The sequence below is a fragment of the Primulina tabacum genome, chromosome 15, assembly GCF_025594145.1.
Source record: "Primulina tabacum isolate GXHZ01 chromosome 15, ASM2559414v2, whole genome shotgun sequence".
NCBI lineage: Eukaryota > Viridiplantae > Streptophyta > Magnoliopsida > Lamiales > Gesneriaceae > Primulina > Primulina tabacum.
The window spans coordinates 7,379,574-7,451,662 of NC_134564.1; the positions used below are offsets into that span (position 1 = coordinate 7,379,574).

Sequence of the window (72,089 nt, forward strand, 5' to 3'; positions counted from 1 at the left end):
TTTAATTCATTATAATAAATATGCGGAAGCTATACAATAAGACGTCCCGGTTCTTGTCGAGGTGAGGCACGTCACAAGAATCCATTGGCGAATCGGCACCTACGTCTCTTCACTACCTGATCTTGTAATACATGAGCTACGTGAGTTTATAAAACTCAATAAGTTGGCACTTGTACATATCAATATGCGTCGAAGGAACATACATATCAAGTCGTGACAACAATGAATCTTTAAATCATGTCATATCATAGCATATATTCATGTTCATTTTTGTACTTGAGCCTCATTAGTTGACCTGTACTACCGTGCTTGCTTTTTTATATAGCTACTACTGTGTTGGACGTCAGGGAGCAACCTTTGGCAACCCCACGCCCCATGAACATATATTGGCCAATAGGTTTGGTGGACTTAAAACCACCCATGATGTCAACAAGCTCTATATCATATAAAAATCAGTCCTTTTCCTTTCATGTTCATGTTCATGTTCATAACATAGCACCCATCATCAATATTCATGAGTTTCTTACATATTTAATACATAACAATGGAATATGGTGCTATGTTTTCATCAATAAGATACTAACAATGTACATATAGCAAGAATCAATGGGAAGTATTTGAAATCATAATATTACTCATGTATTACATCATGAACATGTCAACTTACAGTCCAAGCTTAAGAACACTGGTTTGAGACGGTTTTTCTCGCTTCTATACTGTCAAATACATCAATAAACCCATCACTATGTATATACTAGGTGAAAATCACTCCTCTACATGTAGAACAACTAAAAAAGAAGAAAACTTACACCTCTATGATGTTCTTGTGATGGAGAATCAACTTCTAACCTCAAAATGATGAAGGAGAAAAGAAAAGGACTTTTTGGGAGGAAGGTTTCTTGTTTCTCTCGATCTTATGCTGTGAAAAGGGTTGAAAAACTGATGGAAGTGCTTAGAAAAGTCGAAACTTATCTTCTTATATATAAGGCGGCGCTCGGGCGGTAATTTTCTACCGCTCGAAGTGCGGAATGTTCTGTCCTGATACTAAATTTTTCATGCACCGGCGCTCGGGCGGTCATTTTCTACCGCTCAGGCGCCACATGTTTTGTAAAATTGGTGAGCTTTTGGTGTAGGGGCGCTCGGGCGGTCATTTTCTACCGCTCGAGCGCCACATGTTCTGCCCTGCACACTGTTTCATTAAAGATCGCTCCAGAAACGGCTCTTCCGTTCATAATCTGAAAAAGTGGTAAACATGAAAGTTGTAGCCCTATGTCTTGGCTTGAATCTCCAATTGGTTTCAGGTCATTTGGAGGTCTAAGTAAAAAGTTATGCTTATTCTCCTAAGATGTGTCAGTGAAGGAATGACGGTATACACGACACACTTCGGGGCACTTTTGGCTTGTCTTCCACAATGATTTGGATAAAACCCAAAACATGAAAGTTGTAACATTATATCTTAGCTTTCTAATGGTTATGGTCTCACAGAATTTGGATCAATATTCAAATGATTATGCTAAAACCCGTACGAACTACCATATTTTCATCTCATTTCCCACAACTTCTATTACACTATTTCTACGTACACATCTTACTATCACTATTTAGACATATTATCATTCTCAAAACACCATGAACAATATAAAAATCATGTTCAATCTCAATATTGATACCTCAATCATCACGTGAAATCTAATGAGCTAAATAACTACATAATAAGCGACATAAACACATTATTATCATTTGTACGAGTAACCGGGCATTACCGAATCATTTGAGAGAAGCCACCACAAAATGCGAAATTTTTGTGATAAATTATGAGACCACATAAATTCCACCAGTTGTGTAGGCTTTGGTAGGCGCTTGTGCATAAGAGGTTCATAGATTCATATTTCTTCCCTAAATCCATTTTTTTACTGTATAAATGCCTTTCGAATCCTTGGTCCAGAATCGAGTGTCCTCTAATACTTTCAAGTTTAATGGAAGTTCAAGTACTTGTTCCACAATGTAAGGTGGTAGATTTGCTCTTATGAAAGGTACATTCCAGTTGGTGTATTGGATAAGTATACTGATTTTGTCATCTGAAGTTATATGAGTTCCAACCCAAGGTATCAGATCCTTCAGATTTGGTAGCCATTTGTCCTTGAAGATTCCTATAGAGTCGTCATTTCCCACTCTCCAAACCATTCCTTTCCTGAGAAGGTCTCGACTCCATAATAATGATCTCTAAATATAAGATATTTGCTTCTCAGTTGTTGCTTTCATAACATCATAGTGTCTGAAGTATCTCGATTTGAAAAAATAGCCAGTTTGGAGTTCAGAACCTACAGTACCATGGATTAGGGGCGAACGGTGTACATGGGTAACAGGCTATAGTACGTTACTGTCCGACAAATTTTTTTTCCAAACTGCACTGATGGAAATCAAATTGAAGTGAAACGTAGGAACACACGACACATTCTCATGTATGAACTCATGAGACAAATGAATGGAACCAACATGAGTTGCTAGTGCAATTGAGCTATCTGGGAGGGTAACAGTAGATGAAGTAGGTGCATAGGAATGAAAGAAAGAAAGGGAACGATAAATATGATTTGTAGCACCCAATTAATATGATCTTCGGACAAAAAACTAAAAGATGAAGGATGATTACCATTGAAACAAGACACAAAAGCCCCATGATTTTGTGAATTTGAGGCATTTCCATAGTTAAGATGAAGCTGAGATCTTGAGAAAATAATGTGCTTCTTGCAATGTTCTAAATTAAACTGCTTCTTTGGTATTGTTTTCAACTTTCTCAGTAACCTCAGCGGTGGAAGAAGTTGCACCTTGAATTCTGATTTGCACGAGCTCTAGTCAACTTGTGTCTTTTTTTTTAGTTATTTGGGTCCTAGGCGAACATCCATGATCTTTATAGCACTTATCAAGTGTGTGACTTGGATAATGAAATATTACAAGTCATGGTTGTATCATTATTGTTGTTTATCACATAAATCAAACTAAAGACACTCGTTTATCCCTTAAAACTCATTTTGAATTGTCATATCATAAACTTTGTTCAGATACTCATCTCAAAACCTTTGGTTATTTGGGCTATGACTCCATTCTCCCAAGCCAACGATCAAGTTTATTCTCGGACTATTAAGTCAGTTTTTCTTGGTTATCCTTTCAGGTAAAAGGCATACAAATTACTTAATTTGGAGACAAATGCCAATTATATTTATTGTGATGTTGGGTTTCATGAGAATGTTTTTCATTTTGAGTATTATCCTCAGCAAGATTTTGACTTAGAAGTCTTTTGTGAGAGTGTGTTTCACACTCAAATTAACCGTGTTCCATCCAATTCTCAATATATTGAACCAAATCTTTTAGACCTTGATTTTAGCACTAGCTCTCACTGAGTATCTGCCAAACCTTCACATATTCGATAGTACTATTGATGTGCTACTCATTTTTCACTTCATTCATCCACAACTCACTCGCTAGCCATTGTCCTTAGTGAACAAAATTTTTTTGACCAATAAAAAGCTTTTATTCATTATGTATCATCCATTATTGAAGCTCAAACTTTCTATAAATTTGTTGTTTCTCCGGAGTGGAGCAAAGACATGTAGCATGAATTGCGAGGTTTAGAGAGTAATGGTATTTTGTTCATTGTTCCTTTGCCACCCGCAAAGAGTTTTGTCGGTTACAAATGGGTTTATAAAACCAAATTCTTGCCTGATGGGACTTTAAAACACTACTAAGGCTCATCTAGTGGCTAAAGATTACACACAATAGTAGGGGATGAACTAGTTTGACACCTATTCACCTGTAATGAACCAAGTTCAGTTATCAGTAAAGTATGTGTTAAACTTGATTAAGTGTAATTACTTAAGCAATTAAAGTAATTATTCAATAGCCATTTCGGAACCACCGAAGAGCAGATCAGACCTACCGAACCAATTCGAAGCTTTCGATCCAATTACCAGTTGAGGTCTCGAGTCAAGTTTGACACATAGGCCATGCACTAGTTCGAAGCTTCCAAAATCACTTCGGACCTTCCAAATTCAAGCATCCTGCAAGATACCAACGTGTCTACAGAGCGGTGACACGTAGGTTAGAAGCCAGTTCAGAGCTTCTGAACTCCGCCTATAAATAGGACATGCAAGAATTCATTTCAAGGGAACTAAGTGATGGTTTTCTCTCAAATTCTGATAGTATTCTAGGATTTTCCAGCTGTTTATGAAGATCGTTTGATTTTCGCAACGCTATCAAAGTAGGCTGAAACTCAGAAATTGAGCAGCAAAGCTATCTGCAAGTGAAAATTACTAACAACAGAATGATTGAATCAAACTCGTAAAGGTAAAGCTGTAACCGGAGTAAGTGTACTATTTACAATATCAGTATTGTGTAAGGAAAAGCAAAACAACACCGAGGCCTGTAGCAAGTACAGTTTCCTTACAACAGATTCGTCCCCTCTGGTACGTGCTTCGAGGTTTCAACCAGGATACAACAGACAGACCCGCAGTGATGTTGCACAAATCACTACGCTGGCGAATGAAATAATACCTGAACTTTATAAGTGGAGAATGCACGAACATAAGCACAGTAAGAAGGAGCAGAATGCATGAACGTAGGAGAAAATGGATATTTTTCGTGCGTATTCTGGCTTGACATATCCCCTATTTATACATGATGATAGTAGCCATACGAAAGGTCAAAGGTTGTTATCAAGAGGCGGCCGAAGCACCAAAGATTGCCATCAATAGAGCAGCTGAAGCACCAACAGTCAGGCCATGTGAAAGGTCTCTTCCGAGGAAAACAAATTGCAAAAGGTGGCATAAACTAACTAGGCAACTTTTGCCTTGATCGGTCCGACATTCGATGTACCAAGGTCGCGCTCGTATGCTTGCACACAAATCAAGCCTTTTCCAATTCAAATCGAGCCCATGATTTGCACCCCTTGCGTCGGTTTGTGCGAGAGAGAGCCTCTTGACCAATCATTCTTACACTTCCATAAAGTGTAGCACAATATAAACTCATCTATACCACTTTATTTTTCTGTTGTGGGACAAAACCAGATTCCCAAATTTTCATTCACTCACATGGAAAGCCCATAAACCTTACAAACTAATATATATTATAATATTTAATCCAACACTATCGTCTCTAAATGGCTAACTGTGGGCGAAGGTGTGATATGAGTGCCTCAGTTAAATGGGGATAATAGATAATGATGATAAATTATGATACAGACAAACTAGAATCTGATAAATTAGTAATGTTATCTTGTTTGATGTCTAGGAATAGTGAATAGACATCCAGTATTCCTAGGACAGTTTAGAGGTACATAAATACCGATTAAAATATCCATCAGAGTAGACATTCTTATGCGTTACATTTTATTTTTCATTTTATGCATGTTTTATCTGCCATGATATTTTATGTGGTATTCTCATATCACGTTGAGCCTTATCCATTGAGATAAGTCTTGTTGAGTATGGACACACAACCATTGTTTTTAGAGGATCGAGTATCGTGAGCCACCCACTGGGTCTACGGAACAATGTGCATCATACTCAGGCTCTTCCTAACTGAGCATGAGTTTCATTTTTGATCCCTGATCACCAGGCATGATTCATGGATGCACATATAAGTTTGCATACTCATGCATTACGTATTGGGTGATTAAGTCGCTCAAGTACTTAATTTTATCTTGGACTCCCTATTCCATGGTGCAGGTCTCGGGTTGGACGGGTCAAGCAAATCAGGCAGTGGCTAGTGGACATTGGTGCTTTCAAGAGAGGTTGGTACGTTATGTTGCAGCCTATTAGCAGCTGTTGTTATCGAATGATTTGAGATACGCCACCAGAAATGTGGAATTTTGCTGATAAATTAAGAGACCACATAAACTTACACCAGTCGTGTAGGTTATAGTAGACGTTGTGCATAGGAGGTTCATACATTCCTATTTCTTCCCTGAATCCGTTTCTTACTGTATAAATGCCTTTCAAATCCTTGGTCTAGAATCAAGAGTCCTCTAATACTTTAAAGTTTAATGGAAGTTCAAGTACTTGTTCCGCAATGTAAGGCGGTAGATTTTCTCTTATGAAATGTATATTCCATTTGGCTTATTGGATAAATATACTGACTTTGTCATCTAAATTTATATGAGTTGAAACATCACGTATGGGATCCTTCAGATTTGGTAGTCATTTGTCCTTGAAAATCTTATAGAGTCATCATTTCCCACTCTCCTAACCATTACTTTCCCGAGAAGGTCTCGACTCCATAGTAGTGATCTCCAAATATAAGATATTTGCTTCTCAGTTGTTGCTTTCATAAAATCAAAGTGTCTGAAGTATCTCGATTTCAACACTCGCGTCACTAAAGACTCTGGATGATGAATGATACGCCACAATGGTTTAGCAAGTAGAGCTATATTAAAACACTCAAGCTTCCGAAATCCTAATCCACCATGGCATTTAGGTAGGCATAGTGTCTTCCATTTTTTCTAATGCATCTCATTTCGGCCTCTATCAAAACCCCATAAAAAGTTAGAACATGATGTCTCAATTTCGGAACAGATTGTCACCGGAATTCCCAAACATGACAGTGCTTAATAGGGTATCGCCTGAAGCACAACTTTAATTAAAATCTCATTACCCCATATAAAAAAAATCTTATTGTAGAGCCCAAAATCAGTACACGTAAATCCATGCATTTATTAAATTGTTAAATTACTTATTTAATTTTGAAATGCTTTTAACGATGCATACTTTATGATTTGCATTATTTTAAATTATCACATGTTTATTTTGTAATGCCTAAGAATTTTGATTATTGTAATCGGAAATGATTTGTTGATAATTGATGTGATTATAGATGGAAAGGATCAGACCGGGGAAGACCCAAGAAGACTTGAATATGTGCGAGGCTGGACCCCTCGCGCATTAGCGCGACTGGACAGAGCGCATATGCGCGAGGTAGGCAGAGAACCTCGCGCATATGCGCGACCAGGACTCGCGCATATGCGCGAGGATGGCAGAGAACCTCGCGCATATGCGCCGGAAGGAGACGCGCATATGCGCGAGCAGTAGAACACTTGAAGGCCGAGACCAATAGGTCTCGCGCATATGCGCCGGCGGAGGTCGTGCATATGCGCGAGACGTGCAGCACAAGGATGAAGCCACTTGCCCCTAGCCATGCATTGATATATATATTGTACATTCCTTCAAATGGACCGGCAAGGAGACGAGAGAAAGCTTCAGGAAAAGCTTCAAGGCCTCAAATCATAGTTTGTGATTTACGAAAGATCCGTCCATCCGATTTTTAATCCGAGTGTAGTACGTACTCCTACCGACGAGAGCTTCAAACGAACGTAAGTTTTATTATGTTATGATATGGTTTGAAAACATGGTATTGAAGGAATCATGATTTGATCTATATATGGTGTTCTTGAGATATTAGACATTGTATAATCGAAAACAGATTGAAGAACAGATACTGTATGAAATTGTTATGATTTTCAGAATTGATTTGATTGAGATTATACAGATTTGATATCAGATTGAGTTTGTTGATTGATTATGAGTTATTGGGATTGGTATATAATGATTTTGTATTACCGGTATTTCAAGATTGTGATGTTATGCTGTCGAAACAGAATTAGACTGAGTTCTGATTATATCGGGTATTGATTGAGGTATATGTTGATATTGTATTCCTCGATTATGTTATGCCAGATTGATATTGAAGATTTGAAAGATAGATCAGAGCCGAACCCCAACAAAAGAAAAGTATAAATCAATGTCGAACCGGGAAGATACGACTCGAGTTTGATTTGACTTGAGTTTCCCAAAAACCACATACTTTACTTTATTGCATGGATATTTGCAATTCATGAGATTTATATGCTTAGTCTATTGATTTATAGCAAAGCATGTGTCGAGTTATGGGCGGATGTGCCTAGTCATTGGCGGAGGTGTCAAGTCTCTGGCGGATAGGCCAAGACACTGGATGTTTGGTTTATATCGATGTTGCGTAGGAGCGGATCAGCTTCTATTGCGGAGATTTGGTATATTGGGCCAATGTCCAGGAACTGGGATCCCTAGATTAGAGATGAGTCGAGTATGAGATGATGAGTCAAAGTTGATTTACAGTTTTATATCGATCCATGTATTTCAGATTTGATACATGTTAATTGATATCTGTTTCATGCTTTTATATCTGTTTATATGATTGCATGTATACGTTGTTTATACTGGGATTATATTCTCACCGGAGTTATCCGGCTGTTGTTGTGTTTGTATGTGTGCATGACAACAGATGGGACATGATCAGGGTCACGAAGAGGATGAGAGATTCAAGATTAGCGTAGAGATCCGAACTTAGAGTAGATTGATTTTCAGTACTTGATGTAGTGGCTGAACTTTAGTTTGAGATAAACATATGTTGTACAAGACTTGTACTTTATTTTGATGTTTATATCAGACTGATTGTCTTATCTTCCGGACTTATGTATTTTAAAAAAAAAATTTAGACCCTAGATTAATTAAATGATCCTAATAATGATTAAGAAAACGAATTAGGTTCGGGTCCCCACAGCAGGTGGTATCAGAGCAGTAAGTTCCTTAGACTGAGATAGAAGCTAGTGAGCGGGGTAGATTGAGTTTTCTTTCCTGCTTTTGCTATGCTTGCATGTTTTTCTGCTTTGAAATGCATGTTTACCTGATTATCTTATTTGATTTGAAACATGTGTTATGGAGAATGAATCAGAACCGATTCTTGATCAGCAGTAAGATGATCAGAGGAGGACTGAAACATGTTTTTTGTATTTGGTTACTAACCCTTTTGATAATCAGATATGCCTCCTCGAAGAGTACCAGAACAGGGTAGTACCTCGGCTAATCCGATGGATGTTACAGCAACTCCGATGGAAACAATATTGAAGAGGTTTCAGTCGTTTAAACCGCCGACTTTGAAGGGTACAGAGAATTCTGTTGAGTGTGAGAGTTGGCTCGATGATATTGAGATTCTGTTTGATTCATTGGATTACACTGATGAGCGCAGAGTCAGACTGATTGGGCACCAGTTGCATGACGTTGCAAAGAACTGATGGATCACGACGAAGAGGGCTTTGGAACAACGAGGTACAGTGATTACTTGGAAAATCTTTAAGACTGAATTTTATCAAAGATTCTTCCCAGTGTCATACAGGAAAGACAAAGGGGCAGAGTTTGCAAATTTGAGACAGGGTCAATTGAACATTGAAGAGTATGTGGTCAAGTTCTCTACTTTTTTGCGTTTTGCTCCACCCGTGGCTGAAAATGACGAAGCTGTTGCCGATCAGTTTATCAATGGATTGAATCCTGATATCTTTACATTGGTAAACACTGGGAGACCGAATAACTTTGCTGATGCTTTGAACATAGCTAAAGGAGCTGAAGCAGGTCTGATGAGACAAAAAAGGAGCTTCGTATGTTCCTCCAGCACCGAGACCTACAGCAACCACCTTCTACTCAGTTTCAGCAACCCTCTCCCAGATTTGAGAGTGGTAGTAGCAGTGGTGGGAAGAAAGATTTCTTGAAATCCCGAGGAAAACAATTCAAGAAGTCAGGGAGTAGTTCATCTAGCTCCGGTGGTTCTCGACAGAGCCAGAGTAGTACAGGGATCTTTTGCAGGACTTGTGGAGGGAGACATCCCACAGAGCAATGCCAAGGAGTACTTGGTAGTTGTCGTATTTTCAGACAGCTGAGACATTTTGCGAGAGTATGTCCACAGAGAAGTTCCCGAAGATCTCAGGGAGAAGAATCATCTGGATCAGTGGCTCAGACTGATAGACGATCATCAGTTGTTCACTCTTTCCAGCCACCACCGACTCCTCAGTCACAGCAGAGGCCAGGAGGAAGCCAGACTGTGAGCCAGCCTCCGAGACAGCAGGCCAGAGTATTTGCTTTGACTAAAGAACAGGCTCAGGAAGCACCAGATGATGTTGTTGCAGGTAACTGTTCTTTATGTGGTTATCCTGCTTACGTATTGATTGATATGAGTGCATCTCATACATTTATTTCTGAGCGATTTGCATTGAGTCATGCATTGCCTGTTGAGTCATTATCATCTGTAGTATCTGTCTCTTCTCCTTTGGGGAAAGGTTTGATATCAATGAATTCTGTTAGACATTGTATGCTACAGTATGACGGACACGAGATTGAGTTAGACTGTATTATACTTGGATTGTATGATTTTGACTGCATTATCGGTATTGATATGCTGACCAAGTAAAGAGCTACCATAGATTGTTTCCAGAAGATTGTGAGATTCAGACCTGAAATGGCTGATGAATGGAAATTTTACGATAAGGGTTCTAGATCTAGAATTCCTTTGATATCTGCTATGTCTATGACTCGATTATTACAGAAAGGAGCGAAGGGATTCCTTGTGTATTCAGTTGGCTTACTGAAATCGAACCCATCATTGGCTGATTTGCCAGTGGTCTGTGAGTTTGCTGATATCTTCCCAGATGAGATTCCGGGTTTGCCTCCGATACGAGAGATAGACTTCAGCATTGAGTTGATGCCAGGTACAGTTCCGATTTCTAGAGCTCCGTACAGAATGGCACCGATTGAGTTGAAAGAATTGAAAGACCAGTTAGAAAATTTACTGGCCAAGGGTTACATCAGACCGAGTGTTTCTCCTTGAGGTGCTCCAGTACTGTTTGTGAGAAAGAAGGACTGATTCAATGAGACTCTGCATTGACTACCGGCAACTGAACAAGGATACTGGTAAAGAAAAAATACCCTTTGCCTCGTATTGATGATTTATTTGATCAGTTGTAGGGTTCTTCTGTGTATTCCAATATCGATATGAGATCTGGATATCATCAGTTGAGAGTCAGGGATTCTGATATCTCAAAGACAGCTTTCAGAACTAGGTATGGCCATTATGAGTTTATTGTCATGTCATTTGGTTTAACAAATGTTCCAGTTGTATTTATGGGATTGATGAACCGTGTGTTTCAGAAATATCTTGATGATTTTGTGATTATATTTATTGATGATATTCTGATTTACTCAAAAAATATGATTGATCATGCTGAGCATTTGAGGACTATATTGAGAATTCTGAAAAAAGAGAGAATGTATGCAAAGCTGTCGAAATGCGAATTTTGACGGAAACAAGTTGTATTTCTGGGACATATTATATTGGAAACGGTATTTCTGTTGATCCCAGCAAGGTTGAGGCTGTGATCAGTTGGCCTAGACCGATATCTGTGCCAGAGATACGCAGTTTTATGGGTTTAGCAGGCTATTATCGTCGATTTATTAAAGATTTCTCGAGTATTGCTAAGCCTATTACTCAATTGACTCAGAAGAATGCTCCATTTGTATGGTCTGAAGAGTGTGAGTCTAGATTTCTCGAATTGAAGAAGAGATTGACAAGTGCTCTGGTGTTGAGTATCCCGTCAGGTACTGGTGACTTTGTTGTTTATTATGATGCTTCTCACAGAGGATTGGATTGTGTTTTGATACAGTAAGGACATGTTATTGCCTATGCCTCGAGACAATTGAAGCCACATGAGTCTCGCTACCCAATTCATGATCTTGAATTGGCGGCCATCATTTTTGCACTGAAGATTTGGCGACATTATCTATACGGTGAGAAGTTTGAGATTTATTCTGATCACAAGAGTCTGAAATATCTGTTGTCACATTCAGAATTGAATATGAGACAACGAAGATGGCTTGATTTACTGAAAGATTTTGATTGTGAAATCAAATATTATCGGGAAAATCGAATGCAGCAGCTGATGCACTAAGTCGGAAGGTATGTTCTTTGTCCTTATCGACGGTTGGTGTTTCGAATTTGATAGAAGATTGCTGTCTTTCTGGATTGATATTTGAGACAGATTGTCAACCATTGAGACTCTATGCTGTTCAAGTTGAACCAGAGCTGATTTTGAGAATTAAAAAAGCTCAGAAAGTTGATCAGAATGTTCAGAACTCGATATTGATGGTCAGAGTAGGGCATCGATCAGAATATCAGGCACGTGATCATGTACTGTATGTGAATAATCGTCTCGTTGTGCCAGATGTTTCAGATTTGAAACGACAGATATTGTCAGAAGCGCACAGTAGTCGATTCAGCATTCATCCAGGTGGCAGAAAGATGTATAATGATTTGAAAACACAGTTTTGGTGGAAACCTTGCAGAGTTTGTATCAAAATATCTGAATTGCCAACAGGTGAAAGCCGAAAGAAAGAAACCAGGAGGTTTGTTACACAGCTTGTCTATTCCTGAATGGAAATGAGATCATATTTCTATGGACTTCGTGACGAAGTTACCGCGTTCCTCCCGAGGTTGCGATGCGATTTGGGTTGTGATTGACAGATTGACCAAATCAGCATGCTTTATTCCGTATAAGATGACATACAGACAGGACCAGATGGCAGAGATCTATGTCAGAGAGGTGGTCAGATTGCATGGAGTGCCGAAGTCGATTGTATCAGACCGTGATCCTCGGTTTACTTCGCACTTTTGGCACAGTTTGCAGCAAGCTCTAGGTACGAAGTTACATCTGAGTACCGCATATCATCCACAGACCGACGGACAGTCAGAGCGGACTATCCAGACACTGGAAGATATGCTGAGAGCTGTAGTGCTGGATTTTGGCACTAATTGGCAAGATTCTGTCACTTTGTGAGTTTTCGTACATTAACAGCTATCAGACAAGTATAGAGATGGCTCCATTTGAAGCGTTGTACGGCAAAAAGTGCAGATCCCCTCTTTATCGGGATTATATCCCCGAGGTACCTGAGATTGGGTCTGATATGATTAGAGATATGACAGAGAAAATGAAGCTAATTCGACAGAGAATGAGAACAGCTCAAGACAGACAGGCCAAATATTCCAACGTTCGACGTCGACCTCTAGTATTTGAGACATGAGACAGAGTATTTCTGAAGATTTCTCCTTTCAGAGGTGTTGTCAGATTTGGCAAGAAAGAGAAGTTGTCTCCACGATATATCGGTCCGTATGAGATTCTTGAGAAGATAGGAGATCGTGCCTATCGACTCGCCTTACCACCTTCTCTATCTGCAATACATGATGTCATTCATGTATCTTTATTGCAGAAGTATATTCATGATGCATCTAAAATTATTCAGCCAGACGAGGCCGAACTTGATGAGACACTGAATTATTTTGAAAAGCCGATCCAGATTCTCGATCGTAAAGAAAAACAACTCAGAACGAAGACTATTCCGCTAGTGAAAGTTCAGCGGAGTCGTCATGGCATCGAAGAAGCTACCGGAGAGACGGAATCAGATATGAGACAGAAATTCCCAGAGTTTTTTCAGTTATGTGAGTTTTCTTATTTAGCTTCTATTCTCCGATTCCTTATTGTATCTGATTTGATGTCTGATTTGATTGCCTGTGATTTCGGGGACGAAATCAGATCTTAGGGGAGAGAAATGTAATGCCCGAGAATTTTGATTATTGTAATCGGAAATGATTTGTTGATAATTGATGTGATTATAGACGGAAAGGATCAGACCGGGGAAGACCAAAAGAAGACTTGAATATGTGCGAGGCTGGACCCCTCGCGCATAAGGTTGCGCGACCAGGACTCGCACATATGCGCGAGGATGGAAGAGAACCTCGCGCATATGGCACCGGAAGGAGACGCGCATATGCGCGAGCAGTAGAACACTTGAAGGCCGAGACCAATAGGTCTCGCGCATATGCGCCGGCGGAGGTCACGCATATGCGCGAGACGTGCAGCACAAGGATGAAGCCACTTGCCCCTAGCCATGCATTGATATATATATTGTTACATTCCTTCAAATGGACCGGCAAGGAAACGAGAGAAAGCTTCAGGAAAAGCTTCAAGGCCTCAAATCATAGTTTGTGATTTACGAAAGATCCGTCCATCCGATTTTTAATCCGAGTGTAGTACGTACTCCTACCGACAAGAGCTTCAAAGGAACGTAAGTTTTATTATGTTATGATATGGTTTGAAAACATGGTATTGAAGGAATCATGATTTGATCTATATATGGTGTTCTTGAGATATTAGACATTGTATAATCGAAAACGGATTGAAGAACAGATACTGTATGAAATTGTTATGATTTTCAGAATTGATTTGATTGAGATTATACAGATTTGATATCAGATTGAGTTTGTTGATTGATTATGAGTTATTGGGATTGGTATATACTGATTTTGTATTACCGGTATTTCAAGATTGTGATGTTATGCTGTCGAAACAGAATTAGACTGATATCTGATTATATCGGGTATTGATTGAGGTATATGTTGATATTGTATTCCTTGATTATGTTATGCCAGATTGATATTGAAGATTTGAAAGATAGATCAGAGCCGAACCCCAACAAAAGAAAGGTATAAATCAATGTCGAACCGGGAAGATACGACTCGAGTTTGATTTGACTTGAGTTTCCCAAAAACCACATAATTTATTTTATTGCATGGATATTTGCAATTCATGAGATTTATATGCTTAGTCTATTGATTTATAGCAAAGCATGTGTCGAGTTATGGGCGGATGTGCCTAGTCATTGGCGGAGGTGTCAAGTCTCTGGCGGATAGGCCAAGACACTGGATGTTTGGTTTATATCGATGTTGCGTAGGAGCGGATCAGCTTCTATTGCGGAGATTTGGTATATTGGGCCAATGTCCAGGAACTGGATCCCTAGATTAGAGATGAGTCGAGTCTGAGATGATGAGTCAAAGTTGATTTACAGTTTTATATCGATTCATGTATTTCAGATTTGATACATGTTATTGATATCTATTTCATGCTTTTATATCTTTTTATATGATTGCATGTATACGTTGTTTATACTGGGATTATATTCTCACCGGAGTTATCCGGCTGTTGTTGTGTTTGTATGTGTGCATGACAACAGGTGGGACATGATCAGGGTCACGAAGAGGATGAGAGATTCAAGATTAGCGTGGAGATCCGGACTTAGAGTAGATTGATTTTCAGTACTTGATGTAGTGGCTGAACTTTAGTTTGAGGTAAACATATGTTGTACAAGACTTGTACTTTATTTTGATGTTTATATCAGACTGATTGTCTTATCTTCCACACTTGTGTATTTAAAAAAAATTTTAGACCCAGATTAATTAAATGATCCTAATAATGATTAAGAAAATGAATTAGGTTCGGGTCCCCACATATTTGATGCACGTTGAAGCATTTTCTTGAGTTTTATGTTGCAGGCAAATATTCGATACGGGATGAGGAAAAGAGACCGGTAACGATTTAGGTGATTTATGAAAATACGGTAGTTTATTTCAAGTCAAGGAAATTGTTATTTTAAATGATTTATGAAATTTTAAGCCTTTTAAAAATCTAATTTCATTCATTATGCGAGTTTAAGATTTTAAGTTTTTCTAAAATATTAATTTGAATTTGGGAATTTTAATCTTGAAAATGTAGCATTTGATTATTTTATTAAAATCTTTGAGTGTGGTTAAATAGTTAGATTAGTATTTTTTTAGCATGTTAATTGGTTATTAGTATTTTTATTAAACTAATTAACCCCTAACTAACTTCTTTCTAATCACACACACACATACACGCTATACACACACACATCGGCACACACTACACACACACTTACACGTTCAATTGAAGGGAAAAGCTAGTGTTCTAAGTTTTCTCCCAGCAGCCACCCCTTTCCCTTGCAAATTTCTGGAGTTTCACGTCCTTTTTTCGAGCAAGAATCGTGTAGCAAGCGTTTCTCGGTCATCTCCCGTAATCCACCGCGTCGGTATTTGTTATCTTCCGGATGTTTAGACGCAAAGGCATGTACATTCTTTCATTTTTTTTCACATCGATCTTGTCATAGTAAATATTTGATGTATATTGTCTGTAAAAATCCGTTTATGTTATGCAAAGTTTGAGCAAAAATGTTTGAAACGATTTTGGAACGATTTTTAGATCTCAAAAACCGAATTTGCTATCATTTCGAATCTTGCGAATTTTCGGTCGGTTTCTTGGAAAAACCTTCAACATGTAAAATGTATTACTTTTTGATATATTCAATTTTACAGTAAATTCGTAATTTTCGGACAAGAAATGAGCGAGTTATGATCATTTTTGCGTGACTTCTCGAACTGTGTAAAAATGTGTTTTTTTTTTTTTTTGAGGATTTTCGAGCCCAACCAAGTGGGCGGCGCCCGAGCGGTAATATTTTACCGCCCGCGCGCCAAGCTTTCTGGAAAAAAAATTAAATTTTTTGTCTTTGGCAGTCATGTATAATGTATTAGTATGTTCGACATGCAAATAAAATGTTTTATGTTTTTTAGGTATGCGAATTGTCTTGTGACCAATTATGAACGGGTTTGGAGCCGGAGAACGTGTCCGGGGATCTCTCCACCCTGGTAAAACATGACCGGGTTATGATCAGGATTGGAAAGCGGTAAAACATGACCAGAGACCAATCCACCCGGTAAAGCATGACCGGGGATCTGATGTTTGTGGCAGTGGACATCCCCGCCAGCCCAGTACTGTGGTTTACTCTGACAGGCGCAATATGTATGAGTCACTTGCTTGGAAACATATCTCTACGCAAAATGATGATGATTATGCATGTTTAAGTATGTACGATGCATTCACCTTTATGAAAATGTTTATGAATTGATGGCACGTCTATGATTATGTGAGTATGTTCAAAGTTTAAATATGTACGTACTACTTTAAAACACATGTGATTTTATTATGTACTACTTGCTATTCTCAGTTTATACATGTTGAGTCTTTACACTCACTAGACTTGATCGATGCAGATGAAGACGAGTATGAGGAGGCGAGAGGCAGGGACTAGTGAGTTGGCTCGGACTGTGCGGAGGACTAACCCGAGGACCGCTTAAGTTTTGAGGATTTTTATGCATGTTGAACTTATTTACTCTGATTTTAACAAATTACTTTATGTTGTTTTAAACAAGTACTTCTTGCAAGTTCGTTTACATTTCAAATAATTGATCAAGCATTTTATTTACAAGTGTATTTTGAGAGATGATCAATTATTTAAGAAAAATTTTATTTTCCGCAAAATTTTAAGCATTTTAAGTATGGTACATTACACTTATTCCCTCATCCTTGAATTTTCTTGACAATCCTATCCTTTAGATACACAAACTGCATTCGATTATTTCTCGTTGAACATGTTGGAAGGCCAAGGTACGAATCGTGGGCCTGAACAACCAGTATAGTCAACATCTTTTTCACCATATCCACCATTTCTGCTGCAGTATTTGGGCTGGAGGATAATGCAGACTTCTCATAGTTAATGGTCTATTCAGATGCTCATTTGTATGTTCTGAGGCAGTCCAGAGTTGGTTGCACTTATTCCCATCAGCTCGTATAAATATTACGCTATCATCCGCAAAGAAAATGTGAAATATTGTCAGACAATTATTTGCGATGTGAAATCCCCGGATCAGCTTCTGCTCTTCATATTTCAAAATCAAGGATGATATACCATGTGCACAGATCATGAATAGGTATGGCAAGATAGGATCTCCTTGTAAGATGCCCCGTTGAAGAGTGACTGAGTGAGTCGGCCGACAAGTGATTTGATGCATCTCATTAACTTACCAACCCGATTTGTGTTGAACCCCATCTGAATCATCATGGCCTCAAGAAAAACCCATTCGACTCGGTCACTATAAGAGTGATTGTTAACTAAGGTGATGTTGTATGGCAATGTATATAATTTAATGTTGCTTTTTCTACATTTATTGTTTAAATTTGTTTTAATGACTTGGTTTATAATGCTTAATTATTTCAAAATTGAAATCACTTGATCTAATAATTGTATGCTTATATATTTTGGGATGTCATAGTCTTGGAGGCCTATAATTTTTCGATACAAGAAAATTTAAAATTTTCCTATTTTTTTAGTTATGTGAAATTTCTGAAATTATCTGATTTCTTATTTTACCTTAAATGAAATTACGAACTAAATGGTAGAGATATTAGTTTGAATAATCTTGATTCTTGATTTTGGCATCACCCACTAATGAGGAACATAATCTATTTCAATGCATTTGCACTACAACTAAAAACGCTGTAGACAACAGATTTTATCCATTGTCGTAGGCTATTTAAAACTTTTATAATTGACACTGTTGTTAAACGTGCGTTCAAAGACAGTTTTTGGATCCTAATTCTATGCACAATAGAAAACAAAACTCTGCAATAATTGAAAAGACCTCTAATTTCGTGTTTTAAAATTTGCGGAAAAATTAAAAACTTTCTTTTTAAATAATTAAAATGTCTCATTCTTAAGATAAACTGATAAATAAAGTTTAATATTCAAAATTTCAGCGAAAGACTTTAATGTTTGCAAAGTAACAATTTAAAATAATTCATCAACAAGTAAAAACTGAGTTCAGAAAATAATAAATGCTGAAAATGAGGTTCCTCGGGTTCCACTACTGCCGACCTAAGCTAGCTCATTGGTCCCCGTCCTCGGTCCCGACATCATCAGTACCTACAACAATCAAGTCTAGTGAGTCTAAAGACTCAGCATGCATATATCGTACATAACGAGTAAGTAAATAAAGTCGTATGCAAATTGAAAATATCATGTCGTGATGCATAGCGTAAAATATCGTGTCATGATTAATTATAATACGTGCATAACTGAACTGCAAATCATAAGTGAACTGTTTGCTTGATAGAGCCCTGTAATAAAATAACATGTCAAAATTTTCTGTTGAGATTATGTTCTACGCAAGTGGCCCCATGAACTGAACTGCACCGGTAAGTGACCACCGGGTGATGTAATAATCGTCTGATCAGACTAATGCCACAGTATACTGGGTGGAACTGAACTGAACTGAACCAGTAAGTGACCACCGGGTGAAGTAATAATCCCATGATAGTGAAGTGGCCACAAGCAATATCGCATAAATCTCAAAAAAATGAATATTTTATATTTTTATGCACGTAATATAATTAAATGGCATAAGTAAATATCCTGCATTATTTTACCACATGGGTTGGATCGTTCCCAGGCTCGCTGCGACCTAAATTTAACATGAAAAATATGCAAATGATTTTCTTGACCAAACTTTGTAATTGAATCCAAGAATGAGCCAATTACGCCCAATGACTTAGTATTTAATCATGACTTCTTACCAACCCAAACCAACATTGAACCATCCTTTAGTCATGATTAAAATACACCTAAAATGATGAAATAATTCTCCTAAAATTTCAGTGTTCGAAATTTAGTGAATGGAGGCCAAAAACATGAAACGCTCTTTCGAGAGTCATTTTGGCACATTGCATCGTAAATTCTTGTACGACCTCTAAACTGATCCGAATCACGAACGGCCAAAAACATGACCTTCATAACTTGATGAGGTACTGTCCAGTCCAAGGCCATAGGCTAAAAGCCAACCAGGAACCCGAAATTCACCTCTGAACCGCATCACACTTGCTATCAAAAATTACAGCAGCAGCGCTTTGGTTTCCTTGCGTCGTTTGCGAGGCTAATGGCCATTGGGGATCGAACCACCGACCAGAGCCTCTTACCAACGTCCTAAGGAATGATTTAAACCATGGCTAAGGGCCCTAGGCCAGCCACAATTCGAGCCACTCCAGAAACGAACCACACGTTCCACTCGAGCACAAATTCTGCGCGTGGGGCGTTGCAATCGTTCTTGCTGTTATGGACCGTTCCAGTGGACATTTGATTGACCATGTTATGATCTAGACATCGAGGGGTACGATATGAACCAGGGCTAAGGTCCAGAGGCCAACCAAGATCCACACCACTCCACAAAACCGAAACATCACATGCAGTAAGGGGAAGGGGCCGAGGGGCTGTTCTTGTGTTTTGATTTAAAAACCAATTCTATCGTGGAACAAGCCTCAAAAGGACGACTTGGTCACGTCTTAGACATGTCAAGGAGGTGTTCTAACCATGGCTATAGGCCCCTAGGGCAGCCAAGATCAGAAACCTCCTCTTTGGACAGGCAAACTCAAAAATCGAACACCATATGACACTTAAGGGGAAGTTGCTGTCATTTCTGGATTTCGGCTTGCATGGGGCTTGAACCAATGGACAAACGTGGTCCTAACATGTCCTAGTACATGTCTAGATGCAGCCTTGGGAGCTTAGGATCGAGCCAACACCTGAAACAACCAAAATCAGCCAAACCGTGAGGTAGCAAGGGAAGTGAAAAGAAAATCTGTGCAGAATTTTCTGTTATATGTCTGTCCAATTTTCGGTTTTCATGATTCATGCTCACATAATGGTTTATAAAAATATAAATACAACTTGATTGAAGAGCAAGGGATGGTATATGCATGCCTGGATATTTTGTTTTTGAAAGAAAAACAAACGAGTGACGATGCGGTGCGGAGGAGACGGAGTGCTTCGCTTTCTTGTTTTCTTTCTAGTTTTCTCACGAATTTTCCTCTTGTTTTCTCACTCAATTCTCACGGTTTTTCTCTCTATTTTTCTTCTGAAATTTTCGAAAATGAGGTAGGGAGAATGGCTAGGGAAAATAGGGAAGATGGCAAGATAAAGGAAATGAAAATATTCTTTCTATCTTCTAGTTTGAGAGATAAGGAAAATAGAATGATATCAAAAGATTTTGGGGATAAATGAGGTGCATTTGGTCGAATTTGAGGCTAGGTACAAGGGGGAAAATAGCTTAATTAATTATTTGTTAGTGATTTAAAAGGTGGGGAAGATATCTACCTAGAAAAAGTTAAGGAAAGATAATTAAAGAATAAATTATCCAACTAATAAAATCTTTTAAAATAAAAAGGATGACCGATTTTTATAAATAAAGTAGGGTAGGAGAAATTGCTTAATTATTATTTAAATGAGGATTTAAAGTGAAGGAACTAATTATCGAGAAAAAGGATTAGGGAAAGATATCAATGAAAATGAGTTGGCAAATTTAATTCAAATCCTAAACAAGATGGCCGAAAATCTTAAGTAAAATAAAGGAGAAAATATTTCTTAAATATTGTATTTTAAATCTTTAGTGTTTTATCTACCCATTAAATATTTTAGGGAATTAAGAAATTAATTATTGAACTTTATTTATTACATATCTCAAATTATTTAAATAAATTCCTAAACTCTCTTTTACACTAATTTAACTTATTATTTATCTTAAATAAATTTTTGGAATGTTTTCTAAATTTTAAATTTATCTCTTTACTCCAACTCTAGTCCGGCCTCATTTAATTAACTGAAAAGCTAACAATTAAACTACTGCATAAAATAATTAAATTTAAAGAAAAGAAATTAAATACTCATGAAATAAAAATCATTTTAAATTTAAATACTAGAAATTATGCATGGCTTATACATAGTCTAATTTACGGGTTCTACAATAATCTTACAGCGATCTATTCTGCCATAAATTCCCAAATAAAATATAAGATTAGACAAAAGTGAAATTTTTTCAAATCTTTCATAATATATAAGTCTTAATATGGTCGTGTCCAGATATTTATATCATCGGACTCCTCTTTCTCTTCAACTTTCTTTTTTTCTTTATTTTAGCAGAGCACCACGACCAACAGTCGGAGCAGCAACTGCAACTGCAACTACACCACCACCACCTGCCAGCACAGAAGCCAACTTTTCCCTTCCAGCAGCAATCAATTCAGTGATATATTTGCCCTCAACTTCAGACAATAGCAAGGTGATTCTGTCATCACCACACTCAGCTACAACTGAACCGAGAAAGCAGTAGGTCCGCACAATTATAGTTAGAGAACAGTTTCTAGTGCGTGGAATAAAATTTGCAAAAATAGTGTTGAACACAATAATAACACCAAAGTCTAGAGTCTCATAGAAAAAGAAAAAAATACCACACCAAAGAGCAGCAAGACCAAACTTAGTATTTTCCAAAAATTAAAATGTAATGTTTGCCTAATTGGAACTACATAATCAACAACAAAACATACAAATTTATTTTAACAAGTTCTCAAATCGCTGAAACTATAAATCTTGATGGTGTGAAACAAGAATGCTCCAAAGTTCATTTATAAATAGTTTGACAACTACACACCAAAGACACAAAGGAAAACATAACATATTTGTGTAGACGAACTAAGAGAGAAATCAAGAAAATAATTAATATAAAAGATTCTTGGAAATTAAAGTAGCCACAACCTTGAAATCCATATCTCTTGAAGCATCTTCACCCCCTACTACGTCAGATAGTATAAGTGGAGTACCATCTCCTCGAAACTCTTTAGTCTTCAAGACCATAGCCATTGCTAGTCCAGAAATTGAACTCTTGACTGGAACACCAGCATCTTGTAAAGCTAAGACAAACCCATGGGAACGAGGTAAACAATAGGAGATTCCACATTTTTTGGAATTAATATTTTTCCTTGGAAGTAGCTTTTATGGAATCAAATATACTATCAATAAAGCATGGAATGACTCGAGAACATTACGTCTTTCAGCCTCGTTTCTAACTAGCAAGCGCCATCTGGTTTTATGAGAAAAAATTTGAGGCAAAAAGAACATAAGAAGAAATACTCGGTCACCAAACGGACCAATGCGATGTGCTACCTTGAAGAGCCATAGCTTTCCGTTACGGTACTCTCAACACGAATAATGTAAGGGAAGTGATCTTCTGAAGGTAATATAGGCTCCAGAGCTCTCTCCGCTAGGTTTGGGATGTATGTGTATGTATAGTGTGTGTATAGTAGCTATAATTTTTTTAATATAATTTTTTAAAAAAAAAAATCAAAGAAAATGTAAAACCGTTGTCTTGAACCTGAAAAATTCGCTCAAAGACAATAATTTTTAAAATCGTTGTTGTAGTCTCAAAAAACTCGCTCATAGACAATAATTAGACAAAAAAATATCCGCTCAAAGGCAGCGGTTTAAAAAACCGTTGTCGTAGCCACAAAAAACCCATTCATAGACAATAATTTTAAAAAAATTGTTGTCTATAATCAAAGAAAACAGTTTAAAAAACGTTGTCGTAACCTCAAAATAACCGCTAATAGACAACAATTAGTAAAAAATAAAAACCGTTGGTCTTTTGAGTGTTGTTAAATCTATATTTTCTTGTAATGTTGATATTTGATATTAGTTATGATCTTTTTAAAAAAATTATTATTTATATGCTAAATATTTTGTCATTATTATTAAAAATATTTTTAAAAATGGAAGATATTATTTTTCCATGATCTTCTACAAAATAAGAACGAAGATGAAATTGTGAGAATTAACAAATTAAGCAGTACTCACTCGTCCGGATGATCTCAGTCCTTTCATTTTATAAATTAAGCAATAAATGTCCGATTTACCAATAAATATTGTGCTTAGTAGTGTGGTAGAAAAGTAAATTCTGATTATATTTCGCAACTAGTTTCTTAATTTATATATATCTAACAGTCTAATTCTGAAATAAGTATTTAAAAATAGTTATTATATTAAATTATATTAACGACATATTAAGAATCTTCTTGAATGCACCAAATGGCGACCATCACAAACTCTTCGAACCGTCTCATATCACTCATGGCTTCCTCATCTTTCACTGTCAACAATTTGATTTCACCATTTCTATAGCAATCATAAGCCCAATTAGCAAGAATCAACTCGTGTTCATCCTCAACTTCCATGTCAACGTTCTCTCTGCTGCACACTAGTTCGAGTAATAAGATTTTCTGAAGCTGTAAAAACCGACCTTGACTGTAATCAACATGTTTTTGAACTAAAAAGAATATAATTTATTTCTTAATTTTTTTGCTTCTTGATAATATTGTGTTTATTAAATTATAGAGTTTTGCCTTTCTAGACCATAGATATTTATGATACAAATTCTAGATATGATATTATTGTTTAAAATAGTTTATTTTCAAATAAAACTCTTGTTTCCATATCTTATAGGATTTTTTTTATGAAATAAACTCTGGGGCAAAGTAATCATATAAATAATCTAATATAGATGTTGTGGAATGTGCGAAAGAGAGAGGAGAGACGTCGCAGGTGCAAACACGAGAATTGAAAATTTACATCGAAGAGATCAAGTGCTCAAGCCTAGGAGTATTGTTGTGTTGTCGTGGAGTGTTGAAAACACAACACCTAATCATAGTGCTGATTAGTGGGTTGTTCATCCAACAGAATTTCGGCTTCATAAATGTTACATATATAGTTTTTATTATTTAGTTTGATAAGTGTTTTGGATGCATTTCGCTCCTTCACTTTATTAAGAGAGTAAGCTTTTCTTTATTCACTAGTATTAGTTTTGTAAATTGACATGTTTTCTAGTGAATCTTTTGTCCCGAGGAACCTCACAAGTGTATTCACTTATGCATAATTCTATCTTTTGTTTAATTTATTTAAAGTTTTGTGTGTTGAAATATTATGATGCATGTTGTGTTATGTGTTATAATACCGTACACAACACTTAACTCTGAAATATGCAGTCACTTAATTACTCAGTATTTTTATGTCATAGAACAACCTTCAAGTGGTATCAGAGCGGACACTTGACGTTACTAAGTGAGATTCTGATTATTTTTGTTTAAACAAGAAAAAGTACTATGGACGTGCCGCTTGTCAACACTAAACTACAACCACCAGTTCTAGATGGATCCAACTATGTACTTTGGAAAGTTAGGATGAGGGTCTACATCAAATCTATTAAAGAAAGGGCATGGAAACATGTTATAGATGACTGGACTCCACCAAAGACAACTGATGAATATGGTGACAGTTTGGTTAAACTAGAAAGTGCATGGACGATTGATGAAGTCCAGATTTCACATTCAATTAAATTGCAGTTAATGAAATCTTCACTTCTGTTGCTATAAACATGTTCTGTCTAATCATCAACTGTATCTCTGCCAAAGATGCATGGGATATCCTTCAAAGACATTGTGAAGGATCTGAAAGTGTGCGAAAAATCAAGATAAGGATGTTAAAATCAAAATTTGAAAATATGAGAAGGAAAGAAACAGTCTTTGTCACTTTTTGTAATCGCCGAATGCGAGACATTGTCAACTAAACTTTTAGTGTGGGTGACACGATCTCTAATGAAAGATTGATCAACAAGGTGTTAAGATCACTTTCAGAACGGTTTAACATCAAGATATTTGCAATCCACGAAGTCAAAGACACCACCCTCTCAGTTTAGATGATCTGATTAGTTCTCTCAGTACCTTTGAGATGAATCTAAATTTGTAGAAGAAAGATAAAGAGAAAAGAATTGCCTTTCGAATTGATGATGATTCATACAATGACTTGTTTCAACTATCTCAGGAAGTCAACGAGTTCGATTTATGTGAAGATTACATCTCGTTGATTACAAAGAAATTTGGAGACTGTCTAAAGAAGATCATAAACAAGAAGAAATCGGGTCAGCTTCTTAAATTTTCAAGCATTACTGCTTTTGATAAAAATCAAAGATTTGCATTTGCTCAAGGACAATTTGGACCGAGGAACGACGAAAAAGTTCAATCTGATGTTAATAGAGTAGATTCGGTTCAATGTAGAGGGTGTTCCAGATTCGGTCATTATGCTAATGAATGTACTAGCAGATTTTGCAAAAAGAATGGATTAAATTTCTCCATAAGTGATGAAAATTATGAAGAAGAACAAGGATCCAGTGAAGGAGAAAACCATACATCTTTGTTTGCAAATTTGGAGAAGAAACATTCATTGCAGGTTAATCCACTAGGTGTTGCCTCTCATAGGAAAATCTCAAGAAAATGTATTGGATTCTCGAAGAAATCATATTTGAGGTAAAATACTCATGTTAAAATTGGGAAATGAAGAATTCCATCCAGAAATCCATAAAGAGTGTTGGGTGCCAAGTGATAAGATTTTTGAGGTGAATGATAGTTATAGAAGAATTTCAAGCAGAAAGAATAATTTTTTTATGAGAGGAGGAATGTAGTATATGGCAAGGAGAATTCGGTATATGACAGGATATCCACGGCCACAAGGGCAAGGAACCAAGAACACCATCGATTATCATCAACCATAGAACCAAGGAGCAAAGAATATTATGGGGATTAATGCCTGAAAGACCGAGGATAATAGATTATAGTGGGGAATTCTTGACCTCAAAGATAAAAAACCAACATTAATACATCAAACCATCATCCTTCAAAGGTTAAAAGAATTAGCTTAGGTCGAGGATTGAAGCTCAGCGTGAAAAATCTCTACGAAAACCGAGATCGTCGACAAAAGGATCATCCTAAGATGATCATTTCGTGTCCCATGCTACTCGGGTCAGAGCGTAAGCTGGGAGTTCAGAAGCAGAAATTAACAATCATCCTAATCAAATGATCAATTTAAGGAGCATGCAATTCATACTTCCCCCTAAATCAATTAAAAATAAGTGTTTGGTGGAAAACTTCCATAGATTTCCACTCTTACATACTAATGTTCGACATACAAGTTTTTGCATAAGATAGGAAAATCAAGGAAGTAACGTACAAAATTAGGGGCAAGGACCAAGTTTTCTAAAAAGGTTATTGGGCGGAAGAAAGGAGTTAATGAACTAATACTTGAGAAAAAAAATTCATGAAATGAGAAGAGTAAGTTTTTGGGTTGGACATATTGAGATATCGATATGATATTTTCAACTGCAAAGTGAGAAAACTTGATATATATGGAGAACCTTAGCCCGAAGGCCGGTGAATCAACATTAATCTTGAGGATCTCCTTATTTAAGGCCAAAAGATTGTGGCCACTAACCATAAATATAGCGTTTTCTGGAAGAAATAAAAATGGGAAACGTTCTAAAAAAAAGTTCATGGATCATTGAGTTTAGAACATTCTTGATGAGAAACTATACAACTTGGTGAGATGAAGTGTTTCAAGGCCATTTTATGTGAAATAACGCGATCCTCCATAATTTACGAGAAAGAGTAAAAGGGAGACGGGAGGTCCATCGCTTGATGACGATTAACGATGATGACGGGATAAGACGGGTCCTTGACAACTAAAAATTCTTTGGGAAGATATTGTAAAACTATGAGAAGCTCAAGATTTGAGACCATCGGTGCTTCAATGATGCTCAAAAATGGGAAGAGAAGTTCCTAGGCTGAGGACGATATCCCTTGTAGTTGAAGAGACTCGTCATGGGATGATAAGCGATTTTGTAAAAAATGACTAGATGTGGGGATCGAAAATTCTTTGAAAATGAAGGAATATGAGTGTTGGGTCAGTGACTCTCGAAAAGAATGTTGAATGTTTAAATCACCAAATTAGAGCATTGGGGTATATTAACGAGCTTAAAAATGTGGATAATAAGTGGAGATTTCATAAAAATATGAGGCAATAAAAATGTTGTGTTGCTCAAGTAAAATGGGATTACAAGCCACTTCTATATAAGTCATTCAATTGCCAAATATTTAATTTTTGTTAGCAGGTGGAACAAAATAGAAATAAGTTAGAGCTCCATTCTCTACAAAAATTAAGTAATATCTTTATATATATATATATATATATATTATTGATGTTAATTTACACATTAATTGTTGATCATTTATATATCCATTGCTACATAACCTAGATAGCAATTCTTCTCATGTAGATTATGGTGATAACTTGAAACTTTGTTTATTGTAATTAAATTTTGGGTTTTGGCATGATAAGTGTTGTTATATGTTGTGTATTATTTGGTCTTATATTATCTTTACATTGCGAGCCGTTGTAATATGGATCGGTCCTGTCTTCTCTTGGATCAAAATGACCTACTATGATGGTGTCATGGGTTAACTGAGAGATCCAAAAAAATGATTCTTTGGTATGATGTCAACAAATATACATGTGCTTTCTAAAGTAGTGAAAAAGTAGACAAAATAAAATGTGAGGTCTGTATACATTGTCTCGCCATTGAAGAGGTTAAAGAGAACTTCATACAAAAAAATCAAAATGTGCTTATGCTTGTTCTTCTACAAATTCCAGTTATTTGATTAAAGAAGTCGAATTAATCACCATTTGACATAATTTCGTGGTTGACACGCTCCTGTAAATTTCTGTACAGACAATTTTATTCTTGTTCTTTTAATAATTTTAGTACAAAAATATTTTAATTTCAATGTATTAATAAATTTAAATTCCATTTCCTGTTCTTGTCTAAACATTTTGATATTTTTTTAAAATAAAAAATTATTCTAAACATTTTGACAATTTATTTTCTAAAAAAAAAAAATCTTAAGATAGCTTATAAAATAGCCCTTGTAGGCTGTTAACTTAGGTGATTAGTGTCAGTCTTCTTCTACAAAGAATTTATTGTTCACAAAAGAATCAAATTCATGCTTCCGCAACTCTTCCGCGGCATACCCCAAGAAAAAATCAAATGGAGTTGAAGAAGAATGTGAAGCACAGTCTCAATTTCTTCTTATTGCTCGCAATCATCAATTTTATGTTACTGGATGCATATGGTGATTTGTGTTTTCTCTTCTTCTCTATCTCGTAACAATTGGGTTTATAGCTTGGCTCCTTGCTACTTTTTCTGTAGGCATTTAGCAAACCTTATCACTTATTAGCAGCTGTTCGTGTAGCAATTTTTTTGGGTTGCTTTATTTGTTATTAAGGATTAATTTTTTTAAAGCTTTATTTGGTTTGAAATATATATTTGGTGTCAAATATATGAAATTTCTTTTATTTTGGTGCTGATGACTCTCCTCTTTATCCGGGGTTTCTCTTAGTCAGAAGGAGTGAAATGTCTGCTCTGTATTGTTTTATCTGAATAACTGGTGGTTGTCTGTGGCTGGGGAATGGAGTTTTGAGTATCACTTTTCAGCAAAGTTCAAGCTTCAGAGCAGTTCGGAACATGATTGTTTCATTGAATCATAGTTCAGCCCACTCGGGCAGCAGGACATGTGATTGTTTGATTTAAAGTTGGTTAATTTTTGTTCCTCCTTTTGTATTTTTCTTTTCCTCTCTTTTGTTTTTCTTGTTTGTGTGTGGCTAAGTTTTCGCAGTATCTTTTAGTTATCTTCTGTGATTCAATTGTTCAAAATTTGTAAATGGTACATTTGAGAAGTTGTTTTGGACATGAATTCTATAAACTATTTTTGAATTTTCCAAAATCTGTTAAGAAGGCCTTTTGCTCGGCATTAGTGAATGTGACACCCTTTGGAGTTTCCACCTTACATCTTGTCCTGGTAGTAGTTTCTCTGATATTTTTCTATGCTTTGTCGTTAATAGGATTTGTTATGCTGGTCGTGAGGTGTACCACTTATTGCTGAAGAGACAACCTAGCTTCTATGTATGCATTGCATGTGCTGATTCTTTTGTTTAGAAGTTGAGCCTGGAATCGACTCTTAAATGGTTTTGTCCATACAATTTTCCCAATCGTTGTGTAATAAGATGTAGACCGGGAAATAAAGTCAAACTAGGGTCCCCATGGGCAAAGAAAATCTTCAGTAGGAGATGAACTGAGTAGTATGTGTCTCATTTTGATGACTATGGTATCTGGAAAAGATTATGATCCAGAGACATTTTAGCCTTAGCTTATTAACTTCATTATTCAGTCTTCGGTATTCATTGTTGTGAGACTAGAAGTTGCTAAATAATCATAAGAGTGAATTGAAAACCTATTAATTTTATATCAATGCTATTATGAAGTAATTATGAACTTTTCTGGACATTTTTGTAAATTCTCTTAAAAAAAGGTTTGCTTTATTAATTTTTTGTTTCATATATAATCAGGTTTGAGTCCCTAGTTGCAAAATATGTCTTGGGCCATGGGTGCAAGGCTCAGGATGAGACATAGATTTATACATATATGTTAAGAGGGTTGACCGACGATTTCGGTTGGGAAAAATTCTAGCAAGCGGACTAGGTCAAGTTATAGTAAATGGACGACAAGTCCAAGTATCGATTCCACAGAGACTATTATTTTAGTACTAAGATTTAAATTACTCGATTTAATCTAGGCAAACAATAATAAGTGATTTGATGATAATTTAAACTAGTTGAATTAAATTAAAATATGCTAAATTGATAACTAAGATCGAAATTTCAGAACAGATTGAAACTTGGGAAATTTTCAAATTCAACAAAATGACCGGGAACACACAACGGTCCAAACTTTGATTATTTTCACGCATTGTAATTAATAAATCACAAATTATCCGATGTCACGATGAAATTCCCTGAATTAACTATAAATCTATTTCTAGAATTTATAATCCTATTTACATTTAACAGTCCAATTATTTCTTATTGAATTTAATTAAACAAAAACGCATTATTCAATGAAGGAATCACAGCTGTCGCCTAAAATCGCACATTGAAACCGAATACTATTTCTATCGATTTAACCGTGTGTTGATTAATATTTTTGAAGCTAAATTCAATCTATTCTCTTTCGAGTCAAGATCAAAACAACAAACATGCAAATAATTGGCCAAATTAAAAGCACGAAAATTATGCAAGCATTAATCAATAACATAAAATTCATTCATAAATCAAATAATCCAATGAACGAACATAATCAATAGTTTGTCCCTATCGTGGTCCCGATCACAAGAAAACTACTCCATAAATTCAAGACTAGAAGAACATCTAATATTCGAATTCATGAATGAAAATAAGAAAATAAGAGAAGAGAAAATCTTAGCGATGGTGCGCAGATCTTGCGTGTAAAGTGCGCGGTTTGCTCTCGTTCTTCCAAGCCGTCGCCGCCTTCAAAAGTCTCCAAGTTCTCGCCTTTCTTCTCGTCTGAAAAAGTCCCAGCCAAAAGTCCTTTTCATGATCTAGGTTTTCTTTTTTATATGACTCCACAATCTCTAACAAATCTGAGTCTGATCTCAAAGGCACGGACCCCATGCATGCATCAGGGAAGGGGTCCGTCTAGACTCTGCCCAAAATTTCTTCTGGAACCGCTGGACACGGACCCCGTGTAGAGGTCCGTCTCGGGGTCCGTGTAAACTCTGTAAAATTCACTTTCGGATGCTAATGGACACGGACCCCATGTACAGGTCCGTTTCGGGTCCGTGTAGACTTTGTCAACATCTTCCCTCGGCTTCTGAGGCACGGACCCTTACACGGGGTCCGTGTATGGGTCCGGGTGTTCTCCTTATGCTATTTTTCCGGGTACTGCTGACATGGCGTTGCGACGCTTGACTTTTCTTTCTTTTTCTTTGGCTTTTATCATCTTTTGGTCAAACCTGCAAATGACAATAATAACACGAATTAAGCGCAAAACTCGGAATAAAAACGCCAGATAAGCACGAATAAGACAAAATAAAGTCCTTAAAATGCTATATAATTCGTGCTTATCAACTCTCCCACACTTAACCTTTGTTCGTCCTCGAACAAATCAAACATGAAATAAAGATGAGAAATATCTTAGATTCATAACTCAAGTAATACGATCAAAACTTCTCAATTTGTCAAACTCATTCACTCCCGGTCAAAAGATCATGCTTCGAATATCACAAGATTCGTTTTCATCACAAATCAAGATTCAAACATTACCCAGTAAAGATCAACGGAACGAGATGTGTGTAGTGTACAAGTCAGAATTCATACTCATCAACAGTTACTTGGTTTCAGGATCACTTATATTCATTTTTTTTTTCGAAACACCCCATATGCTTGACTTTCATACCCCTCTCTACTAAATGTTGAACGACGATGACTTGGTTAATAGGTCTTTTTAAGCTTATGACGTAAGGCCAAGGTTCACGGCTACAATAAAGGGCATGAGAATCAAAAGTGAGAGAAAATAAATATATTCCTGCAGCGCATTCATTCAACTTTCAACTCTTCACCAATCACTGTATTTTTATCAGCTTTAGAGCTCTTTCATCTCCTTCCTTTCTCATTGCCCTTCAACTTTCACCCACAGATTTTTCGGGTGTCTTCAATACCATACATTTTATAACTTTTTTTTTTTCAATAAATCCACTTCTTTTCATTCAAAGGTAGTTCAACAACTCCTTTAAATATGTCTTTTCCGCACATGTGAGTTTTGGAACATTTCAAAGCGCTCGAAGGGTTTATTTCTCTCAAACGTTCGGGTAGGATAAAAGTGTATAGGCTAAAATTCAGGTAGTTGATGTGGGACATTGAATAAATTACGAATGAGGTCTAATTGTGTGTCATTGACACACACCATTCGATTTTTTTTTTTAACATGCTCAAAAGGGGTTACTGTAGATAATAAATGATGCATCAGGTAGGCTTGAAAGGCTCAAACGGTCCAAAGATCGCCTAAATCATCCCTAAGTCACCATCGTTCGTATTTTCGCTTCAAGGGCTAATCAGACGAGTTCTAGAGATCGTTGTTCGATCTTTTTTTTTTTTAAATTCACCTAGCACCAATTTACCATTAATGAGCAAAAGTCTGACCACGTGCATGGAATGAAATGTCGATACAAAACTGGTTCATGTCTGACTCTCTCCTTGAAACTACGACTCCTCTCATTCAATACTAGTCATGAAACGATTTCCCGGATGATCCAAAATCTAACAAATTAATCCGGTTATCAAGTAAAACAAGGGTTCTTTCTCTAGATATAGTCTCATCCTACGTGAAAAGTGTTGTTAAGTGTTGTGCAACGAAGTGTAACAAAACTGACCCACCCCCACACTTTGAAATTGACACCGCCCTCAGTGTAAAGCGATGTAACATGTATTAACAAGACAGTTAAAGTAAACACACTTCCCTGGAAAAATGTCGAGTAGGTGGTGACAATGGGGTAGAGCGCAGCAATTCCTGAAAAGAACGACATCGAATGCACAAGAAAACGTAAAAAGGAATAGGAAAAAGCACTCAAGCACACGGATACAGCCAAAGGAGGATAATCATAAAGAACATGTCCCATAACATCAATACAATATATGAATAAAATGCGCAAATCTAGAAAAACGATAAAGTCCACCACAAGTTCTAGAATAAAAAGAGGCTAACTACTCATCATCTGATCCCAGCTCCAGGTCCTCCAAGCCATCGAGTGCGGATTTGTCCCAAGGTGGTGCATAGGCATCGTCTGAATGATGCTCGATTCGAGCCAATCGAGTGCATATGTCGTCCATGCAATCAAATAAGGTCGAGAAAACCTGACGTGGACCTCTCAGGGAGCGCTGTCGGGGAGGCAAACTTGCTTGAGGGCCAGCTCGGGCATCTAATGCCGCTTCTTCTTCCACACGATCTTCCCAGGCTCGCTCATCAATGGTAGGGGGAAACACTGGTGGGTCACGGGGATGGGGACTGATATGTCGACTCCCTGGATTACGGTACCAAGCACCCTGTCTGAAAATGAAGTACATGCCCTGCATGGCCTGGGAGTGAGCATCTGTGTAGAGGTGGGCAGGAGGGAAGTCTCACCAGTGAGATCGACGCCGTGGGCCGCCAGAATCCTGGAGATGATGATTGGGAAGGGGGCATATGGCGTCCTATTCTTCGTGGGATCAATGTGGGCGACTGATCGCATATGTGAAATCATAATCGACGCCACCGGAATAGCAGGAATGGCCCCCAATCCATTCAACATCTTGTCAATGATATAGAGATCCATATGGCGGACCTCATTGTTCCCGGCCTTTCTTGGAATGATATTTGCCCCCGTGAAGTAACAGATCAGACGATCCAGCAACGAGAGGGATGTCGGGAGGACGCTGGTGCGAGAACCGGTTTGGGATGTGAAGTATTGCAGACGGTTTCACGCAATAGGGATTCGGAATGTGATGTCTTACAAGAAAAGATCCAACTGGTTGAAAACTACTGGAGGCCCGTCATTGGGGACGTTCAATATAGTGGCCAGATAATCGCTAGTCAACTCAAGAGTAGTCCCCTTGACGTACGTACGGAGGTTTTGCATCCCGGTTTTGGCCTTTTCCTCAAAGTTGGCGTAGAATTGCCATACCAAGTCAGGGTAATAAGGCCTGGAGATGTCCAGAATAGGTCCCCAACCAAATTTCTCAAACTCAGCCCGGAGTGGCACCTCGTGGTCACTCCGTGGATGAATAGAACGTTCCACAATGACCGGATTTTCATGAAGTGCTGAGTACCACTCGAAGTTTTCTCGGCTGGTGAACCTGTAGGAATCAATTTCTAATCTGGCGGACCCAGAAGATGAGGATGCACCGGCCCGAGCACGCTTACCAGTATTTCGACGAGGAGGCATGGCGATGTAAGCGGCTAGATTCAAATACGCAACCAATGAAGCACAACAATCCCAACTTAGAAACACAATCCAAATTGATCCCAAACAACCAAAACAATACACGAGCCGATCCCAACGCAATGATAATAAATCAACACCCAAATTGAAACAATCTACGGGCAATAGGCTCCAATAACAATTCAACCTAAAATTAACCCAAAGTGATAATAAAGCAGCCCTTAAACAAGCAAAATCCGGCAATCCAACAATCGACGAACAAGCCGAGAAAACTTCGAGTGGTACTCGGCAATTCATGAAAATTCGGTCATTGTGGAACGTTCTATTCATCCATGGATTGACCACGAGGTGCCACTCCGGGCTGAGTTTGAGAAATTTGGTTGAGGATCTATTCTGGACATCTCCGGGCCTTATTACCCTGACTTGGTATGGCAATTCTACGCCAACTTTGAGGAAAAGGACAAAACCAGGATGCAACACCTCCGTACGTACGTCAAGGGGACTACTATTGAGTTGACTAGCGATTATCTGGCCACTATATTGAACGTCCCCAATGACGGGACTCCAGTAGTTTTCAACCAGTTGGACCTTTTCTTGTCAGACATCACATTCCGAATCCCTCTTGCGCGAAACCGTCTGCAATACTTCACATCCCAAACCGGTTCTCGCACCAGCGTCCTCCCGACATCCCTCCCGTTGCTGGATCGTCTGATCTGTTACTTCACGGGGGCAAATATCATTCCAAGGAAGGCCGGGAACAATGAGGTCCGCCATATGGATCTTTATATCATTGACAAGATGTTGAATGGATTGGAGGCCATTCCTGCTATTCCGGTGGTGTCGATTATGATCTCACATATGCGTTCAGTCGCCCACATTGACCCCACGAAGAATAGGACGCCATATGCCCCCTTCTCTATCATCATCTCCAGGATTCTGGCGGCCCACGACGTCGATCTCACTGGTGAGACTTCCTTCCTGCCCACCTCTACCACCACCCAGGCCATGCAGGGCATGTACTTCATTTTCAGACAGGGTGCTTGGTACCGTAATCCAGGGAGTCGACATATCAGTCCCCACCCCCGTGACCCACCAGTGCCTTCCCCTACCATTGATGAGCGAGCCTGGGAAGATCGTGTGGAGGAAAAAGCGGCATTGGATGCCCGAGCTGGACCTGAAGCTGGTTTGCCCCCTCGACAGCGCGCCCCGAGAGGTACACGTCAGGTTTTCTCGTCCTTATTTGATTGCATGGACGACATACGCACTCGATTGGCTCGAATCGAGCACCATTCAGACGATGCCTATGCACCACCTTGGGACAGATCCGCACTCGATGGCTTGGAGGACCTGGAGCTGGGATCAGATGATGAGTAGTTAGCCTCTTTTTATTCTAGGACTTGTGGAGGACTTTATCGCTTTTCTAGATTTGCGCATTCCATTCTTATGTTGTTATTGATGCTATGGGACATCTTCTCAATGTTTATTATTATTTGGATTTTCGTTGAGTGCTTGAGTGCTATTCCTATTTCCTTTTACGCTTTTTTTTGTGTACTCGATGTCATGCTTTTCAGGAATTGATGAGTTCCACTCCATTCTCACCACTTACTCGGCATTTTTCCAGGGAAGTGTTTTTGTTTTAACTGTCTTGCTTATTCATTTTCATCACTTTACACTGAGGGCAGTGTCGAATTCAAAGTGTGGGGGTAGGACAGTTTTGTTACACATCGTTGCACAACACTTAGCAACACTTTTCACGTAGGATGAGACTATATCTAGAGAAAGAACCCTTGTTTTACTTGATAACCGGATTAATATGTTAGATTTTGGATCACCCGGGAAATCGTTTCATGTCTAGTTTTGAATAAGATAAGTCGTAGTTGCAAAGAGAGAGTCACACATAAACCAGTTCTGTATTGACATTTCATTCCATGCACGTGGTCAGTCTTTTGCTCATAGAAAGTGAATTGGTGTAAGGTGAACTTAAAAAAAAATAATAAAATAAAATAAAAAAACAAACAAACCTAGAACTCGTCTGATTAGCCCTCGAAGCGAAAATACGAACGATGATGACTTACGGATGATTTAGGCGATCTTTGGACCGTTTGACCCTTTCAAGCCGACCTGATACATCATTTATTGTCTCTAGTAACCCCTCTTGAGCCTGTAAAAATCGAATGGTGTGTGTCAATGACACACAATTAAATCCCATTCGTAATTTATTCAATGTCCCACATCAACTACCAAAATTTTTACCCTATACACTTTTATCCTACCCGAACTTTGAGAGAAATAAACCCTTCGAGCGCTTTGAAATGTTCCAACACTCACATGTGTAGAAAAGACATATTTGAAGGAGTTGTTGAACTACCTTTGAATGAAAAAAGTGGATTTATTGATTGAAAAAAAAAAGTTATAAAGTGTATGGTATTGAAGACACCCGAAATATCTGTGGGTGAAAGTTGAAGGACAATGAGAAAGGAAAGAGAGAATAGAGCTCTAAAGATGATAAAAGTACAGTGATCGGTGACGAGTTAAAGAGTTGAATGAATGCGCTGCAGGAATATATTTATTTTCTCTCACTTTTGATTCCCATGCCTTTTTTATTGTAGCCGTGAACCTTGGCCTTACGTTATAAGCTTAAAAAGACCTATTAACCAAGCCATCGTCGTTCAACATTTAGTAGAGAGGGGTATGAAAGTCGAGCATATGGGGCGTTACGAAAAAAAAAATGAATATAAGTGATCCTGAAACCAAGTAGCTGTTGATGAGTATGAATTCTGACTTGCACAGTACACATATCTCGTTTCGTTGATCTTTACTGGGTAATGTTTGAATCTTGATTTGTGATGAAAATGAATCTTGTGATATTCGAAGCATGATCTTTTGACCGGGAGTGAAGGAGTTTGACAAATTGAGAAGTTTTAATTGTACTACTTGAATTCTGAATCTAAAATATGTCTCATCTTTATTTCTTGTCTGATTTGTTCGAGGACGAACAAAGGTTAAGTGTGGGGGAGTTGATAAGCACGAATCTTATAGCGTTTTAAAGACTTTATTTTGTCGTATTCGTGCTTAACTGACGTTCTTATTCCGAGTTTTGCGCTTAATTCGTGTTATTATTGCTATTTGCAGGTTTGACCAAAAGATGATAAAAGCCAAAGAAATGAAAGAAAAGTCAAGCGTCGCAATGCCATGTCAGAAATACCTGTAAAAATAGGAAAATAGCACAAGGAGAGCACCCGGACCTATGCACGGGACCTATGCACGGACCCCGTGTAAGGGTCCGTATCCTAAAATCCCAAGGAAGGAAATTCACGAGTCCACACGGACCCCAAGACGGACCTCTACACGGGGTCCGTGTCCAGCAACATCCGAGAATAAAAAAATTAGCGTACGAAGACGGACCTTATTCCGGACCCCTACACGGGGTCCGTGTCCACCATCTCCCGGAAAGAATTTTTATTCGAACGTACACGGATCCTACACCTGAGGCTTACACGGATATGCTTAGAAATGTACCTTCAAAGGAGGATTTGTTCTAATGATTATAGTTTTTAGAACTTTCTTCAGAAAAGAAGAAGCTAAAGTGAGATAATCTTGATGCCTATTTTGATGAAGTGAGAAAATAACCTTGGGGATTAAAAAAAAACTCTTGACCATGATCATGTTCTTATGTTTTGGCAAGTTTTTTGAATCCTAAGAGAGGACACAATATAAGCATCATCATCACGTATAATTATGATCCACGTGAATAGAACTCCATGTTTAATAGTATTTATTTGCAATGGAAGGAACATCAAATATCAATTGAGTTATTTATGGTGCGAAAGCTATCGAAAAATTTTCAACTGCGCATAAATACATCTTGACCTTCAAATATTATCGATAAACGCAGGTAAAACCAGTGAAGTTTGCATTTCTCAGGGTGGTCGGTTTCCCAAATTTGCAAATGAGGGTAAACCACCAAAAAAAGCAAGCAAGGGCCATAAGGATATGACTCTCTGCCGGGTTTTTCGCAAAAGGAGTTGCTGTGATGTAGCACAGACTCATCCTGCTTTATTATCCATTAGGAGGCTTGCTTCATCTGGGGAAGCAAGCCAAGATTGCTTGCAATTATGGGAATTCCTGGAATGTTCTATCTGTGATCCTCTGGTTGGTGTGCAGCATGGACCTCCTTGTATATGTATTTCTTTTTGCAATAGAGTGTATGAAGCATGCTCAACTGCATACTTTTCTATGGATGTAAAGACACAGGTTTGTTGTACTCTATTTTGATCTTAAATTTTTTTCTCATATTTTAATATATTATAAATTATGGAGATGCTCTAGTATGGTTGATATGATTGTGTTTTTTTGATGGGGGAGATACATCTAATGTGAGCATACCTCATTGAATGTAGATGCACGTTTCTTTGAAATGAAATATAACAAGTGAGAGTCTGAGAGCACTGGCTTGCTGTTTTTATGTTTTGGACTTGTGTTGAGTGGATTTGCCTTGATGACACTTGACCGAAGAGATCTTAAGTTGTAGAAATTTATTGCTCAAGCATTTGCATATGTTACCTTACTGATACTCAGCAGATTTTATAGCTCATTGGAAAATTACGTGGCAGGTCTTAGCACCATGTGGATCAGGCGACTTTGTTTGTGGTAAAGCTTCTGAATGGGTTTCTAATGGAACAGAGCTCTGCCGTGCCTCAGGTTTCTCGGTCAATCCATTTGACGATCCTGAAGAAACATCATGCTACGGTGGGAAGGGTGGTCTGGATTATATTACTAATTCGTGGAAAACTTCACGTTCCCAAGTTTTACATGGAGATCAAAGTACTGGGGTCCTAGAATATTTGAGGCAGTGGATGATTAATATGCCGGTTAATGAAAGAGTTTCTTGGGCTATTGGCGGGATGGTTCTTACAGCTGGAATTTTGTTTGCAAGGTCAGGCAATTTTTTGCATACTTGTAAAATTTCTGCATTTTCTTTGTATTTTTCTGAAGAGAAAAATGTAGTTTAAATAGATGTGAAGCCAATATGGAAAACTAGGCTTTCATTAAACTAGTTTAAATATATGTTGACCTACCATCAATTCTTTTTGTCGTTTTTTTGCCATGTTTACTACCCTTTAAGCATCTCTAATCTCTTTAATTAGACTAATTTGGTGTTTGTTTTGATTATTTAACAATGGAAGTGGAAATTCCTTTTAGGCAAGATCAAGAAATAAAGAAGCTAAAGAAATTTGAGATGGTTTAGGAAATTGGCTGGTGTAGGCAGGACTACATTTACGACTTGTCCATTTGAAATACCGGATGAAAACCAGCCTTACGCTCTCCTTTATGATTCATGCAATTGGAACCATAAGTTTATATATATTTTTAATTAAAATTGATGAATAAGATTTATGGAGATTTGTTTTTCAACAAATTCAAAATTTTCACATGATATTACACTAGTTGAAGGCTTTACATCGTCTGTAAATATTTCATTGGCTCATTACACTGGTTTAATGGAGAATGCAGTAAAAGGAAGAGCCACAATCAACGTCAGAAGCAAATAGCTGTTCAACGAAGGGCAAAGAAACTGGGAACAAAGATAAATTATGTGTCTCCCATTAGTCAAGAAAACAGAGGAGGAACTGGAAGATGAATCAGGGCCTATCTACAATAGTTTTCGTGCTTATGTCTTCAGGTTTGTCACCCAATTAATCATCAGAAGACTTATTTTCTTATCCTTTACCTTATGAGTGAATTATATTTGATAAAGTAAAGAATATAGTTTAGAATTAGTTTTGGTATTATTTTGATGCATCCTTGATATGATTTAATGTGAATTAGTGATAGAAAATATTTTCAATGATATTTATCCAATAAATCTGACTATGAAAAGAGGATTATCTAGTGAATGTAGATTTTAATCGATGGAAATCTTATTGAATTTCATATTCTTCAAAAGTGAAGGATTTCAAGACTTTTTTTTTGGGTTAGGGAATCCATAGCCCTTACATTTTGGGTGCGTTTAACGCAATATCGTATGAACAACACCAGTCGGATAAACCGCACTAAGCAAGTTCTGTGATACAGGCTCAATGAAAAATTGTTGGTAGGGGAAATTGAATGTACGAGAGATATGCTAAATGACAATTTTAATACTTGAATCAAAGAATGCATTCTATATTTGTGATAAGTTGTTTATTAGATAAATGAGACGGTTAGGTTGCTTGAATGAATTTCTAGGTTCATGCCACCTCAAGATGTATACTAAATGCCTGTGTATGTTGATTTAAGAAATAGGAAGACTAACTCGTAGTCTGCTATAGTTGTTCCTATAAATGTGATTCCTTGGACATGTTTTCAGAAACCTTTCAAAATTGTTTTATAAATAATATTCTTTTTTTAATTATGTGAGTATTTAACATTTCCAGAAACAGCTGAACATTATCGAACGATGTAGAATACATAGATAAACTGGGAGTCCTATGTTTCGAATGCTATGCATTTGGGCATTTCTGGTTGATACTCACGGGAAATTTAGGGTCCGCTCCCAGCAAGTGTCACTAGTGTAGACGCAGGGTTTTGAAATTGTCCTGAGCCTGAAATCACGAAAAAGACCGTTAAAGGGGGTCAGGAGGGTGTCCTGGCGTAGCCCCTCCGATGCTCAAGTCAGTGACTGAGGATATATAGGGGGAGCAGCTAAGGGTGCTGCTGAAAACAATATAGTGAATCCAATATCATACGCTCAAACATGGTATTTATAAGAGAATACCTGGGCCCTTGATGGGCCTGTCTTCCATTTGGACCAGGGATGGGCCAGGGATAATGGGCTCATCCATGGGGTATCACCAGTCTCCCCCTCCCGAGTCGAACTGAATCGCAGGTTCGAAGTTCGATTAGTCGTGCTGTCCTCGGGTTACCGGGTGCGAGTTGTGCATTATCTTCCAGCCTTTCGTCAGTCCCCAAAAATTTGGAAACAAATCAAATCGTAATCCTAGCACCGCTTCATCATCACCTCGCCATCACCCGAGCTACCGCTTCATCCCGCGCGCCGGCCCCGCCTCGCCCAAGCTACCGCTCCACCATCGCCTCACCCGGCGCACCTCCTGCTCGCCCAAAGCTTCACCCCCGCTCGCCCGGCGCACCTCCTGCTCGCCCAAGCGCCACGCTCGCCCAAAGCTTCACCCCCGCTCCCCCGGCGCACCTCCTGCTCGCCCAAGCGCCACGCTCGCCCAAGCTTCACCCCAGCTCGCCCGGCGCACCTCATGTTCGCCCAAGCGCCACACTCGCCCAAGCTTCACCCCAGCTCGCCCGGCGCACCTCATGCTCGCCCAAGCGCCACGCTCGCCCAAGCTTCACCCCAGCTCGCCCGCTCTCGGCGTAGCGGTCGCCCAGCACCGCGCGCAGACGCTCGCCCGGCGCCATGCTCGCCCAAGCTCGCCCTGCGCCGCGCATCCTGCTCGCCCGAGCTTCACCCCAGCTCGCCCGGTGCACCTCCTGCTCGCCCAAGCGCCACGCTCGCCCGCCTTCTGCTCTCGCCATCGCCTGCCGCGCTTTCCTCTCGCCCTCTCGACGCTCGTCTGCCATCACGCCGCATTCACGCCCAAGCACCTTCTTCGCTCTCGCACGCTCGCCCAACCAGCGCACGCTCGCCCATCACACCTGCTGCCTGCTCGCCCCGCTCCCTTCACCTGCTCGCCCCATCCCCTTGTCAAGTCGACCTGCCGAACGCACGCTCGCCCGAGCACTCGTCCAGTACGTTGAGAATTTTGATACATTGCCTTGCGAATGGTTGTGTGATTTCTGAAAAATTTTTATGGGGGCGTTGCCCCCACACCCCCGCGACCTGACCAGGCAGGTCGAACCCCGTAATTTTCGCAGTGGCAAACATTGTTCATTAACGACAAACGAAATAAATTTTTCTAACACAGTATGCCCTCGTCGCCCCCATCTTCAAGGTCCTCTACTAAGCTTTTGAAGGGAAATAGTTTCCACTTCCCCGTGCCCTTGACTCCTCTGCTAACATAGTTCATAGCAGGAAAATAAAATTCAACACCTCCACCCTCTAACTCCTCTGCTAGGTGACGCCATAGCATGAAAATAAAATTCAACACCTCCACCCTCTAACTCCTCTGCTAGGCAATGCCTTAGCAGGAAAATAAAATTCAACGCACCCACCCTCTAACTCCTCTGCTAGGCGATGCCTCAGCAGAAAAATAAAATCAACACCTCCACCCTCTAACTCCTCTGCTAAGCCGGGCCTTAGCAGGAAAAATCAAACTCTCACCTCATCATCTCATAACTCCTCTGCTAAGCTGGGCCTTTGCAGGAAAATAAAATCAACACCTCCACCCTCTAACTCCTCTGCTAAGCCAGGCCTTAGCAGGAAAATAAAAATTCAACACCTCCACACTCTAACTCCTCTGCTAAGTCGGGCCTTAGCAGGAAAATAAAAATTCAACACCTCCACACTCTAACTCCTCTGCTAATCCTGGCCTTAGCAGGAAAATAAAAATTCACCACCCCCGCCCTTTAACTCCTCTACTAGGCAATGCCTTAGCAGAAAAATAAAAATTCACCACCTTCATCCTCTAACTCCTCTGCTAAGCCGGGCCTTAGCAGGAAAATAAAAATTCAACACCTCCACATTCTAACTCCTCTGCTAAGCCGGGCCTTAGCAGGAAAATAAAAATTCAACACCTTCATCCTCTAACTCCTCTGCTAAACCGAGCTTTAGCAGGAAAATAAAGTTTCAACGTCTCCACCCTCTAACTCCTCCACCCTCTAACTCCTCTGCTAGGTGATACCTTAGCAGGAGAATGAAAATTCAACGCCCCCACCCTCTAACTCCTCTGCTAGATGATATCTTAGCAGGAAAATAAAAATTTTCTTCTACACGCTGCTCCTCTACTAGGCGATGCCTTAGTAGGAAAATAAAATTTTTCTTCTACACGCTGCTCCTCTACTAGGCGATGCCTTAGTAGGAAAATAAAAGTTCTCTTCCACCCCAACTCTGCTCCTCTGCTAGGCGATTACTTAGCAGGAAAATAAAATCTCTCTTCCACCCCAACTCTGCTCCTCTGCTAGGCGATGTCTTAGCAGGAAAATAAAATCTTTCTTCCACCCCAACTCTGCTCCTCTGTTAGGCGATGCCTTAGCAGGAAAATAAAATCTTTCTTGCACCCCAACTCTGCTCCTTTGCTAGGCGATGCCTTAGCAGGAAAATAAAATTTATTTCATCCTCACAATACAACAACATCCATGAACTTAATATAAGAACTTGGTTTTATTGAATTTCAACTGATTACATGGGAAAATGCAAAGATGAAATACATCAACAATAAATTCAAGAGTAATATTTTCTGAGGTGGTAAGCACTTCAGGGTCTCTTTGTAGTCTTGCCCTGCGCTTTCTCCAACTTTTATGCTCCTCTTATACCTTCACAGGACAAAGTTACCCACTTAGAAGCTTCTTCGAATGACTCTACAACTGCAAGACTGAGCTCAAGCTTCCATTCGAATGCTCGTGACCTCTCTTTTCTTCTTCCTTCACGATTCTTTCATAACAACGACGTGCGACTTTTTGGTCCCCGCACAGGACTCCAACTCCTTTTCCCACAGGAAACTTAAGCTTTTGATGATAACTGGAAGCTACTGCTCTAAAATCCTTCAAGGCTGGTCTTCCTAGAATTCCATTATACGCTGACGGGGTATCTACTACAGTGAAGGCTATCATCTTTGTTACCCGCCGAGAATCAGTTCCCAAGGATAGGGGAAGAACAATCTGACCCAAAGGCAAGATGACGTGTTCTGCAAACCCATACAGCGGGGTGGATATCGGCTCAAACTCAAATCCTCCCATCTTCATTCGATCCAACGTGCTCTTGAACAAGACGTTCACAGAGCTTCCATTATCAATAAATATTCTCGCCACATCATAATTGGCAATGGTGGTCGTTACGACAAAGGCATCGTTATGTGGAGTCACAACGCCTCGGAGGTCTTCCAGCCCAAAGCTGATGATGGGGTCTTGTGGTAAGTCTGCACCCCTATATATCTCAAAGTTCTCCAACCTTCTCCCATGTGCCTTCCGAGCTCGCCCAGAGTTTCCATCAGTAGCACCTCCTGAGATCATATGAATCATTCCTCTCGTAGGGTGGTTATCCTCATTCATTCCCCTCCTCGGTTCGACGAGCTCCTGAGAGACATCTTGACATCGACCTTCCCCTCTCTGCTCCCCGATCCTCTGATTTATCCATGGAGGGCCTTGACCACGCCTAGGGGGCGAGCGAGACCTTTGTCGACTCCTGAATGAGGATCCTTCTCGTCTATCCCGTGAAGGCAATCTAGCACTGCACCCAACCCTTCGCGACTTCTCCCACCTCCCCGCGGGCTCCCTCACCTCCATCACCTCGTCCCGACTCCTATCCAGGGGAACATGGGATGAGAATTGTCTTCTACTACTAGTTCTGTCTTCCTCTCTTTCCCCCGCACCCCTCTTCCTTCCTCCTTTCTCCGCTCCCTCAACTCTACTTCCTCCGGGCCATTTCTCCATCCTTCTGTACCGTTGGGCATCTTCCAAGTTTACATATTTCTCAGCTCGAGCCAACAGATCATCATAGCTCAACGGAGGCTTCTTGACCAGCGACTTGAAAAGCTCCTCTCCCCTCAGTCCTTGTGTGAAGGCACTTATCATGATGTCAGGGGTAGCCGCTGGTATTTCCAGCGCTGCACTGTTGAAACGCTGGACAAATTCTCGCAAAGTTTCATTCTCTTGCTGTTTCATCACGAACAGGCTCAAATAATTTTTCTGGTGCCTCTTGCTGCTAGCAAATCGGTGCAAGAAGGCAACTGAGAAGTCCTGAAAAGAACGTATAGAGCTGGGCTGCAAAGTGTTAAACCACTGCTGGGCTGACCTCACCAACGTGCCCAGAAACACCCTGCACCTGACTCCATCCGAATATTGGTGCAACAGAGACGCATTCTCAAACCTCCCCAAGTGTTCCTCGGGGTCAGTATGTCCATCGTACTCTCCCACATTCGACTGTCGAAAATTTGGAGGAAGCCCTTCTTCTAAAATGGTTAGTGAAAAAGGACTTCCTCTCTTGGGTGTCGGCGCTCTGCTCCCCAACTGCTGCCTCAACATCTGTATTTCTTTCCACATCTCCTCTATCTCCGGATTCTCCTCACTTGGGAGGGTTCGCGTCTCCTCCCCCCTACTCTGACTGCCCTCCACATTCTCCTCTTGCTCCTGGCGAGCGGCTTGCTCTTCTACAAACATAGACTCTTTATTCCTCTTCATTGCCTCATCCACTGTCCGGGTGATAAATTGGCCCAACTGTTCCAAAGTCAAGTTCTCAACATTCTCATTGGGATGGGTTTGCTCGACCCTTGTATCCTGAAGGGGCTGCTCGGTTCTTGTCTCTAGACGAGGTTGTTCCTATCTCGTCTCGAGACGCGGTTGTTCCTGTCTTGTCTCAACATGAGACTGTTCGGGTCCCCCTTAAGGACGCGATGATGCTGAGGTAGCTCTTCTACTTCCTTTCCTGCCTACCATCTCTACGTCTCAACTCAAGTTTTCCCACAGACGGCGCCAAGTGATACTCACGGGAAATTTAGGGTCCGCTCCCAGCAAGTGTCACTAGTGCAGACGCAGGGTTTTGAAATTGTTCTGAGCCTGAAATCACGAAAAAGACCGTTAAAGGGGGCCAGGAGGGTGTCCTGGCGTAGCCCCTCCGACGCTCAAGTCAGTGACTGAGGATATATAGGGAGAGCAGCTAAGGGTGCTGCTGAAAACAATATAGTGAATCCAATATCATACGCTCAAACATGGTATTTATAAGAGAATACCTGGGCCCTTGATGGGCCTGTCTTCCATTTGGGCCAGGGATGGGTCAGGGATAATGGGCTCATCCATGGGGTATCACTGGTGAAGTCACAAAGCCGAGGCTGGGAAAATTTAAACATAGCAGCTCTTGAAAATGTATTTCGTGTTAACCAAATAATGCTTAGTCACACAGCAATCTTGAAATTCCGATTTATCTAACGACGGTTAAGAGTGTCGATTAGAATTTACAACTAATTTTCTAAATAAGAGATGACGTTATCGATAGATTACAAAACCAATCGGTGATCGGCGTTATCAAGCATCAACATCTATTTGAATAACTACTTGCAATACGTATATATATGATATAAATTTTTGACAAAAACCAATAGACATGAATTATTTTTATATAGGAGCAAGTTCCTCCACACAATGATGGATGTTTTTCTTTCCTCTTGTTTGTTCTGCAGGTTTGGCGCTGCCAGGCTTGTGCTTCTAATTTGTCCCATCAGATTCCAAGAAAATGAGACAGCTTAATTTGAGTCACCAATAGGGCCAAGCTGTCTGTATTTATTATTTTGTTTGTGTTTTGTAATCTTGTGGCGTCTTCCATTAGATTTTGTTTTTATACATGATCTAAAAATTTCGATCTTTATTCATACGTGTGGAGTTTCAATTTGTCTTTGTCGTTCAGGACGAACATTGTTCCATCCCTTTTATTTGATTGCAAAAACAGACACGTAATGCTTGGCTCCATCTATATTCCAACGGGTGTGTAACTCTGGTATGATTTCCCTCACATCTTTTTTATTTTGAATTCAGTTGATATATTGTGTGGACGTCTGGTATTAAATTATATAGGGACCATGATGCGCGTGAAGCAATAACCAATTTGAAGAGAGGATTTATAAAATTTAATTGAGTGAAAGGAAATTTGGCAGTATTTCAAAAGATATGATTTTTTTTTTAAGAAAACATATATAAAAATAGTACCATGATCGGTTTTTTTTTATGGTGCTAGAGAATTTGGTTTGTGGGTAATTTGAAACTAAAGTTATAACATGAAAATCCTAAGCCTAGCTTTTCTAGTCTCCCTCCTCCTCCTCCCCGCCCTATCGATGGCCGCCTTTTCTGCAGCTTCGAGTCCCTCCACGTCACCTAATTCCACAGATTTCATCCGCACGAGCTGCAACACCAAACGATACCCAGAGCGCTGTTACAACACTCTAGCTGGCTATTCCGACACAGTACATCAAGACCCAGCTTTATTAGCCCGTGCATCCATCTTTATGAGCTTCTTCAAGACCAGAAGCATAGCTCTCTATGTCGGCAATCTCTCCCTTGAATCTGGAGCCAGTACATCCAGAGAATCCAGAGAAGGAGATAACCCTCGTGCCTCGGCTGCCGTTAGTGACTGCTTCACACTTTTAAGCGATGCTGTGGATCAATTACGTGGTTCTCTCCGACAGATGGTTGTCCTGAATGGCAGTAGCGAGGACATGAAGTACGGGATGATCAATGTAAGAACAAATATGAGTGCCACTGACGGATGATGATACTTGTACCGATGGTTTCGAAGAGATGGGCGATGAACCGCTGGTGAAAGCCGACGTCTGTCATCGGATGGTGGAAGTGAAGGAGGTGACTAGCAATGCATTAGCCCTGGTGAATAATTTTGTGAAAAAGATGTGGCCTACTACAGTTTGACTCTATGTGCATGTATGTGTGTTTTTTTGTTTTTCTTTTGAAGGAATGTATGTGTGTTGATTTATGTTAAAACTATTTTCTAGCTTGGTGTAGATCTATAAGTTTTTTTTTTATATACTTAATAAAATATAAAAATATTTGACATATTTATATAATATTTTGTTTTTATTTAAGTATTTTTGTGTTTTTTTATTTTAAATCAAGTTTATTTTATGTTTTTGTATTTTTTTTTAAGGTTATGGGAATCAGGATCATGAAAAGAGAATAGCTCTTCGGTTTCTTGTCTTGTAAATGAGTCTACCAATGAATATCAGGCTCCTAATCAGATTGCACCAAGTTTCGTATATTCGATCGAATCTGCAAAACATTAGTATATTGAAAGTTGCATGTGAATTCGATAATAATGTGATGTATATTGAGTAATAATAATGACTTCGCATGTGCAACTAGGAAAACACATTTATTTAAAATACATTTCTTGCTATGGCCAAAGACTCCTTGTACTATTAATTTATCATATCACATAAGATATCTTCACACGTAGACAAACGGTAAATCCACGATTATAATATATTTACTCCTACGTATTTCGAAACTACACTCAACCTCAACACCTGATGACCCTCAATAGAGTCAGTAAACAGATCAAAGTACATGCTAGTACATAGAGCATCTACGTTGTCTTGGGTCAAAGGACTAATGGTGTACAACTATAACCGCGAACTATTCCACTCGATATGTAATAACTACTTGGACAGTCCGAGGGAGAGTTGTTCAATGCATCATCATATGATCACTCATCTATATGAATGGACATGTCCATGCCCTTATCAATAAAACACGACATTTACATCACAGACACTAGTCTCAAGCTCAAGCGACCTTTATCCTTATCTTCAGCGGTTGATTCGACTAGGAACCTGTTTAAAATATATACACGTCCTAATAAGTTTCATGATCTTACATTGAGAGACAGACTTCGTGGTACCTTTTGCATATTCAATGACTTTATCTATACAGCTTGTATGAGTATACAAATAAAGTATATGTTATAATTGGATAAAATCATGAAATATTATTAAAATAAAGATTGTTTTTACATAAGAATCAATAAATCCCAAGTCACAAGTTGACTCGATAAACACCTACTCTAACAAGCTTAAGGCATTCCACAAACACGAACTAATTTGCGTCCACATTTTGATGGGGGCAGAACACTGGTTAGATATCCAACCTCCAACAAATATTTCATTCTTCACCCACAGCATCGTTGGGAAAATTAGCATTCAACACGAATTTTTTTGTAAAGAGCACGTGTGTCAGTTGTCAAATGATGCCAAATTGGAAACAAAAGAAAAGAAATTTTGATTTTTAATCTAAACGAGATGAATGCCTTGATTGACGTTAGGTTCTAGCATCACCAGATTTAGATGCTTAAAAAAGAAAAAGACGAGGAATTGCTTTGCAGACAATTCTATTACGAAAGACATTAAACATATTTACAAACTGAGAATAAGTGAAACAAAGTGAAAAGATTATTTCTAAACGCTAGAAATTTACATAAAAGCTACTTGACATTAAAACATGAAATCGAAAAGTATAAATGTTGCTGAATTCTGAGAAATATTGAAGAGAGTATTTTGCTGAATTTGTGATGTGTGGAGTTGATCGTGTAGACTTTTTCGGTTTCCATTTCTGTTAGTATTTATGTTTATTTTACTAGTTTAGTGGTTAGTTACCACCACTACTTTTTCTTTTGGGTTTTGTTATTTGTTGACTTAGTATTTTCAGCACATTGTTGGTTTGTTTAGATGTTGGCTATTTTCACGTTTGTTCAGTTATTTCTATTTTTTTTTTGGTAAGGCTATATAATAGCAAAGCTTGTGATTCAATAAAGTGAATTTCCTCCAGATTCATCTGTGCTCTTTCTTCTGCTTCTATTTGTCAACATTTGGTATCAGAGCACGGTTATAGGGGCCTGATTAGCTAGAAGCAGCAGTCTTCTACGTGTGATGACGACAGAGAGTTCATTTGTCCAGCCAGCTGTTCCGAAGTTTGATGGCTACTATGATCATTGGGCAATGCTCATGGAAAACTTCTTGCGTGCAAAGGAATATTGGGGACTTGTAGAGAATGGAGTTCCTGCAATGTCTGAAGGTGCTGTTCTAACAGAATCACAGAGAAAACACATTGAAGATCAGTAGTTAAAGGATTTGAAGGCAAAGAACTATCTGTTTCAGGAATTAGATCGTTATATCCTAGAAACAATACTAAACAAAACAACTGCGAAAGATATATGGGATTCTATGAAGCGGAAATATTAGGGTACCACACGGGTGAATCGTGGAAATTTGCAAGCTCTGAGGAATTCTTCACATGAAGCAGGGAGAAGCTGTGAACGAATATTTCTCTCGTACTCTTGCAATTGCCAACAAAATGAAAGTCAATGGTGAAGACGAAGGAAATACTGCTATTGTTGAAAAGATTTTGCGATCTATGACTTCCAAATTTGATTATGTTGTATGCTCCATTGAATAATCTAACGATTTAGACACTCTAACCATAGATGAGTTACGAAGTAGTCTTCTGGTACAGGAACAACGCATGAACTCTAATGTGTTAGAAGAAGAACAAGCTTTGAAAGTTACTCATGGAGATCACTCCGGAAGCAGAGGTCGTGGTCGTGGAAATTATAGAGGATGAGGAAGAGGACGTAGCAAGAGATCTTTTGATAAAGTCACAGTGGAATGCTATAATTGTCACAAGCTAGGACATTTTGCATGGGAATGTCCAACCCGAGACAGAGGCAAACTATGCAGAAAATCAAGAGGAGATGTTGTTAATGACGTTTGTGGATCTGAATAACATCAATAGAGAAGATATGTGGTTTCTTGACTCTGGATGCAGCAATCATATGTGTGGAAAAAAGGATTACTTCTCAGAATTCGATGGAACTTTTCGAGATTCAATGAAGCTTGGGAACAACACAAAAATGTCCGTATTAGGAAAGGGGAATATAAGGCTGAAAATGAATGAAATGACACAGATCATCACCAGATTCTTTTATATTCCTGAGTTGAAGAACAATTTACTGAGTATTGGACAATTACAAGAAAAAGGGCTTACCATTTTGTTTCAACATGGAAAGTGTAAGGTGTTTCATTCACAAAAAGATTTGATTATGGACATCAAAATTTCAGCAAATCGGATGTTTGTATTGCATGCTCTATCCCAACCTATTTCATCTGCTTGTTTTAACACAATCACAGAAGACATTTTGCAGCTTTGGCACTGTCGATATGGCCACTTGAGCTTTAACGGCTTAAAGACTCTTCAACAAAGGAAGATGGTGAATGGATTACCAAAATTTCAGCCTCCCTCTAAACTATGCAAAGATTGTTTGGTAAGAAAACTACACAGGGCTTCAATTCCAAAGAAAAGCAATTGGCGAGCTGCTGAAATTTTACAGTTAGTACATGCAGACATTTGTGGACCGATTAGTCCAATCTCAAACAACAGGAAAACGTACTTGCTCACTTTCATTGATGATTTTAGTCGAAAAACATGGGTCTATTTTTTGGTTGAAAAATCAGAAGCGTCTGATGTTTTCAAAAGATTTAAGATTCATGTTGAGAAGGAAACAAACTCATTTATTAGAATTTTGCGTACTGATCGGGGAGGCGAGTTCACATCCCAAGAATTTTCAAATTTCTGTGATGTTCATGGCATACGACGACAGTTAACATCTGCATACACGCCACAACAGAATGGATTTGCAGAACGCAAGAATAAAACCGTTATGAATATGGTTCGTAGTATGCCCTCAGAGAAAAAGATTCCAAAAACCTTCTGGCCTGAAGCTGTAAATTGGACCGTGCATATTTTAAATCGAAGTCCAACTTTTGGAGTACAAAACAAAACTCCTGAAGAAGCTTGGGGTAAGTTCAAACCTTCAGTTGGCTATTTTAAAGTTTTTGGATGCATTTCACATGTTCATGTGCCTGACAACAAAACAACAAATCTTGATGATAAAAGTTTCAGTGGTGTTGTTGGGAGTTAGTGAAGAATCAAAGGCTTACAGACTCTATGACCCCATTTCACAAAAGATCATAATCAATAGGGATGTTGTGTTTGAAGAAGACAAGAATTGGGATTGGGGATAATAAGTATCAAGAAGCTATCGTTTGTGATCTAGAATGGGGTGATGATGGGGAAGAAGCAATTGAGCATGGAGAAGAAAGTGATAATGATGCCATTGAACAAGAAGAAGAAAGTGATGTTGCAGCCACTGAATCTGATTTAGCCACTGAATCTGATTTATTGATACAAAACAGAGACAATCCTTCCCCTTCAAATGCAGTAGCCAGAAATAGAAGGCCGCCTGTTTGGATGAGAAATTATGAGACATGTGAAGGACTTTCTGAGGAGGAGCGAAGTCCAACTTGCTATGTTTGCAGCTGCCGATCCAGTTTATTTTGAAGAAGCTGTTAAAAGTGAGAGATGGAGAACAACTATGGATGCTGAAATGGAAGCAATAAAGAAAAATGGTACATGGGAATTGACAGAATTACCAAAGGGAAGAAAAACAATTGGAGTAAAGTGGGTTTACAAGACTAAGTTTAATGAAAATGGAGAAGTAGAAAAGCACAAAGCTCAGCTTGTGGCAAAGGGTTACACACAGCAGTATGGGATAGATTATACTGAGGTTTTTGCACCTGTGGCACGTATGGAAACAATTCGGTAGGTAGTCGCACTTGTAGCTCAAAGAGGGTGGTCCATTCATCAGTTAGACGTGAAATCTGCATTCTTACATGGCGAATTGAATGAAGAAGACTTTGTCGAACAACCTTGTGGTTATGTGCAAAAAAGAAATGAGCAAAAAGTTTATAAGTTAAAGAAAGCCCTCTATGGGCTCAAGCAAGCAACCTGTGCTTGGTACAATCGTATATATGCATATTTCTTGAAGGAAGTCTTTGAAAAATGTGACTATGAACATACTTTGTTCATCAAAACTAACAAAGAAGGATAAGTTTTGATTGTCAGTTTATATGTTGATGATTTAATCTTTACAGGAAATGATGAAATAATGTTTGCTGAGTTTAAACATTCCATGAAGCATGAGTTTGATATGACAGATCTTGGAAAGATGAAGTATTTTCTTGGACTTGAAGTTTTGCAAAAATCTAATGGTATTTAAAAGTCAGAAAAAGTATACTTTAGAGGTACTCAACATATTTGGAATGGATAAAAGTAATTTTGTTCTTAATCCTAATGTTCCTGGTTGTAAGCTTGTGAAAGATGAAGGGGGAGCTAAAGTAGACAAGACTTGCTAAAAACAGGTAGTAGGGAGTCTCATGTACCTCACAGCTACTCGACCAGATTTAATGTTTGTAGTGAGTATAATTAGCAGACATATGGAGAATCCTACTGAGTTACATTTACAGGCAGCAAAAAGATTGCTACGGTATCTAAAAGGAACAACTGATTTTGGGATTTTCTACAGTAAGGGAGGAGAAGATGAACTTGTTGCTTATACTGACAGTGATTATGCTGGTGACTTGGAAGATCGAAAGAGCACCTCAGGTTATGTTTTTTTATTAAGTTCAGGGGCAATTTATTGGTCATCAAAAAAACAACCAGTAGTGAGTTTTTCTACCACGGAGGCAGAATTCATTGCAGCAACTTCATGTGCACGTCAGGCAGTATGGTTAAACAGGGTGTCGGGAAAGCTAGATCAAAATCAAAGCAGGTCATGTATTATTCAATGTGACAGTAGCTCTGCAATCAAACTTTCAAAGAATCCAGTAATGCATGTTAGAAGTAAGCACATAGATGTGCGTTTTCATTTTCTTCGAGATCTTACAAAGGATGGTATTGTGGAATTAGTATATTGTGATACACAAGAACAACTAGCTGACATAATGACTAAGCCGCTCAAGTTGAATACCTTTGTCAAACTGCGAGAACAATTGGGAGTCTGCTCTGAAACTGATGTAAACGGAAGCTTGTACTGTTCAGTTTAAGGGAAGAAATGTTAGTATTTATGTTTATCTTACTAGTTTAGTGGTTAGTTACCACTATTTCATTTTCTTTTGGGTTTTGTTATTTGTTGACTTAGTATTTTCAGCATATTGTTGGTTTGTTTAGATGTTGGCTATTTTCACGTTTGTTCAGTTATTTCTATTTTCTTTGTAAGGCTATATAATAGCCAAGCTTGTGATTCAATAAAGTGAATTTCCTCCAGATTCATCTGTGCTCTTTCTTCTGCTTCTATTTGTCAACACTTTCCTCGTCTGATTCAAATTAAGTTAACTGATCCCTCCTTACTTTAAAAAAAAAATCGTGGACCGTTGTAACTTGTAAGCAGATGAGCCCAAATCATGGATTCAAACTTTCTTCTAGGTTGGACTTTGTTTTATTTATTTTGGGCAATAAATATTAATTTTGATTTGTAAGTTGGCTTAAATTAAATTTAGTTATTCTGATTAGTTAAAAATAAAAATAGATTTGTTGTGTAACAAGTTGGCATCTTTTGCAACTTGTAATTTTTTTACATGTCCGCAATATTTGGTAATATAGTAGGCCGTCAATCTTACCATTATCTATAATAGTAAGTAATATTTTTTGTATAAAAAATACTTTTTTTTAATGAGTTATTAAAATAGAAGATCCATCTCGCAAAAATTTGTGTGTTGATATTATTTCGATATATAAGATTAGAAGCAGGAAAAAAAAAGGTTGAGTTAGGAGGACCAAATTCAATATAGAATAAATTATATGATATTTTCTTATGCATAAATTTTCTATTGGATTAAGAATAAAAAAGAGCAAACTCCTTCATTGAGTGGATTTTGGTAGGGCCTAATGCATAATGAGTTGAGTTACACTCGGAGAGATTGAGACGGAATCGTGGACTTGTAATCATAAATGTGAGTTAAGTGGGTTGGTAATGTTATCATTAGTAGTCACATCAGCAGGTTAGCAATAGCCAAGTCTCAATCACCTTCGCATGCAAATCATCCCAAGTTTTAAAATTCCAAATTGGCATTTAATTTTTTTAAAAATAAATTTCTAATATACTACTTTAAATGCAAACACAATTAAAAATGAAATAAAATTATGATCTTTTGGCGTTGAAAAAGAGAACTTTGAGAATTTGAACTCACAAATTATCTTAATTTTGATTCTTGAATGACTTGCAAATCTAAATATTTGGTTACGTTGCAATAGTACTATTATAATGTCATTTCATTGTCACTAACTAATGACAATTAGTAATTACTAATTCTCAAAAGCTTAATTAGGTGATGCTGCCATACGGAGACAACTTAAATTTTTCTTAAATCGAACAAGAGAAAAGTTAAAAAATCTAGTAGAATCTTATCCCCCAAATCTTCGTACTTTTACCTCAAAATGCCATGTTAGTAATTAAGGGTCCCAATAAGATTTCACGCATGCTACTCAGCCTCTTTTTTTTTTTTTTTTACTATGAACTCCATTAAGTATGTTACTCTTCAACTGGAAACGATCGTGCATAATGATTTTATTAATAGAATTAGGAAGTAGACTAGAAATAACAAAACAAGAATGATGAAGAAATGTTTTAACAAATGTATGGGCACCTGGTTCTTAATATGAACAATTTTTGATGAGCACTACTTCCAGATAAATGTACGACAAGCTGTGGTAGTGAGATCAAAATTGGTGATGTCTGGTGCATTTGAGTGCATCACATCCACTGAAAGGATATTCCACCCTTGCTTTGTTATGAATCGTGTTTTCTCGTGCCCAAACGCAGCAGAAGTTTTAAAATTTTTAAATCTTGACATTCAAGATATTGTTTGAGCACGCGTATGATTTTAATAGAAGAAAAATACATAGGATATTTAAAAAATTTACCTTTAATGAAATATTCACTTGCTCCAACTGCGCCGGTATAAGCGAACGTAGCTCTTGTTGTAAATCACACGTACGTTCTTCAAATCTCTTTTATTCAATCTTCGAATCAGGGCCACGACCGAATTACTTGTTCTTCTTCTGATTTGCACTAGAAAATTAGAAGAGATTTTAAATGTTGGAGAAGAAATTGAGAGGCGGCTCAAGACCTTGAAATTGATTCAAGGTGGCCAAAATTGAGAGGAGCTTCTGGAGGAGGATTTTCGAAAATTTCAAGTTGTGGAGGCTAGGGTTTCAAAAATTTTGAGTCAAGAATTGTGTTTAACCCTAAACCTAATACACACATATATAAGCTTAGGGTCCATTAATTAAATTAAATACTTAATGAACCTAATCAATTAATTATTCTAGTCCAACTAGTTTAAGTAATTAATTAGTCTTTTTAAAGTCTAATTAAGAACCTTAATAATTTGTATGCTGGTCTTATACTCATACAAGCCCATAATACATGCACTCATTACATTTAATTTAAATCCTTTATAAATTCAACATTTGAATTTAATATTTAAATTATAAATTCAACTCCTTGAATTTAGTTCTCAATGTTTTCTACAAATTAAACTCGAATTCAACTCCTTGAATTTATCACCTCCAAAATTTAATAGTTAAAAATTCAACTTCTTGATTTTATTTCTCAATGTTTTATATAAATTCAACTCCTTGAATTTATTATCTCAACGAGGACAAAATAATCAAGTACTTGTTTGACCCTCAATAGTTCAGGGATACAGCTAGCCGTGGGTTCACAACTCTTTGTGATTCAGGACATGATCATTTACTCGCGCTTACCCTAATTTGCCACATTCTATGTATCAACAATTGATCATGAGAATGTCGGAGATCATATCTCTGATTAAACCCACGAAATCATGATAAGAGTGTCTAGTAGCATCGCCCCATGATTCCCTATGTCTCACTGATAGTGCCTGCAAGAACCAGTCGGTTATGATTAACGTATAGTACAGTCTCTTCATCTCATATATCCCGATCGAATCTGCAACCATTGGTTATCGAGGGTTGCATATGAATTCGATAACTGTGTGACACATCTTTGAAAATAAATAGTGGCATCGCATATAAAATTGGAAAACTCCTTCTCTAACATACATCTCATACTCTGGCCAGAGATTCCATGCACTATTATTTCATCAGATCACATGGGATATCTACACCTGTAGGTGAGCGGTGACTTCCCGACTACAATGTACTGGCTCCTACATATGTCTCAACTGTATCCAATGTCGCCACCCGATGACCTCCTGGTGTCGGTAAAGAGTTAAAGCACAGCCCTAGCATATAGAGCCTCAGTGTTATCCCGGTTCATAAGGACTAATGGTGTCAATCACAACCATGTACTTATCTTCTCTATAAATGATAACCACTTGGAAAGTCTTAGGGAAGGTAGTTCGGTATAATCAGCATATGACTACCCATCTGTGTGTTTGGACATCTCTATGTCCTTACTAAGAAACGCGGTACTCAACATTACGGATATTAGTTTCGAGCTCAAGCGACCTTTATCCATGTTTTAGGTGGCTGAATCGACTAGGTACGAATTTAGATTATACATTATTAACAAATGAGTTTCAACATCGAAGTACGATTCATTTGTATTAAAGTATAATAAAGGTCTTTATCTATGTTGATCACATGATTATACAGATTAAAAATAACACACCATGAAATAATACATTATATTAAAATAAATATTGTTTATTATTTACTCGTTATAATCGAGTCAATAAATTCTTTAGCCAAAAGTTGGTTTACATGTCATCTACTCTAACATTCTTACCCAACAACGCAAGATTAAACCCATGGAGAGCCACCATTCTTTCTTTTTTTCCCACACATAATTGGTCCCAACTCATCCAGCAAATGTCACGGGAGTTACCTTATTAACTTTGATAATATAAAAAACCAATGTGATGCATAACATCATGTAGTCCACCCAATCCATTTTGATCAATTTTCAAAGCTACATCCTCATCTGTGACCCTGCTCTTTCAATTCGTAGAATGAAGAGTTTCAAAGGCCAAAATCACATTATCTGTGACTGCTCTTCCTTTAGTAAAGTAGATTGAAAATTTGGAATAATAACTGGTAGAACACTCTTCATCCGATTGGAAAGAACTCTACAAATTTGTAAAGAACATTGCAGAGGGACATGGGCTTCAAGTCTTTCATGGATGAAGGATAATCACATTTGGGAATAAGCACAACATTCCTATCATTTAACTTAATTGAAGATCCACTTGCACTTTTTTACAATCTCGAATCACTGAAGAACCCACCTGATGTGATCCGGGTGAATCGGGTAGATGGAATCAAGGCGACCCACCGGATGGTGATAGAAAGTTCAAGGAAAATGAATAAGGAAAGGATATATCTTGTGAGAAAAATATATCTCTGTAACTTTGGGCTTCTACCGTGACCTGCAAACAATGAAACAAACTCGTGAATGGGCACCAAGAAGTGTCCGGCGTAACCACTCCGATTCTTAAGTCAGCAGGTGATGAAGAAAGGTGAAATGACTTGTATATGTGTGAATATACGTTAGTGCTTGAGAATTCAAAGTTTCAAATCTGTAAATGAGATTGATACCTGCTATTTATAGGAGAAAATCTCATGATTACCTTGTTTTCAGTGCCCACCTGCTAAGTATGGCAAGGTGGCTATCCATACCCTGCCTCTGATATCTTCTCTGACACGTCAAACCCCTGTTGCTCTGAAAGATAAGATAGCCCATATTGGTACACTCGAGTGTGGTTCGCTTCTCGAGGTAGCCCGGGTAAAAGTTCCCGGGAGCTTGTATGAGTGCCCGGGCTCCCGACTGCCCGGGGTAAAATATCCCGGGCAATCCCATGCCCGGCTGACGAAGAAATTAATCTGCATATTGAATCTAATTTGGGCTATTCATTTAGTTTTCCGGGTCATCCATGACCCGGGCTCCTATGGGGTGGGGGGGGTGGGGGGTACACCACCCATCCCTTAAATAGTTGGGCTAGAGTCTTACTCGCTGTCCCGATCAGTCATGCTTGGGCTTCAATAGAAAGATTATCCATTACAGATTATAAAAGCATCGGGGGCTTCAAATATCCCAGAGATGGGATAAGGTTCCAGGAACTTCAATCTCCCGGGCTTTGAATAAGACGATGATGCATCATGTCTCCCGGACTTTAAATAAGATGTCGGGGCCTCATGTTTTCCGGACTTTAAATAAGATGCCGGGGCCTCATGTCTCCCGACTTTAAATATTTTGTCGTTTAGTATTCTCGGGAAGTCAGGGTGATGTCATGATGACGCATGCCCTAGAATTCCAACGGTCCGATACATTTCGTATTCCGAGGTCATGATGAGCCTTACGCCTTGATAACCGTGCATGTCCTTTCTCCTACCTGCACAATTTCCAATGTTCAGCCTAGCCATCCAATTCAAATTTAGATCAATGGCTAAGATCAATTCCCTCAACCTATATATAACAACGCAACCCCTTCATTTGTCACTTTCTGAAATTTCGAATTCTTTCCAGATCCCTCGCTTTCTCCGACGTGCAGCGCTCCTCCACTCCGGCGATCTCCCTACTCTCAAGCCTTCATCTCCCATCGATTCACGTAAGTCCCTTCTTTATTTTTCTCAAAAATGTCAAACTCTACTTCCTTTACTTCAGGAGCAAATGCGCGAAGCTCATCTGAGTATGAGTCCACCGCGATGCGCTATGATTCCACCCCTTCTCCTCCCCCACAACGCTTCCCAACCCAACCCTCTAAAAAATCAAAAATCCCACAACTCAAACCCTCCTCTTCTGGCCCTTCTCGAGCTCTAAAAAAGAGCAAGGGTAAGGGCAAAGCTCGAGCTTCTTCCCCGCCCAACCCCAGACTCCAGGAGTTCTTTGGTTTGCTTCAATGAGCAGCACCTTGCACTCGGGAGCGGACGAGGAGCTTAGGACTCTCGGCTCCATTCCTTCCTCTTTTCCTATCATAATCCACGGCCCTTCTGACACGGCAGACAGCCCTCCTCCCGGCTATATTACTTTCTTCCGAGACCAAGTCAGAAATGATCTCCGGTTTCCCATCCCCTTCTTTTACATCGAGGTCGCTAAGTTTTTTGGTGTACGTATTGAAAGGGATCGATTTTAGGTGTTCTAATGCGCAACGAAAGTTTAAAATTTTATTTTCAAGAAGAGAAAACCGAACACCTCTACTAAGATGTGTAGCAAATACAAAAACACCAAGATGTCATACATAGGGTGTTTAGAAAATATACCTATCAATCTTAAAAGATTGATGTTGGCTCCAACTTAGTTGATATACAACTAAGCTCTTCAATGGCAAGACCTTCTACAAGCTTCCTTTCTCCAAAATTAGGCCCACCACCAACTAGCTAGAACCCCTCTTATTTTGCACTAGAAAAATAAGAGGATTTTTCAAGGAGAAGTGAAGTGTTTCCTCAACAAATTGAAGAACAAAAATTGAGAGAATTTTTTAGCAAAATTTCGGCCATTGTGTGGAGAGGAGAGAGGGAGGAGAGTTTTCTTGGTTGTGGAAAAAGTTGAATCAAGCATGTTAGACACAAGCCTTGTTATTTGAAAAAGTTGTCTCCCAACTCTTCACCTCCCTTGCATGCTTTTTGAGTGGGCTTGTAACATTTACAAAGCCCATGGACTTTATTTAAATGTCTCAAACACATTTGAGTCCATCTAAAACTTTACTTGATTTTACTCAAGCCCACTAGTTCAATAATTGTTTCTAATTGGACTCTACAAGGCCCAATGTTATTTAATTAATCTAACACTTGAATTAATTTAATTATTTGGACTCTACTAGGTCCACTAGTGTTTAATTAATTCAACACTTGAATTAATTTAATTTAGTCCATAATAATGTATATGAAAATCACAATTTTCAAATACATTACTCGTTTGCCCAACTTTTAATTTAGGAACACTTCCTCAAATTAAAAGTTACATTCTCCTTATAGAAGTCATACTTCTATTTTTATTTACGCTTATAAACTCTTTTATAAGCCGTTCAACATATTGAACTATTTTACTTCTCAACGGGATCTAGAAAGCTAGTACTTGTGTGGCCCACAATGGTTCATTGATACAACTAGCTGTGGGTTCACATCTCCATGTGATTCGGACTAAACATGTCCTTATACGAGCATACCCCAATTGCTTCATTCTTACTTATCAACTCCTTGATAACAAGAACGTCATAACTCAAGTCTGATAGTACTCAACCAATCATGTTAAACGCCTAGCAGCATCGCTTACATGATTCCCTAGGTATCAAATGATAGTGCCTGCAAGAACCATTCAATTATGGTTAGCGTACAGTACGGTCCCTTCAACTCATATATCCCGACCGATTCGACAACCATTGGTATATCGAGAGTTGTCAATGAATCGATACTATGTGTCATGTTGTAGTTGCATCGATGGTGTAATCTATGAAACCCCTTTCATAATTACCACCATACTCTGATCAAAGATTTCATACTACATACACATAGGATATCCATACCCGAAGGTAAGCGGTGAATCCCCGACTACAATGCATCGACTCCTATATGTTTCGATAAAACACCCAACCTTGCCACCTGATGACCCCTTGAGAGTCGGTAAACAAGTCAAAGTGTAATTCTAGCACATAGAGTCTCAATGTTGTCTCGGGTCATAAGGACTTATGGTGTACAACCATAAACTAGGACTTTTCCACTCAATAAGTGAGAACCACTTGGAAAGTCTTTTATGGAGGGTTGTTTAGTGCACTCTACCAGGAGCACCTATCTGCATGCTCGGACATCACAATGTCCCCTACCAATGAAACATGGTACTCACATCGCAGATACTAGTCTCGAACTCGAGCGGCCTATATCCTTCTTAGCGGCTGCTGAATCGACTAGGAACTGTTTAGAATATACAGTATTCCAAATATGAGTTTCATGATACTCATCATATGAGCATCTCATCTTCTTTATACTATTTGTATATTCAAGGGCTTTATCTATGCAACTAGCATGTGTATACAGATAAAGATGTGCCAAAATAATAATTTCAAATATTATTAAAATAAAGATTGTTCATACATAGAGTTTCATTGTGAACACTCGGCCAACACTTGGCTCGACGGGCACCTACTCTAACACGTATTAACCAACTCCACCCCAATTCCTTCGCATCATGGCCTTGGCCTATATTCTTTTTGAGACGAACAATCTCCTTGTCAACCCCCTCATTTTATACTACTTTTTGTTTGTCGGCTGGGAGATAATGCCTTCTCCCTGTCTGCCCGGCTTAACTCCCGGTTTCTTAATGATATCCCTTCATCTCAGAAGGGGTGGAAAGGACGATTCTTCTTCATCCAACTCTCGGTCCTCCTTCCTTGTCTGACTGGGTTTCTTCCCTTCTCTTCCTCCACAACCTTCCCTCCCAAAATCCTACAAGTTTGAGGAAACCTACACCCGAAGCCAGGACTTGGTAGAGGGTCAAAAATTTTCCTCCTCCACGCTTATCTCTGAGGAGAATTTGATTGCCTATCGGTTGAGTGCCCGGGCTTAAGACCCAATTGATCGGGTGATTGACGAGGTTGCTGGCTCGGACGCTCAACCGAGTAAATCTCTCTAATGCACTTCTTTTTTACTTCTTTTCAGTTTTTAAAACATAACCGTCCTAACCTTTTCTGTCATTGTGCAGATAATACTAAAATGCAGGAAGTATTTGCGAGGAAGCGGGCGGCCGAGAAGGCGGCCAAAGAGAAAAAAATGGTAGTTTGGTGAGCAACTGCTGAGGAGAAGAAAAGACTGGCCGAGGAGGAGGCAGCCTGGTTAGAGGAATCAGCTCGGATGGAATCCCCACCAGAGCAGTAGGCTTTCCGGGTGGAATCTCAGAACTTTGAAAACCATATCCCTCTCCGTAAGAGGAAGCGGAAGGCTGTCACAAGCCTCGAGCTGATTCTGGTTGAGAGTAACCAGGAGTGAGATCAGGGCATCTCCCGGATGAATAAATCGGCCACTGCTCCCCACCAACAGCCTACCCAAGAACCCTTTCTTCTTGAACAGCCCACCCGGGTTAACATTTTTCTAGAGGGAGCCTCTCGAACCGGGCTAAGGCTTTTTAAGCAGATGCTAATTCCCGACGAGAAGGCACATCTGAAGAGCTCTCGGCCTTCTCCAAAACTTTTTGAAGGCTGTAACCGAGTTTTCTGTATAAGTTCCTTATCCATTTTCTCTCTCTCTCTCTTTCTCTTTTTTTTTACTAACTCCTTTTATACAGGGTGTTCGATTGGTGATGTAACGCCCCGAAAATTTAAAGGTCCACGCGAACCACATGCATACGATTTATTAAATTCTCTTGTATTTTAATTAATTGTTTTAATTACATTAATTAATTATGTTGTGCATATTTACATGTTTAAAATCTATTGTTGTACATAGTTGCACTAAAATATATTTTTAAAGGTTATTCGAGTTGCGATCGAGGAACGGAGACCGATGGCTGAAAATAGAAAAATTCTTTTATTAAATAATTATTTTTAATTATTTAAATTGAGGGGATTCTTTTTCGTATTTTTAAAAATATGGGGTTTTGAGGTGATTTTAAACGCCGGGACGTAATTTTTATCGGTGTTGGATTTTCAACAAAAATACGAATTTATGGGCAACCCGGCTAATAAACTCACAAAATTATTTAAACAAAATTATTTTTAATATCCTAATTAAGACTAATGGGCCTAATTTGTTAGCTTGATAGGCCTAAGTCCTAATTAGTGAATTATTTAGTATTTAATTATGTTAAACCCTTCCCAAACCTCAAGGAAACTCACGCCCCACACCCCTTTTCAATTCAAATTCTTTCTCCCAAAACACTACATAGGGCCACACACTTTTAAACAATTAAAACTCTCCCCTACCAGCATAAACACACGGCACACACATCAAAAGTGGAAGGAAAAAGCATCAAGTTTGATAGATTTTTCAAGCCGTCGTTTCTCGTCGTCGTTCTTCGCTTCGTCAACGGATATTCGTGCGTTAAAAACGCAAAGGCACGCCATATTCTCCTTTTACTCATCATCACACCATATTATGATTTATTGCATGTTTTGAATAAAAAAATCAAGGGCCATGATAATTATTTTCGAAATTTCATGCACATGGGTTCTAAACTTGAGTTTTGTTTATCAAAATCATGTATTTGTATTGTGCAAGGGGCTGCCATGATATAGGGTATGATCAAACAATGTTTTTCATGATTTTAGAGCCTTAGAATATCACTAACAACGCTGCAACGAAAACACGCAAGCTGTATGAATCCACCCGAGAGCTTCAATGGGGGCAGCGCAGGGTTCTGTTGTGCAGGGAAGAGGGGCTTGGCCTGGGGGTTCTGGGCTGGGCTAGGTCGACTCTTTAGGGTCCTAGGAGGGTGCTTAAGGGACTGGGCAGGGGCTGTGGCGGCTTGGTTGGCTGCTGGTTCAAGAAGACGTGAGATATGCATGGCAGCAAGTGCTGCGCGTGATGTTGCTGTCACGTTTCAGTGCTGCGTGCGTGGGTTCTGGTGGCTGGGCTGGTCTGGGCTTGGTCTGGGCGTGGTTCAGGGAAGGTTAGGGTCATGGGTGGTCGGTGGTTAAGGGCTGGTAGAGTCCTAGGTGGCTAGGAGTCCCAATGCAACAAGGACACTACAAACACACACATGTGCAGAATTTTAGGTCGACTTCCAGGACGTTTTTGGTCGGGCCAGGGCTGGTTTTACGGGCTGGGCTTGCACAGTAGGGTCTCTAGATGGGTTGGCTAGGTTTTGGTTCAAGGTGGCTCGGGCGTGGCTCGGGTAAATTAGGAGATAGCTCGGTGCGTTCGATAAGGTGTCAAAAACGAAAATAATAAAACTAAAATGGAACCCATGGGTCCACAGGGGTGGCTCATAACTTGGAAGGGTAGAATAAATCATAAAATGGTTATGTTAAAAATTTGGGATCAAAATAACAAGTTTTGGATTTATTCGGGATTTAATCGCCGCACGAAACGTTAATTAACGAATTAATTGAAAAGCCTAGTTTTAAGTTTTATAAAATTATGAAAAATTAGATTTAAGCTTAAATAATTATTATAAGTCTAAGTTTTTAATTTGAGAATTTTATATTAAGGTTTGGTTTAATTCGGGATTAAAACGCATTAATACGTCACATTTAAAGATTAAATTAAAAGTCATCGATTTATGCCAAATAAAAATATGAGAAAATTAATTTAGGCTTAAACAATTATTTGGGACATGTTAGAGTCAATGAATTCAAGAAAATATCAAAAACTAGAAATTATACGTTCAGGGGTAAAACGGTCTTTTTACACCTAGAAATTAGTAAACGTCATGGCAGTGTCCTGAATGCTGTTTTATGTGATAATATGATTATTTTCAATGGTTATGTATGTTTATGAATTTTTATATGTGTAAATATGATTTTGAAATGTTCATGAATTATTAAAGATTAAATTGGACATGTAAAAGATATGTTGCATGCTTGGTTTCAAAATAAAATGATATTATATGCATGTTTTTATTAAGTGATGATAACATGTTGAAGGACGTGAAGGGATTGTGACTACTACATGTTGGAAATATCGTGAGGGTTATGGTCCCAGTGGGAGCCCGACGATCGTGTTTCCTTGGATACGGATACGAATACGTGATACGAATACGAATACGTGATACGAATACGAATATGTTAATACGTTGGCCAAGGCCCAGTTGACGGGTGAGAGTGTCGCTGGTGTCCCCGCCGCCCAGTACTGTGGTTACATGTAGATGGATCCATCGCCCAATACGATTAAGAATACGAGTCACAATCACGATCTGAATTCAACAAACACGAATATGAACATGAATATGAATATGTTGATATGAATATGGATACGAATATGAATATGTTTATGTTTATATGAAAATGTTTACGCATAAGATTATGAAAATGTTTTTATTTAAAGGTTTTATGCATCATGAAAATGTTTACGAAAATATTTATGTTTATGCATCTTCATGAAAACGATATTTTAAGTACAAATATTTTTCACTGTTATATGTTAACTGTATTACGTATTACTCGTTATCAAGAATATGACGTGTTGAGTCTTTAGACTCACTAGGTGTGTATGATGCAGGTTATCATGATAATGCTAATGGAGGTCTTGATGGTTGATCCGACTGGACTGAAGGTGCACATGACCCGAGGACCAGCGCTTCTACTTTTTCCGCATTATGACTTTTGACTCATGCTTTACGATTAAAGATTTTTAAGTTTATTTACTTATGCATTTGAGAGATTTTTGAGAGGTTTAGTATGGGCTATTCTTTTCAAATTATGGCTTTTTAGGTTTGGTAAAATGTTTGACGATTTTATGCTTTAAAATATTTTCCTTTGGATTTTTAAATAGCAGTTGGATGTTTATTTTTAAAATGATGTCAAAAATATTTTATGGTTCAGCCGATGCTAAGTAAGGTTTAAAAAAAAAAATTCTAGTACTTTTAAAGCAATAAAAAGGGCAGGACGTTTCAGCTGATCTCGGCCTTTGAAGAGGTAGCCTCCGCAGCCACCCCAACAATCGAGCCCGGCAATTCCAGGATACTCAGGGGCGACTACAAGAGGAATTGTGCCGGGTTCGTTCTGTTTATGAGGACAAAGTGGCCAGCCTTTGCGTTGCCCTGGAGAAAGCCAATCAGCAAGCGGTCGTAGCCAGTCAACAACTGGTCCAGGCCAAGGAAAACCTGGAAAAGGTCCGAGATGATGCCAATGATGGCCTCATACGGGAGGAGACTTTGCTGGGTACTGTATCTAACTTGGAGTCGAGAAATCGTTCTCTATCCGAGCAGGTAGAGGTACATCTATCTCGAGCGGAGAGAGCTAAAAACGCCTTGGCCTTGGCTGAGTATAATAAAGATAAGTGGCAGGCTTCCTTCCTCCAGTCTCCCGAATTCAAAGCTTCCGTTGAAGATAAGTCTTATAATTACTTCAAGGCCAACTTTGAAAAATGCCGGGAGCAGTTTAAAGAGAAGGGCCTTCTCCCAGCCGATAAGGAAAATTTCTTGGACATTGACAAAGCCATCGACTCCCTTCCCAAGGACGATGCAGCTAATGCGGAGGCTGGGAAGACTCTAGATGGGGAGGCCATGGAGCAGCCTACTTCCATAGATTTAGAGTAGGATTGTAATTTCTTTTTTTTTTCTTTTTGTTGTAATCACTGCCTTTGGGCTTTTATCAATGAAATTTCCTTCATTTTATCTTCTGTTCTTTTCATAATTCCTCAAATAATTCATAAATGCCCGGCATCTATGAACAATTAGGAACTGCTTGTAAAATAATGAATCATGAAAATTTCTAAGTATTGTAAATTATATGGGCACCTCAATGAGTAACCAGGATGTTGAACCTTGAACTTGAATGAAAATCTTCGCACTTAATAAACGCTAAAGGTGTAGACCCTTTAAATCAGGGTACAGAACCCTGGATTGCTTCAATAACCAAAGTGTGAAACCCTGGGCAGGGGATCATCTCCCGAGACTTGGGAATGGTCGAGCTGTGGTGCCCCGAGCCAGGGTGTAGAGCCCTAGGCTTTTTAATAACCAAGGTACAGAGCCCTGGGCGGGGGATCACATCCCGGGACTTGGGAATGGTCGAGGTGTAGTGCCCCGAGCCAGGGTGTAGAGCTCTAGGCTTATTAATAACCAAGGCACTGAGCCTTGGTGTAGAGGCCCGTATTTCGTATTTGAAAATTTGCGGAATTATTTAAAATTTTTCTCTTTAAATAAATAACATGTCTCATTCATAAAATGAACTGATAAAAAGATTTAACGTTAAAGTAACAGCGGAAGAAATTATCGTTTTCGAAACAACAACTTAAAATAATTCAACATGATGAAAATGAGTTTTGTGCATAAAAAGATAAATAAACTGAAGCATGCGGTCCTCGGGTTCCTACTACTGCTGACCCAAGCTAGCTCACTAGTCCTCGCCCTCGGTCCCGATCTCATCAGTACCTACAATAATCAAGTCTAGTGAGTCTAAAGACTCAGCATGCATATATCGTGAATAACAAGTAAAATATATCATAAAATTTCGGGTAACGTAAAAATATCGTATCGTAAAGCGTAAGAGGAAATCATGTCATGAGTAATTATAAATACGTGCATATCTGAAAATCATACGTGAAAGCTTTGCTCGACAGAGCTCTGTCATAACATTTCATATAGTAATTTTTGTAGAGATAATGTTCTACGCAAGTGGCCCATAACATAACATAACATGCACGTCTGATCAGACTAAATCATAGTATACTGGGCGGTAGAGATCATCACAGCCCTTGGACTAGATATCTGTACCCATACATAATCATAAACCTGTCGTAAGTCACCGGGTGAAGCAATCCCATAAGCATAAGGTGGCCACAAGACATATCGCATATATCTCAAAAATAAACATTTTATATTTTATGCTTGTAATATAATTATAACCATGTTTTTACCGAATGAGTTGGATCGTTCCCAGGCTCGCTGCGACCTAATTCTAACATGAGAACATTCAAATGAACTTAACTTGACCAACACTTCATAATCGAACAAGAAACGAGACAATTACGCCCAACAAACTTAGTATTCAACCATGGCTTCGTACCAACCCGAACCAACATTGAACCATCGTTTAACCATGATTAAAATACTCCTAAAATATTGGAAACATAACCATAGGGCTGTAATACACGAAAATAGTGAATGGAGGCCAAAATCGTGAAACGCTCTTTCGAGAGTCACTTTGGCACATTGCACCGTAAATTCTCGTACGACCTCTAAACTTAACCAAATCACAAATGGCCAAAAACATGACCTTCTTCACTCATTGAGGTACTGTCCAGTCCAAGGTCATAGGCTAAAAGCCAACCAAGAAATCGCACCAGCCTCCTGAACCGAACCCAGGCTGCTGTCCAATTACAGTAGCAGCACTTATGCTTGCATCGCTTCGTTTACGAGGCTATTGGCCATTGGTGCTTGAACCACACATCAGAGCCTCTTCCCAACATCCTAAGGTGTGGCTTGAACCATGGCTAAGGGCCCTAGGCCAACCGCAATCTAAGCAAACACCTAAGACAACGCGACACTCCCACCCGAGAACCTTGCTGCACGTGTGGGGTGTAAAGCTTTACTTGCTGTCATTTTCATTCCAGTGGCCATATGATCGACCATGGCTTGATCTAGATATCGTGAGGTATTGTGTGAACCATGGCTAAGGGCTAAAAGCCAACCAAGATCCACACAACACCCTAAAAATCGAAAACTCACTCACCCAAAACAGAAAAAAATGAAACCGAGGGACATGTGTTGTGTTGTTGAAAAATATCGATGGAACCGTGAGCCAAGCCATTGAAAGGTCACTTGGTCACGTCCTAGGCATGCTAAGGGAGGGTTCAAACCATGGTTACAGGCCTTAGACCAACCATGATCCGAACCTTCAACTTAGACAACCCAAAACCAAAAACCGTGGCTCAACTTGCAACTAAGGGGAAAGTTGCTGTCAAGCCTTCATCCAGCGTGTAGGGTCTTGAACTAATGGACCAACCTGATCTTGACACACCCTAGTACGTGCCTAGATGCAGCCTTGATCACCTGGAACCGAGCCAATCCCTGAAATAACAAAAACATACCAACCGTGAAGCACAAGGAAGGGCCGAAAAATTCTGTGCAGTTTTGTTTGGAAGTTGCTATCATGATTATGTTTTTTTGCTCATGATTTATGGACATAACATGGTTTAAAAATATGTATATGACTTGATTGAAGAGAAAAGAATAACATATACATGCCTGGGATTTTGATGAATAAGAAAACAAACACTACGACGACACGGCGCGGAGGAGACGGATTTGTTTTACTTTCTTGATTCTTGTGTTGAAGGTCACGATTTTCAGCAACTATTCTCTTCTGAATTTTCGAATGAGAGGGGGTGAAGGAGTGTTAAGGAATGAAGGGGGCTACTAGGAAAATAAAGGAGTCAAAAATGCTTTGGAGGGAATTTTCCAATGAGGAGATGGAATGATACAAAGAATTGATTCTCCTCCTCTTTCTAAGATGCTCGAACATAAGGGAATAGATTGGCTAACTTATTGGTTTAATTAAGTGCATGAAATTGCTTAATTATTAATTATTGAGGATTTAAAATGAGGGAATTAACTATGCCATGAAAGGATTAAGGAAAGATATCAATAGAGTTTTGCCAAAACAAGCATGATTTGTTTGATTAAAGGAAGGGCCGAAATTGTGCTTATTAAATGAGGTGAAATATTGCTTGATTATTGAATTTTAACTCTTTAAAGTTTTAAACACTTATTATGTATTTTAGTGAATTAATAAATTGATTTGGGACAATAATTTTTCTTGCATGCATGGCTAATTCTTAAATTAAACTTACTAACATGTTAGGGTAATATTTTCTTGAATAAAATAGGCTTAGATTAATTTATCCCAATTGGCTACACATTTTAATTTAGGCTTTTAATTCATTATTGGACATAAAGGAACTTGTTTACTAACTTAACTTCAATTAATTAAATAAATCCTTAAACATTCTTTTACATTAAAATAAATTATTCATTGGCTTAAATTAAATTTTTGGAATATTTTCTTATTATTAATCTTATCTTAATTTTCCAACTCCAGTCCGGCCTCGCTTAATTATCCGAAAAAATAAAAACTAAACTACTGTGTTTTAAAATAAATGATCATGACTAGCAAAGTTTAAATGAATTAAACCCTCATGCATGAATAAAATCATTTTAATTTTAAATAATAGGAATTATGCATTGCTTATACGTAATCTGATTTATCGGGTTCTACAACTCTCTCCCCCTTAAAAGAAATTTCGTCCTCGAAATTAAAACTTACCGAATAACTCAGGGTACCTACTCTTCATCTCTGGCTTAGATTCTCACGTAGCTTTCTCCTCCGAATGATTAAGCCATTTGACTTTCACTAGCTTCACCAGTTTGTTCCGAAGTTTCTTCTCCTGTCTGTCTAAGATCTGCACTGGTCTCTCTTCATATGACAGGTTCGGAGTGAGCTGCAACGGTTCAAAGTTCAAGACATGCGAAGGATTCGCCATATACTTCCTCAGCATAGAGACGTGGAACACGTTGTGTACTCCGGCCAGATTCGACGGAAGAGCAACACGATAAGCTAGCATCCCAACCCTGTCGAGTATCTCAAATGGTCCGATGAATCTCAGATTGAGCTTTCCTTTCTTCTTAAATCGCATGACAGACACCCTTCATAGGTGCTATCTTCACGAAAACATGGTCACCAACGGCAAACTCTAGATCTCTCCTCCTTTGATCTGCATAACTCTTCTGTCGACTCTGAGCAGCCCTAATCCTATCACGGATCTTGACTACTATATCGGCAGTCTGCTAAACAATCTCCGGACCCAATTCTGATCTCTCACCTACTTCATCCCAATGAATAGGCGATCTGCACTTACGACCGTACAATGCTTCATATGGAGCCATACCTATAGACGACTGGAAACTGTTGTTATAGGTGAACTCAACCAATGGTAGCTTCGACTCCCAACTCCATGAGAAATCGATGACACATGCACGGAAAAGATTCTCCAAAATCTGATTTCGTCTTAATAGGCAAGAAGTGCGCTGATTTGGTAAGACGATCAACAATCACCCAGATAGCATTTGATCCTCTGACTGATTTCGGTAAACCGACCACGAAGTCCATGGTAACATTCTCCCACTTCCACTCAGGAATAGGAAGAGGCTTGAGCATACCTGCTGGTCTCTGATGCTCCGCTTTCACTAGCTGACGACACGTCAGACACTCGGATACAAAACGCCTGATATCCTTCTTCATTCCGGGCCACCAATACAACAACTGCAGATCTTTGTACATCTTTGTACTCCCCGGATGAATAGAGTACGACGACATGTGGGCCTCTGATAAAATATCTGCTCGAATAGAATCGCTGCTAGGAACCCACATTCTGTCTCGATATTTCACAATGCCGTCGCTAACTGTATACAAGATACTGCCCTTGGCCTCATCCCTCTGCTTCCACTTCGCCAACTGCTCATTCGCTGACTGTCCACTGCGAATACGGTCTAGAAGAGAAGACTGAATCATCAAAGTAGATAGACGGGAAACTCTACCTCGAGGATACGTCTCTAGATCAAACCTCTGCATCTCAAACTGAAGAGTTCTCGGAATCGCCATATGAGCCATCACTGCGACTTTCCTGCTCAGTGCATCCGCAACTACATTAGCTTTGCCCGGGTGGTAGCTAATGTCACAGTCATAGTCCTTCACTAGCTCCAACCAACGCCTCTGACGCATATTCAGCTCTTTTTGCGTAAAGAAGTACTTGAGGCTCTTATGGTCGGTAAAGATCTGGCACTTCTCTCCGTACAAATAATGCCTCCAAATCTTCAAGGCAAATACTATGGCTGCCAACTCTAGAT

The 72,089-nt window shown here is 38.8% G+C and overlaps 1 protein-coding gene and 1 pseudogene across 1 annotated transcript; both read left to right on the plus strand.

Annotated features, from left to right (window-relative positions):
- The first annotated feature begins 28,227 nt into the window (after positions 1 to 28,227).
- LOC142526655 (folate-binding protein 1) lies at positions 28,228 to 46,628 on the plus strand. The gene is made up of 5 exons (XM_075631177.1): positions 28,228 to 28,420; positions 38,013 to 38,371; positions 38,731 to 39,053; positions 39,632 to 39,800; positions 46,399 to 46,628. The coding sequence occupies exons 1-4, from the start codon at positions 28,336 to 28,338 to the stop codon at positions 39,756 to 39,758; spliced, it is 894 nt and encodes a 297-aa protein (XP_075487292.1). The 5' UTR covers positions 28,228 to 28,335; the 3' UTR covers positions 39,759 to 39,800; positions 46,399 to 46,628.
- Positions 46,629 to 46,832: 204 nt separating this feature from the next.
- LOC142526656 (pectinesterase inhibitor 9-like) lies at positions 46,833 to 47,766 on the plus strand (annotated as a pseudogene).
- The last annotated feature ends 24,323 nt before the right edge of the window (positions 47,767 to 72,089 follow it).

What these genes read in the sequence shown, in the direction of transcription:
- LOC142526655 (XM_075631177.1), top strand. Translation starts at nt 28,336, where the DNA reads ATGGAGTTGAAGAAGAATGTGAAGCACAGTCTCAATTTCTTCTTATTG. An exon ending in TATGTTACTGGATGCATATG is followed by an intron (nt 28,421 to 38,012) that starts GTGATTTGTGTT and finishes CGATAAACGCAG; the next exon opens with GTAAAACCAGTGAAGTTTGC. An exon ending in GCTGGAATTTTGTTTGCAAG is followed by an intron (nt 39,054 to 39,631) that starts GTCAGGCAATTT and finishes TGGAGAATGCAG; the next exon opens with TAAAAGGAAGAGCCACAATC.